A 72089-nucleotide genomic window follows, 5' to 3' on the forward strand; every position below is an offset into this window, starting at 1 on the left:
CAATAAAGGAACACTGAATCAACATCTGTGACCCCCAGATTATTTAGCATTTTGCCAGAAGATATCAGAAACACTGCTGGAACAACGGTAGAAATCTTCAAGAGGAAATTGGGCAAGTATCTTCACCAGGTGCCAGATCAACCAGGCTGTGATGGATATGTAGGGCAGCAGTTCTCCAGCAGCAACAGCCTGATTGACCAGGCTATCACCAGACAAGCCAGACTCTCGAAAACTCATCAAAGGTAAAGGTATATCAAAGAATGGTGTAAGCGTTGAAGCTGGCTGGTGTAAGCGTTGAAGCTGGCTGGTGTAAGCGATGAAGCGGGCTGGTGTAAGCGATGAAGCGGGCTGGTGTAAGCGATGAAGCGGGCTGGTGTAAGCGATGAAGCGGGCACGTATTGATCCTCGCCCTGGCTAGCCTCTAGTCTTGAAATTCCTATAAAAACACTCGCAGTCTCTGATCCCCTTATCGTAAACTGTTCGTGGTGAATGTTACTGCTGGTGGGTGAATGTTACCACTGGTAGGTGAACGTTGCTGCTGGTACGTGAATGCTACTTCTGGGTTGGAAGGTGAGTGCTGCTGCTCCCTGGGCTGGTAGGGGAATGTTACTGCTACCTGAGATGGTAGGTGAATGTTACTACTTACTGGGCTGGTAGTTGAATGTTTCTAGCTAGTAGGTAAATATTTGTAACTGGTAAATTAATGTTTATAACTAATAGGCGAGTGTTACTTGTACCTAGACTGGTATATGAATGTTTCTGATATGTAGGCTGGTAGGCGACTGTTACTGTTACCTAGACTGGTAGGTAACTGTTACTGGTACCTAGGCTGGTAGGTGAACGTTAATGGTATCTTGGCTGGTAGGCGACTGTTACTGGTACCTAGGGTGGTAGGTGAATGTTACTAGAACCTAGACTGGTAGGTGACTGTTACTGGTACTTAGGCTGGTAGGTGAATGTTACTGATACTTAGGCTAGTAGGTGACTGGTACCTAGGCTGGTAGGTGACTGGTACCTAGGCTGGTAGGTGACTGGTACCTAGGCTGGTAGGTGACTGGTGCCTAGGCTGGTAGGTGACTAGTACCTAGGCTGGTAGGTGACTGGTACCTAGGCTGGTAGGTGGCTGGTACCTTGGCTGGTAGGTGACTGGTACGTAGGCTGGTAGGTGACTGGTACCTAGGCTGGTAGGTGAATGTTACTGGAACCTAGGTTGGTAGGTGAATGTTACTGGAACCTAGGCTGGTAGGTGAATGTTACTGGAACCTAGGCTGGTAGGTGAATGTTACTGGAACCTAGGCTGGTAGGTGAATGTTACTGGAACCTAGGCTGGTAGGTGAATGTTACTGGAACCTAGGCTGGTAGGCGAATGGCACCTAGCTGGTAGGTGACTGTTACTGGTACCTAGGCCTGGTAGGTGAATGTTACTGGTACCTAGGCTGGTAGGTGAATGTTGCTGGAACCTAGGCTGGTAGGTGAATGTTACTGGTACCTAGGCTGGTAGGTGAATGTTACTAGAACCTAGGCTGGTAGGTGACTGTTACTGGTACTTAGGCTGGTAGGTGAATGTTACTGGTACTTAGGCTAGTAGGTGACTGGTACCTAGGCTGGTAGGTGACTGGTACCTAGGCTAGTAGGTGACTGGTACCTAGGCTAGTAGGTGACTGGTACCTAGGCTGGTAGGTGACTGGTACCTAGGCTGGTAGGTGACTGGTACCTAGGCTGGTAGGTGACTGGTACCTAGGCTGGTAGGTGACTGGTACCTAGGCTGGTAGGCGACTGGTACCTAGGCTAGTAGGCGACTGGTACCTAGGTTGGTAGGTGACTGGTACCTAGGCTGGTAGGTGACTGGTACCTAGGCTGGTAGGTGACTGGTACCTAGGCTGGTAGGTGACTGGTACCTAGGCTGGTAGGTGACTGGTACCTAGGCTGGTAGGTGACTGGTACCTAGGCTGGTAGGTGAATGTCAAGACAACCAAATTTGTGAAATGTTCAAAATATACATGAAAAATTTAACGTAATTGACTGTGAAGACTCGACGATACCTAAACCTGAGACTTGATCTCTCTCTCTCTCTCTCTCTCTCTCTCTCTCTCTCTCTCTCTCTCTCTCTCTCTCTCGCCTTCTCTCTTTCTCTTTTTTACACAGGGTTTGACAAGGTTAGGTTAAGGATCCCTAGCTTTATTGACAAGCTACTTACAGGTTAAGGATTCCTAACTTCATTGGCAAGCTAAGAGCTGTTACCTACATCAGCTCATTTGAAAGCATTTTTATTGTTATGAAACATACAAGTAGGGAATAGGATAAAGTTGGAGCCATCTGTGGGTCAGCATTTTCATTTGATCAACTGACTTTATCTCGCTAACATCATAATGCTGTACGAATATGTTCCAGACTCGAGTCATCCTGGGGATAAATGATCTCAGATGAAGTGATGTTCTAGAGAAGGGTACAGCCAGAGTGAAGTTGCTGCTTTCTGCCCGTCTTATGGTACAGAAGCTTGCTTCTCGCTGTCTTCTAAGTGGAGCCAAGTGTGGTTCTTTGACAATGTTGGCCTTGTACATAACAGTTAGGCCACCCCTACCCCTCCTGTGTTGAAGGCTCTGCTGAATTGGAAGATCTATCCAGGATGGGTCCAGGCGAGAGATGAGACGTCTTGCTCTATTCTCTACTCTGTCAAGCAGTTGCAGATGAGAGGGGGGGGGCAGGTAAACCAAGAAAGTGGAGCATACTCAAGGTGTGAGCATACTTGTGCCTCATACAGAATCTTGCAACCCCTACTATCAAGCAGATGCGAGATACGGCGAAGTGCTGTAGGATTCCTGTCTGCCTTGTTTGCAAGATTTACAACGTGGTTCTACATGGTCAGTTTGAAGTCAAATTTCACCCCAAGGATATCAACTTCTTCCCCAGGTACCATAACCCTCCCATTCATACTTCTGCAAAGGCATTATGGTGCCTAGAGCCCATCATCATTTGTGTTTTCTCAGGTGCAAATGTTACTTGACATCGGTTTCCCCAAGCTGATATAGCACTTATGGATTCTGGGATGAGATGTGGGTCATTAAAGTAGACATTCCTTAACGATGGTCCCAGCACACTTCCTTGTGGAACACTTGCCCCAGTAGGATGTCTTGCTGATTCTGTTCCATTGAGACCTACCCTTAGAGATCTACCATGTAGGTCGGACTCACTCTCTCTCTCTCTCTCACACACACACACACACACACACACACACACACACACACACACGTTCAGTCAAGTCACCAACCTTACACACACACACACGTTCAGTCAAGTCACCAACCTTACCTCACAGTACCACAAATTTCTTATAAGCCAAACTGGAATCCTTGTGAATAAAGTAAATAACTAGAAATAGCAGTAGTATAATGGATGAAAGTGAACAACCTAGTAAACACATGTTAGATAAAAGAACGCATGTGCAAGCCGTGCAGGCTTGACAAAGATCCTGGAGAGCGAAACGTTGCTACAGTAAAATGTCACATTAGTTACAGATGTGTCCTTTTACCAAACATTTTACGGATAATGTTACCTTTATTACAAGTAAAACCGGATTTTCGTAATAAGAGAGTCCTGAAAACGCGCTAACATCACTTTAATACCCTTCAGAGGGCAAGGCAGACTAAAATACAGATTTTGAAAGTGATTTCATATGAGGAGATAGAGCCACTCGATGTAAGGTCACTGAGACCATCCAAACGGAGTTGTGAAAGTAACATCTCGGGCAATTGCAGATATTCGAAGACCGAGTATATTCGGTCCTGTCCCCCTCAAGGAAGGTTCCTTGATGTTGGTGAGGGGCTCTTGATTTAGGGAATTGGATCTCTGCTCCAGTTCCCCGAATTAAGCCTGAATGTCTTCCACATCCCCCCCCAGGCGCTGTATAATCCTCCCGGTTTAGCCCTTCCCCCTTGATTACAATTCGGTCCTGCCCGTTTGGGGTATAAGAATTTAGAATGTTGCAAGGTTGCAATTGTTGAAAAAAACGAAATAAATATTTTTTAAATTTATTATACAAGTAGACAATATAAAAAACATAAATGGAACTTGTTTCTGAACAATTTGTAAGCAGTAAAAAAATAGAAATAGGAACTACTTATCAACAATGACACATTGTAATGGGATACAACTTACAAATGAAATATTCCTGAGTTCCCTGAGAAAGAACAATCTTTTTACATCACTAATTTCTGCAATGAAACTTTATGAAACAATTTCTATCCTTCTTGATGGATAGATTTACTTTGCATGTGGCACAGGAAAATGAAGATGTGACATGATTATTCTTGTTGCCGCAATACTTGCATGTAAGCAAGTATCTTCTTGTTCAATTTCTTCTTTTTGGATGGTAGCATAGCTTCTTCCTCATCTGTTGGCACCTCTGCATCTTGTGGCAAGTATTCATCATCAGTTTCCACCACTTCCAGGTCATCTGGGTCTTGCTCTGAGTCATTTTTGTCCCAAACACAGACAAATTTTGCTTATCCTTGGAGGACTCACCGTAGAACAATTTCATATTGATCTGGAAGGACAATAAAAACGTTCTGTACACACCCAGACCATTACTGAATTCATATATACACTACCAAATTTTATGGAAATATTTATATACCGAAACTTGAAAACTGCACCTAAAAGGGCAGGAACGACTGTACTTGGTCCTATTTTGTTGCACTTTTTTCATTTGCATGGTGCACTCGTAATATGCTTCACAACGCCTTCATATATATATCAAAATATGGCTAAACTATTCATTTACGCACTAGACACACAAATCAGTACTTACCGACATTGTACAGGGTGAAATGCTTCAGTATATAAGGAGCACTCAACCGAGAAGCACGAGTTTTGGCACCGGCAAGGTAGAAGTGTTTACATTCTGCTCTCTCGACCAATGGGAAGCAAGCAACCGCCATCACCGCTCAGCCTGGGCGTCTCAGGGAAGGTCTGTGATTGGTCAGAAATAGAGAACGGGAACCTAGATGCGGTGGGGGAGTCGGAGGACGTGCGCAAAAAACCACTTTATGAGGACCGACTATACTTGGTCCTGCCCGGTAAAGTTAACGCCATATTTAAAGTAATTTAAAGATGTAGAAACTTTAAAGGAACGTTAATGCAGATATTGTTCGGCTAATTGTAGACGGAGACGGCGGCAAGTGTTGTTACCGCAGCTCTGGTTACTTCTCAGCGAGGATGAGGGACTGATTACCTCAAACTCCTTCTGATCTTCTACCATCCTTCTCTGCATTAGACTGAGGAAGCCACTGGCTGGTGAAACGTTTCCTCAGTAAAAATATCCAAGTGTTGCAGACATGTCTCATTCTTCAACCTGTCGGTTCTCTGAGCCATTTATCTACAAGACCCTCACAGTCAGCTGGCTGCCTCAACCAAAACTCCCACAACTACCGAACAGAAACAAAAAGGATTATTGCACATGACAAGTTAATTTAGAAAAACAAACACTATGCAGTTGCTATTATTCAACAATAGTTCCTCCCTTAAGGGTACACTTTTAAAGATAAAAATATGCATTAAAATGAAAACTTTTTGTTGATCATATTGACATTAAAGTTGATGATCAAATTATAGTGATATCATTGTACATACTCGAATATAATGTGTTTGTAAACAAAGGAGAGGTGGGAGGTCAGTGGTGTAGTGAGGGAAGGGAGGTCGGGCCGCCCCTGGTGATATAATCTAGGGGTGACACCATAGAGCCTCTAAAGGAGGTGACGCTAATGCCCAAAACAGTGCTGCAGCAACATAAGAGAAGAATCATTCGTTTCTATATAGCTCCTTATATGATTACAGAGTACAAATAGGCCTGTGGTACAAATAGGTTGTAGGACAGGAGCACACACCTCCGTGGGAGGTGTGTGCTCCTGTCCAACAATAATTCACCACCATCACCACACTTCATGTACCGTCATCACTGATAAATTAGATATTTGTGCAATATTCGGAATTTTTTATTCTGGAAACGTTTGCCACGCAGTGGCTTCTTCAGTCTAATGTAGAGAAAGGTGGAAGATGAGGAGTTTGAGGTAATCAGTCCCTCAGCCGGGAGTTGTCAGTCTTGACAAAATCAAGCTGTCACAAAGAGGCAGTGATGACGAACGTGAAAATGGTCTGTGAGTCTTGTAGGAGTAATTTAAGTAGAAAACAATTATAATTGTGTATTATGTAGTACAAAATTTCGCATTTCTCGTGCAAAGTTTAAAATAGTCACGAGAAATGATTTTAAATGGGAAGAACATTCCTGGATTTGTCCTAGAGAAAGTTAGATAGTTATAAGAGAAGCGCCAAATACCTCTGAGATAATAAAGAATAGCCGAAGGAGCCTGCCAGAAATATGCAAGATTGGTAGGTTAAAGGTTTGGCGCACAGATAGTGGTACAAACATACTAAGGATAGAACAAAAGGAACGGAAGTAAGAATGCAAGGCAGTGAGCAAAATACAATGGAGAGATAACAATGCCATACAAATTTGAAACAGAACAAGCTGGAGAACTATGCTCAGAGAAAGACAAAATCCGGAACACCTCGCAGAAAGCAAAAATGAGTCTGCCACAGAAAACGTGGTCAGTGGGGACATATGCAAACACACTATGCTAAGGGGATCTGCATATATCAAAGAGTATGCTGGTACCAACACACCAGAAAATATTCTAAAATGCTACAGCAGGGAAAGTATCGCTTTCAACAATAATGCAGGCGTCCATCCGAAGATGTGCAAATCTTAAGTGTAGTTCAGAGAAGGTTGTGATCCTGGCTGCCCAGACTACCACGTGACAAGAACGGGAGACTGCCACAAGAGTAGGGTTATGACAAACGAAAAGAATAAACTTTTAGATTAAGAGAGAAATAAGCAGACCCCCCACAAAAAAGGGGGGCACACAAGGAAGAATAAGTGGTATCGAGGTGCACAGCAGCGGGACAAAACAAGGCAGTCGTACACACCAGAGAGCCAAACTTAAGAGGCACGTAAGTTCCCCTGTCTACTAATATGTTAATTTTTCCAGTAACATCTACCTCGTCCATAATTACTATCGCATTTGTTTTTTCTGTTTCGTAAGGTGAAGTCCAGGATCTTTCCTCAAAGATTTGTAAAATTATTCCGTGAATTAAGGAAAGATCCTGGACTTCACCTTACGAAACAAAGCAAACGCAATAGTAATTATGGACAAGGTAGATTACAGTGGAGAAATGAACATGTTATTAGTAGACAGGGGTACTTACATACCTCTTAAAATGTGAGCAACCCTTAGCGGAGCCAGCAAGAATTTGTACACCAAGTGGTATACGAGATGAAACATTACAACTGATACTGAGAAAACTCACACTACACTACAACATACCAAATGGTAAATTCTCCTTTTATTTCCAAACATTCAGGCTTGAAATCAAATTAGAATGATAGGATTACCTATATTAATGAGCTCCTCTCAGAAACAGACGCTCTATTTAAAGCTTTTGCGGAAATACAAGGAATGTTTTGGATAGTGTGACAAAATAAACAGGTCAGATAAGGATTGGGATTATGTGAAAGACACAAATTGTTACACAAAACTGTTGAGATCATTACATGATCCAGTAGCAGTTAAAGATATTAAAGACGAAGATAGAAATCTAGCAATTATCCTTATATATATCCCACCGTCAGCAACGGTTTAAGAGTTGGTGGATCAGATAAGGAAGATTAAATAGCTCCCTTGAAAGTCATGAAAACCCCCCACACCAAATATTATCCTCCTTGGGGGTTTACAATCTTTCTTTCAATTTTTAAACATTACTTTTGGTAGGTAAGACGTTAGTTGTGCGTGGTTGTCGGAATATGTATTGAATTGTTTTTCAAAATGTTGAACTTGTCGTGGTGGGAAGTTGTGTGTGGTAACGGAGGTGAGTTTGATAGTTTCATTGCAGAATCGAGTGTTCTTGATCAAGGGTGTAGTGAAGAATTGTAGTTTTTTTCAGGTGAGGACGGGGGGGGGGGGAGGTGTGGTCATCAACGTCAATTTCATCTTCAGCGTTGTGAGAGTCTTGATCTGGTGAAGTTGCAGTCTGTATGAAGGTGGTGGCAGGCTGGGCAAGTGGAGTGGCTTGAGTGACTGGTGGAATGTAAGTGGCTTGGGTAGCTATGGTGGGAGGATCTGATGGTGTGGTGATGCCTTCTACAGTGAAGGAGATTTTCAGTACATCTGTTGATTGTATAGTGTCAGGGAAATTGGAGCCGGGGAGGTTATTTTAGCTGAAGAGTTTATATATTGTGGAGTTCAAGGTTCCAGGAAAGGTCGAGCACTTCATGTGGGCATACATCGTGCAGTACATGATCTAGGTTGAAGCGTTGTCTGAGAGTGTTGGAATAAAGTTGGTAGAAGTAGATTGTAGAGTAACTTGATGAATTCCTTGAGTATCAGTTTGAAATCTAATGAATACAGCCTAAGTTGGAGTCTCAAGTTATTTTTTATTTGCGAGTTTAGAAGAGTGAGATGATCAGTCTTGCATCTGAAACATTTCCGTTGAGAGGTCGAAGTGCAGTCCATATGAGTGCGTCTTTCATTGTCGCAGTTGGATAATATTTCTTTTCTTTTCAAAGGGTAGTCTTCGGCAAGGTGGGTCTAACCTACCTGGAGGGTGTTCCGGGGGCCAACGCCCCCCGCGGCCTGGTCCACGATCAGGCCACACTAATATATGCATGGCATTTCAGCATGTGGTGGAATCGCTCTGGTTCTGTGTTGCTGGGATTAATGCGGTAATATGAGATACGTAGACCTTCACTGAGGGCCTGAGATACCATGGAAATTTCGGCGAAGGTGATCACAGAGATGGCAGCTGGAATTTCTATGACGGAGTTGACGGTGACTCAGTCAGTTTGATCTTTACGAATCGTTTCAAGTCGCCCCTTCCCCTTTTTTTTTTTTATACAACGATTTCTTGGCCCTCAATGCAGAGGAAGGAGCCACTTCGAAGTCAAGGTCCTTGAGAACATTTGTTGTCAAGGTGGTGGTGATCTTGTCAGCTTCGTCATCGTTAAAGCAGACGGCGATAAAAGAGTCTTCAGCACTGAGGAGGTCTTACAGTTTCACCTGCAGGGACATTGTCAGGAATGTTGACGGAAATGGTCCCACGATTTTTTAGACGGCGTTTCTAGCCATTGTGGACCATTATAAAGTCACAGCTGAGCAACATAATGGGGAGAAAGCCTTTTCTGACAAATCATCTGGTTTTCTCCCCATTTTCAATATCCTTTTTTTTTTTTTTTTTTTTTTTTGATAATGGTCCGGGGCGGACCGAAACATAGTATAAAAATTCCTCTCCTATGTGCACGTTATTTGTAATGTCTGCTAAATGCTTTCTTAAGGTACTGTGTGATCACATAACTCATGTGATCATGTGGTCCCCAACTCTGCATCAGCGGCAGACCGAACTAGCAGCAGAGGCCTCTTATGCAACAACAACCACATAGATCTGCTGCAGCAGCAGCAGCATTTTGGAGCAGCAACGTAATTGATGTTTTGAAGCAGGAGACGTTTCTTGAAGCAGCAGGGAAGATCTTTCGAGGCAACACTGGGGTTTCTTGAAGCAAGAGCAGAGATGTAGTGGTGATGCAGAGGTCAGGTGAAGCAGGAATAACAGTAATAGCAGAGGTCTGTGGAAGTAGCAGTAGCACCATAGGTCTCTTTAAGCAGAAGTAGCAGTATCATCATAGGACTGTTAAAGCAGCAGTAGCAGTAACACTGTACACCGTCTACGTTAGGCCCATATTGGAGTATGCGGCACCAGTTTGGAACCCACACCTAGCCAAGCACGTAAAGAAACTAGAGAAAGTGCAAAGGTTTGCAACAAGACTAGTCCCAGAGCTAAGAGGTATGTCCTACGAGGAGAGGAAAACAGAGGACTCTTGAAGCAGGATCAGCATCTGCAATGGGATGTCAACAGCAACAGCCTGGTTGACCAAGAAAGCACCAGATATGCCTGGACCATGGCAAGGCAGCGGGACTACAAAGATTCTCGAAATCATTGAGAGGTCGCAGTGACGGGTCACAGTTACGAGTCACAGTTGCGGATCACTGACGGGTCAAAGTTACGGGTCACATTTACGGGTCACAGTGACGGGTCACAGTTACAGGTCACAGAAGTAGTAACTACAGTGGTTTCATCAAGCAAGATTAGCAGATGTTTCTTCAGTAGGAGCAGCAGCAGAGATCTCTTAAAGCAGAAGCTGCAGAATCAGCAGAGATCTCATGACGTAGACGAAGACCGGCAGAAAAATAAAATATACACAGGTGGGGGAACATTTTAGTACACAAGCGGAGGACTTGTTTTTCCTGGGGCTGAGGTTACTATTTTTTGCTGGTTCCCAAAACTGCCAGTATTTGGCATGTGTGTGTGTGTGTGTGTGTGTGTGTGTGTGTGTGTGTGCGTGTGTGCGTGTGTGCGTGTGTGCGTGTGTGCGTGTGTGCGTGTGTGCGTGTGTGTGTGTGTGTGTGTGTGTGTGTGTGTGTGTGTGTGTGTGTGTGTGTGTGTGTGTGTGTGTGTGTGTGTGCATGCATTGTCTGAGTCTCTGCTCTCTCTCGCTGCCTGAGCCCACCCCACCTTTCTGTATTTATACCTGACCCTCCCCTCTCTCTCTCTGTTTGACCCCTCTCCCTCTCTATCACACTCTTTACACAGGGTTTTACAAAGTTAGGTTAAGGGTTCCTAACTTTATTTACAAGCTAAGTGCTATTACCTACATCAGCTCATTTGAAAGCATTTATATTGTTATTGAGACATACAAATAGGGAACAGGATGAAGTTGAAGCCATCTATGGGCCGGTGATTTCATTTCGTGAACTGACTTATTTTAATGTCATTGTATTACACGAACATGTTCCAGTCTCCAGTCATCCTAGGAATAAATCATCTTAGATGAAGTAATGTTCTGGAGAAGGTTACAGTTAGAGTGAAGTTGCTACTTGCTGCCCGTCTTGTTGTGTAGAAGCTCACTTCTCGCTGTCCTCGGAGTGGACTTTGACAATATTAGCCTTGTAAATAACAGTAAGGCCATTCGCATCCCTCCTGTATTGAAGGCAGATGAGACGGGGAGCAGGCAGTCCAAGAAAGTGGAGCATACTCAAGGTGTGAGCGTACTTGTGCCTCGTACAGAATCGTGCAACTTCTTCTGTCGAGCAGATGCGAGATACGTCGAAGTACTGTAAACTTCCTTGTCGCTTTGTTTGCAAGTTTCACAACGTAGTTCTTCATGGTCACTTTAGAGTTGAATTTTACCCAAGAATATTAACTTCATCCCCAGGTACCAACATTTTTGTTTATTTATTTATTATTAATTTGGACATGATACATAGATGTACAAAGAAGTACAGTGGTTAAGTGTAACATGCTAAAAGCCCCTTGTATGCAGAGCATTACGGGCAGACTTAAAATTAACTAAGCAGTGATATATTCAGTGGTAAAAATTATAGTAAACAAATAACAATTTAGGACAAATGAGTATTACAAAGACAGGTCATTATGGTCATTTGCTGAGTTGCTGAGCATTCAGTAGAATGGAGTATTCTTTTAGGTAATGTAATTAAAAAAAAAAGTTTGATAGGGTCACATTCTCCATTCATTCTTGCTACTGCTCCAGCATTACCATCATGGTGTCTAGATACCATCATTTACGTTTTCTTTTTATTTAACAAATCGGCCGTTTCCCACCAAGGCAGGGTGACCCGATAAAGAAGCTGCTTTTTCATCATCATTCACTTCATCACTGTCTTGCCAGACGGGTATCTGCACTATAGTTCAAAAACTGCCACAGGCACTGTACTTCCCACCTCCAGGACTCAAGTCCGGCTAACAGAACTCACGAAATCGTAATGACACGATTGCAAACAAACCATACCACGGGCGGGATTTGAACCCGCAGTCGTGTCATTACGATTTCGTGAGTCATGTTGACGGCAGTGAGGGGACTTGAGCTAGAGTTCGTCAAGGTCACGCTAGCTGAAGATTCGTCTGTAAAAACTTGCATTTGTGGTCGCAGTGGTGCCTATGCTAATCTTCCTATGGCGTAGAAATATACCTAGTTGGACGAATCTTATTGTGGCTAGCTGGTCCAGTGGCTAACGCGACGGCCTGGAGTTTTGAGACTCTCTGACCGCGGGTTCAAATCCCGCCCGTGGTATGGTTTCCGGCTAGCAGGTTTCCCTGAATTCATTCATAAATGTTACTTTGTTCACACTCCAACATCACTTCAAATTATAAAAAGCATAAGCCTTCACTCGGTCCTATCTAACACTGTCACGCAGGCTTGCTGGAAGTCTAAATCCCACTTCTCTCCAACTTTTCTTACAACTACCCCTACCCCACCTTCCTTCCACTGCAGATTTATACACCCTCCAAGTCGTACTATATTTTTCCATTTTTTCTAAATGTGTGAACCACCTCAACAACCCCTCCTCTGCCCTCTGGATAATACTTATAGAAACCCCACACCTCCTTTTAATCTCCAAACTACAGATTTTCTCCATAACATTCACACCACACATTACCCTCAGGCACAACACCTTCTCTGCCTTCAACCTCCTCCTTTCTATAACATTAACAACCCATGCTTCACACCCATATAAGAGTGTTGGTACCACTGTAGTCTCGTGCATTTCCCCACTATGCTTCCACAGACTCCTCAGTGCACCACTCATCTTTTTCCCGTTTCGTCTTTCATAGATCCATCTACTAATAAGCCATATCCCTTATATATGAACACATTCACTTCCTCCATAATTCATCCCTCCAATCTGATATCCAGTCTTTCATTATCTATTTTTTTTATCATCACCACATTGCTCATGTCCTTATTTTACACAACCGCCCAAATTCATCCACCAACCTCAACAACTTCTCTTCAGAATCTCCCAAAAGCGCATTGTTGACAGCAAAAAGTAACTGTGATGACTCTCACTTTGTGCTAGATTCCTTAACTTTCAGTGCCATACCTCTTGCCAGTAACTGAGCATTCATTAGTGTTACAATCCCATCTATAAATATATTAAACAACCATGGTGACATCACACATCCCTGTCTAAGGCCTACTTTTATTGTTAAATAATGTCCCTCTAACCTGAGCTTCACTATCCTCGTAAAAATTCTTCACTGCTTTCAGTAACCTGCCACCTATTCCATACACTTGCATCTTGCGTCCCTATCCATCCTGTCATATGCCTTTTCCAAATCCATAAGTGCAACAAAATCATCTTTACTGTTATCTAAATACTGTTCACTTATATGCTCCACTGTAAATACTTGGTCTACACATCCCCTATCCTTCCTAAGGCCTCCTTGTTCATCTGGATCCTGCTCTCCGTCTTACTCTTAATTCTTTCAATAACAGCTCTACCATACACCTTACCACGTATACTCAACAGGCTTATTCCACCATAATTCTTACATTCACTTTTGTAACCTTCCCCTTTGTGCAAAAATATGCATGATCTCTGCCAATCCCTAGGTACCCTCCCCTCTTTCATACATTTCTTAAATAAAAGCACCAACCATTCCAAAAATATATCTCCACCTACTTTTAACATTTCTATCTTGATCCCATGAATCCCAGCTTCTTTATCCTTTCTCATTTTACCCACAGCTTCACGTACTTCCCAACACTCATATCTGGCTCTTCCTCACTCCTGAAAAATGTTATATCTCCCTGGGCAGTGCGTGAAATCATAGCTTATCAGTTCCTCAAAATATTCCATCCACCTCCCTGGTACCTCCAGCCCACCTAATAACTTTCCTCTTCTATTTTTAACTGTCAAATCTATTTATTCTTTGTGACCTGCCATCGTTTTCCCCAGGTTGATATAGCTGTAAGCTGGTGACTGATGTAATTTAGAGCAGCTGGCATTTCCTTTCCTGGGTAAGTAAATGCAGTCTGCTTGACCCCTCTGTCTCTGTCTCTCTCTGTCTCTCTCTGTCTCTCTGTCTCTCTGTCTCTGTCTCTCTCTGTCTCTCTCTGTCTCTCTCTGTCTCTCTCTGTCTCTCTCTGTCTCTCTCTGTCTCTCTCTCTCTCTCTCTCTCTCTCTCTCTCTCTCTCTCTCTCTCTCTCTCTCTCTCTCTCTCTCTCTCTCTCTCTCTCTCTCTCCCTTCACACACAAGGATTTACAAGGTTAGATTAAGGATTCCTATTTACAAGCTAAGAGCTGTTACCTACATGAGCTCATTTGAAAGCCTTTCAATTGTTTTGAAATATACAGATATGGGACAGGATGAAGTTGGAGCCATCCGTGGGCCAGCAGTTTCATTTGTTCAGCTGACTTTATTTGGTTGATATCATTATGCTGTACGAACATGTTCAAGACTCGAGTCATCAGATGAATTGATGTTCTGGCGAAGAGTACAGTCAGAGTAGAGTTGCTGCTTGCTGCCCTTCTTGTTGTGTTGAAGTACACCTCTCGTTATCCTCGGAGTGGAGCTGAGTGTAGTACTTTGATAATATTGGTCTTGTATATAACAGTAGCGCCACCCACAGTCCTTCGGTGTTGAATGCTCTGCTGAAATGACTTATCTCTCACATGCACCCAGGCTGGGCGCATGTGTGAGAGAAGTCTTCTTGTTCTCTTTTCTATTCTATCAAGAAGTTGCAGATTAGATAGGGAGCAAGCTATCCAAGAAAGTGGAGCATAGTTAAGGTGTGAGCTTACCTGTGCCTCGTACAAATTTCTTGCAACCTCTGCTGTAAGCTTCCTGGCTGCCTTGCTTGCAAGATTTACGTCTTGGTTCTTCATTTTCAGTTGGGAGTCAAATTTCACTCCAAGGAAACTTCATCCCCGGGTACCAACACTACCATTTATTTTAACCACTGTTCCAGTATTACCATTATGGTGCCTATGTTATTACCTTTATGGTGCAAATGTTATCTGCCACCATTTTCCCCTGGCTGGTATAGCTGTAAGGTGGTGATTGATTTAACTTAGAGCAGCTGGCATTTTCTTTCTTCAGTAAGTAAATGTCAGAGTACAGTCGTCTGCATATGCATGGGATTCTGGGATGAGATGAAAGAGGTCATTGAAGTAGAAATTCCATAACAATGGCCCAAGAACATTTCCCTGTGGAACACTTGCACCGTTAAGAACTACGCTTAGAGATCTACCTTGAAGATAATCACTGAGAAGGCATAGTGTAGAGCCGGCGATTCCCAGTGTTTGCAGATTTGCCAAGAGTCCCTGGTGTCATACTAAGTCGAAAGTACCAGCAAAGTTCAGTGCCACTAAACAGCTGACTTTGAGTTCATCCAGTCTCTGTGCCACATAGTGCAGAGGTTTTAACAGCAGATCAGCAGCAGAGTGACCTTTTCTGAGGCCATATTGACGGCCACAGAGAAACGAGTGGTAGTCGACAAGAATCTTACCAGTGATTGACAGGAATGACATAAGTCTTTTTTTGAACAGGGACTACATTTGCCTCTTTCCACAGAGAAGGCTATTTACACTGTGCTAGGCAGTGCTGATAAATGCGAGTTAAAGGTGCTGCTAGCTGGTCTGCACATCTCAGCAATCTTGGCCTCACTTTATCTGAGCCCACATCCTTTTCTTGGTCCAGCGATTTTAGGAGAAGATACACTTCATCCTGCCTTATTGTTACCACTGACAACTTTCACACAGTACTTGGAGCTAGCAAAGGAGGTCTCCTTGCTGGATCAGGAACTTGCATCATGCCAACAGTGTTTAACAAAGAGATCAGCTTTCTCCTGACTGCTGGAAGAGATGGTCCCGTCCTGTCGATTTAGAGGTGGAATAATTTTATCAGGTGACTAACCTTGTTGGTCCTTGACTAAGGAAGACCAGTTTTTGGAGCCCACTCTACCTGACACTAGCTTTCTTTTTGTGTCAGTCTCTCTCTCTCTCTCTCTCGGTACCTTATCCCTCTTTTGCTTCCTGACCCCTCTGTCTGACTCACCCCCTCTGCCTTGCTAGCGTCACTCTGTCTAGCTTCACACTCGCTAGCTTCACACACTCCCTAGCTTTACACTCGCTAGCCTCACACTCTCCCAAGCTTCACATTCTCGCTAGCTTCACTCTCTAGCTTCACACTCGCTAGCTTCACAATCTCGCTAGCTTTACACACTCGCTAGCTTCACTGTCTAGCTTCACACTCTCGCTAGTTTCACACACTCCCTAGCTTCACACTCTCGCTAGTTTCACACGCTCCCTAGCTTCACACACTCGCTAGCTTCAGACTTTCTAGCTTCACATTCGCTAGTTTCGCACACGCTAGTTTCACACTTGCTAGCTTCACTCTCGCTAGCTTCACACTCGCTAGCTTCACACTCGCTAGCTTCACTCATGCTAGCTTCACTCATGCTAGCTTCACTCTTGCTAGCTTCACACTCGCTAGCTTCACACTCGCTAGCTTCACTTTTGCTAGCTTCACTCTTGCTAGCTTCACTCTTGCTAGCTTCACTCTTGCTAGCTTCGCTCTTGCTAGCTTCGCTGTCACTAGCCTCGCTCTTGCTAGCTTCACTCTTGCTAGCTTCACTCTTGCTAGCTTCACTCTTGCTAGCTTCACTCTTGCTAGCTTCACTCTCGCTAGCTTCACTCTTGCTAGCTTCACTCCTAGCTTCAGTCTCTCTAGCTTCAGTTTTGCTAGCTTCACTCTTGCTAGCGTCACTCTCACTAGCTTCAGTCTCGCTAGCTTCAGTCTTGCTAGCTTCACTCTTGCTAGCTTCACTCTTGCTAGCTTCACTCTCGCTAGCTTCAGTCTTGCTAGCTTCACTCTCGCTAGCTTCACTCTCGCTAGCTTCAGTCTTGCTAGCTTCACTCTTGCTAGCTTCACTCTTGCTAGCTTCACTCTTGCTAGCTTCACTCTTGCTAGCTTCAGTCTTGCTAGCTTCAGTCTTGCTAGCTTCAGTCGTGCTAGCTTCACTCTCGCTAGCTTCACTCTTCTTAGCTTCACTCTCGCTAGCTTCACTCTAGCTTCAGTCTTACTAGCTTCACTCTCGCTAGCTTCACTCTCGCTAGCTTCACTCTCGCTAGCTTCACTCTTGCTAGCTTCACTCGCTAGCTTCACTCTCGCTAGCTTCACTCTCGCTAGCTTCACTCTTGCTAGCTTTACTCGCTAGCTTCACTCTCGCTAGCTTCACTCTTGCTAGCTTCACTCGCTAGCTTCACTCTTGCTAGCTTCACTCTTGCTAGCTTCACTCTTGCTAGCTTCAGTCTTGCTAGCTTCACGCTCTGGAGCGGTGATCTCTCTGAAGGGTCTTATTATATTTCTCTCTCCCTCGCTCCTTTATTTTTCTTATTTCATTCGTTCCTTCTTTTATTCATCCCTTTCTTCCTTTTGCTCTCCCGTCCACCCTTCCTCCCTCCTTCCATTTATATATTTTCTCTGACTTCTTTTTTTTTATCTCCCTCTTTCCATTCCATCGTGCTTATTATGTTCTTATTTTCTTGTTTCTTGCCTACATCTCTCTCTCTCTCTTGCATTTTACCCTTTCCAAACTTCTATCCCTCTCCCTCCCCTTACCACACATTTTTTTTTTTTTTTTTTTTTTTTTTTTTTTTTTTTTTTTTTACACAGGGTTTGACAAGGTTAAGGATCCCTAGCTTTATTGACAGCTATTTACAGGTTAAGGATTCCTAACTTTATTGGCAAGCTAAGAGCTGTTACCTACATCAGCTCATTTGAAAGCATTTTTGTTATGAGACATACAAGTAGGGAACAGGATGAAGTTGGAGCCATCTGTGGGCCAGCATTTTCATTTGATCAACTGACGTTATCTCGTTGACATCATTATGCTGTACGAATGTGTTCCATACTCGAGTCATCCTGGGTATGTATGATCTCAGATGGAGTGATGTTCTGGAGAAGGGTACAGCCAGAGTGAAGTTGCTGCTTTCTGCCCGTCTTGTGGCATAAAAGCTTGTTTCACGCTGTCCTCGAAGTGGATCCAAGTGTGGTATTTTGACAATATTGGCCTTGTACATAACAGTAAGGCCACCCACATCCCTCCTATGTTGAAGGCTCTGCTGAAATGACAGATCTATCCAGGATGGGTCCAGGCGAGAGATGAGACGTCTTGCTCTGTTCTCTACTCTGTCAAGCAGTCGCAGATGAGAGGGGGGGCAGGCAAACCAAGAAAGTGGAGCATACTCAAGGTGTGAGCGTACTTGTGCCTCGTACAGGATCTTGCAACCCCTACTGTCAAGCAGATGCGAGATACGGCGAAGTGCTGTAAGCTTCCTGGCTGCCTTGTTTGCAAGATTTACAACATGGTTCTTCATGGTTAGTTTGGAGTCAAATTTCACCCCAAGGATATCAACTTCTTCTCCAGGTGCCAACATCGTCCCATTCATCCTTACTACTGCGCCAGCATTACCATCATGGTGCCTAGAGACGAACATCATTTGCGTTTTTTCAGGTGCAAATGTTACTTGCCATCTATTTCCCCAAGCTGATATAGCTCTCAGCTGGTGATTGATGTAGCTTAGAGCAGCTGGCATTTCTTCTCTCTCTCTCTCTCTCTCTCTCTCTCTTTCATTTTCCTCTTTTCGTTGCTTCCCTCCCTCCTTCCTGTCTTGCTTCCAGTCCCTCGCTGAATTTTCCAGGGTTCTACTTGCACACTCAACTTCTAACACTAATGTAATCAACTCTCTCTTTTTCTATATGCGCTATTTAAGCTATGTTATGTTACGTTACGTTACTCTTGTTTAGGTTCAGTTAGGTAAGGTTTGTGTTAGTTTATGTTTGAGTAACGTTGAAAAAAACAAATTAATTGAATTATACATAAATACCAATAAAGCATTATTGCACTTTGCCTGGTGTACAGGTCACAAGGTGTTGTCAGAGGGCAAGTCACAGGTTGTCAGAGGGCAGGTCACAAGTTGTCGGAGGTGCTGTAACCCCGAGACCTGGAGTCTCGGTCAGTCCTGTGTGAGTGTTGAGTTTTGAGAAGACCTGCTCCATACGTAACACCAGACTGAAAACACCAGCTTACGCACCGCTGACAGTGACTAATTGCTTCAAGAAGACTCGCTTCTCCCCAGCCATGGATCTCTGGAGCCAACGGCAACATAATTGTTTAACGGCAATCATGCATCGCTGCTGTAAGGATGGAAACACTGGGTTACAAACAAAATGCTATCAGCGTTACCCCAAACTGTACATCGTCCTCTCTCCTTAGGGAACCAGGGAGCGAGTCATCATTTGAAAAAGATCCATGTCAGGACGCTGCTCCTGACGTATAAACAACAACAACAAATATTACACGAGGGCGAGAAGACTGGGGAAGCAAGGCAGCACAATCCTGACGTTGAAATTTTACTGTCATTGTCACTTAACCGAGGGTCTTGAGTCATTGTAAAAGAATAAAGCACAACACATATGACATGATAAACCTTTTGTTGATTCCGGGTTTCCTCACCTCTGCCTGGTTCCAGACCAGACCTGGTTGATTGCCTTATCATTCAGGCAGTTGGTACTGGAGGCACACAGTCCAAGGTAGCCAGTACGTATACTCCAGGCATACATCCAGGCTGATCATCTACTCAGATGAAGACCCTCTTTAGTTCCACCCTGAAGGCAACCAGAGGTCTGTTGGTAAATTCCCTAATGTAAGAAGATAATGTGTTGAAAAGTCTTGTGCACATTTAAGAACATTTCCTCCATATTTTTTCAAGTGTAAATTATGTTTGTATCTTTCTTGCCTGTGTTTCAGGGTGTACAGAGCATGCTACATCTGGCATTGTTAATAATTTAAGAGCTTTATTAAATTTATGGGTAGTAATGGTTCTCTGTACAGTCTCCAGTTCGGCTCTCACCGTCCTTCAGTGAGGTAGTTAATGTACAACAGTATTCCAATCTTGAGGCCACAAATGACATAATGAGTTTCATCATTGGCTTGGCATCTTTTGTTTTGAAGACTCTAGTTATCTAACATATCAATTTCATTTGTCTCCACCATCACCTCTGCTTCCTCTATGAGTGCAGTCTGGAAAAAAGAACGAAAACTGAGTGGTAAATATTCTCCTGACCCGGCTCCTGTTCTGCGCGTTGCCGGTGTTGATATAGCAAACCCACTAGATGTTGCCAATGAAATTGGCAATCATCTAGTCTGTATTTCTCAGGGGCTTCATCTATGCCCCTCGTTTCTTTCTTCAAAGTCTGCCAGAGAGTTAGCACCCTTGGACTTTTCTTCTCTCAGAGAAGAACAGTATAATGTGCCTTTTACACTTCAGGAACTGGAGGCAACACTCTCAGCTTGCCGATCATCGGCAGCTGGGCCCGAGGACATTCATATTGGTATGCTACAACATTTACATCAGTCAGCCCTTGCAGTCCTATTACGCCTTTTCAATCTTATTTGGTCACAGGGAGTTCTTTCACAGCTGTGGAAATCTGCCATTGTTCTCCCTTTCCGCAATCCGAGTACTACGGGACATGAAGCCTCCCACTATCGTCCCATTGCTCTTACCAGTGCAGTTTGCAAAATGATGGAACGCCTGGTAAATATACGTTTAGTGTGGTATTTAGAGACACACAACAGTCTCTCCACTCGTCAATATGGCTTTCGTAAGGGCCGTTCTACCATAGACCCCTTACTACACTTGGATACGTATGTTCGTAATGCCTTTGCGAATAACCACTCAGTTATTGCCATATTTTTTGACCTTGAGAAGGCATATGACACAACTTGGAGGTATAATATTTTGGCCCAAGCCCATTCCTTAGGCCTTCCATGCAATATACCATCCTTCCTTAAGAACTTTTTAACTGACAGACATTTCCGTGTTCGGGTTAATAATGTGCTCTCCCCAGACTTTATCCAAGCTGAAGGTGTCCCCCAGGGATGTGTTCTGAGCACAACACTTTTTCTCCTTGCTATAAATGATTTGGCCTCTAGTCTTCCATCCAATATTTGGTCATCACTCTATGTTGATGACTTCGCTATTGCATGTGCAGGCGCTGACTGTCGCCTCATTACAGTTTCTCTCCAACATGCGGTCGACCGTGTTTCCAATTGGGCCACCACACATGGGTTTAAATTTTCCAGTACCAAAACTCATCAAATTACTTTCACTAGACGCTCTGTCATCTCCGATCATCCTTTGTACCTCTATGGCTCCCGTATCCCTGAACGTGATAGTCAGGTTTCTAGGCCTCCTCTTTGACCATAGGTTATCCTGGAAACCTCACATTACCTCTCTGAAGGCAACTTGTCACAGCCGGCTGAACCTTCTTAAAACCCTTGCTCATTTTTCATGGGTAGCTGATCGTCGAACTCTCCTTCGCCTACATTCCGCCCTCATTTTATCGAAACTTGATTATGGTGACCAGATCTATTCAGCGGCCTCTCCTGCTACTCTCTCTAGCCTTAACCCCATTCATCACCAAGGATTACGTTTATGCCTTGGTGCTTTTCGCTCTTCCCCTGTTGAGAGCCTCTATGCAGAAGCGAACGTTCCATCCTTATCCGATCGCCGTGATGCCCATTTTGCTACTATGTACGCTCTCATGATCTCTGCAATCCTTCCATTTATAGAATGGTCACCGATATTAGTAGACATTTTTTATTTGTTCGCCACCCCTGTTTGCTCCGTCCCTTCTCCCTTCGCCTACATTCGCTTTTGTCTTCTCTTCAATTACCACCTCTCTATGTTCATGTAGCATCTCACTTTTCCCTACCCCCCTGGGAAGTTCCAGCTGTTCAAGTCTGTTCTTTCTCTCTCCATTGCTTGAAAGCCCAACTGTCTATGGTAGCTTCCCGCTCTCTTTTTCTTGACCACTTCCACTCTCATTCTCATGCCATTGCAGTGTACACAGATGCCTCTAAATCTTCTGAGGGCGTAGGATTCGCAGCAGTGTTTCCGGACAGCGTCGTATGAGGGCATTTACTATCTTCGGCTAGTATCTTTACTGCTGAATTGTATGCCATTCTTGCAGCACTTATCCGTATTGCATCTATGCCTATGTCATCATTTGTGGTTGTCTCAGACTCCCTTAGTGCTTTACAGGCTATACAAAAATTTGATACACCTCACCCCTTATTCCTCCGTATCCAACTTTGGCTATGCCGCATCTCTTCCAAGCATAAAGATATTGTTTTTTGTTGGGTCCCTGGTCATGTTGACGTACAGGGCAATGAACAGGCAGACACTGCTGTCTGTTCAGCAGTACATGACCTACCAGTTTCATATAGAGGTGTTCCATTTATGGACTATTTTGCTGCAATAACTACCCACATTCACACCCGTTGGCAACAACGTTGGTCTACTCTGCTCGGTAACAAACTTCAATCTATTAAACCGAGTATAGGTTACTGGCCGTCTTCTTGTCACCAGTGTCGAGGTTGGGAGACTACTCTCTCCCATCTTCGCATTGGCCATACTCGTCTTACTCATGGTTATCTCATGGAGAGGCGCCCTGCTCTCTCTGTGAAAATTGTCAGGTTCCATTATCGGTTAGCCACATTCTATTAGGTTCGGTAAGGAGATAAGAAGGTTGAAGGTAGACACACTTGTTAGATGGTAACGATATATATTGTCAGACTGTTGTAATGGGAGATGGAGCCCAGCCTGCCGTGTCCTGCCTTCTACTATGCCTACGTAATGGGTGTTAACATAATAAGTTTTTAACGTAATGCATTACAAACTATAAGAAATCACTGTACAACATGGGATGGAATTGATCAATCGATCTGTATGCATTGATCAATCGATCTGTATGCATGCACTCTACGGATTCTGAGAAAATAAATATATATATATATATATATATATATATATATATATATATATATATATATATATATATATATATATATACAAGGTGAAATTAACAGCAAAGGCATCTGGTGCGCACTCAGATCATTACTGTCATATTCTCAGAATACGGAGGAAGCGTGAACACGAAAAAAAAAAATTCTGAAAAACTAATCAGTTAATAACAAACAGTTGACAATTTCCTTCATCCTGGACATCTAGTTATACAGGCTGTTTACATCTAAACCCAATTCTGCGAGGGTAAGGTTTACGTATGCAGAATGGTTATCTCTGGGAGGATCAAATTCCTCTGCAATGGCTAACACATGCCTTGACTGAGGGAGAAATGAACGAGTATCTACAAAAGATACAGCTACATGGACGATCTGAATGAGTATCTACAAAAGATACAGCTACATTCACTAGTGACTGTGGAATTACTAACTCTTCTGCTAGGAGTACTCAACTCGACTGTTCGATACAGTAATTCTTGGCTCATTACAGAGTCACTAATGGGTGCTGGTGGCTACACAGTCAGAATAAGATCTTCCTGGAGCAGGAATCGAATCACCAGAACACAAGGGATCGGCTCTTTCTTACTGGAGGAATGAACAAACTTGGTGGAGTGAATGACTCTCCCCGGTTGAAAAAAAAAAAACGCTATAACACGCAATATGAGCAAGGGAGAACGAATCTATCTCTCACTACAAGCACACGGGAAAAGAAATGAACACGGTGAACAATGCTGATATTCAATCTGAGTCACACACAGTGACACGAGGTATTAGCTATAAAGAAACTTCACTTACAAACGTTAACAATATGTGAAAGTTACTCGAGAAATAACTTCGTACATTGCACTGATTACTGTCAATGAGGATGGGATCACAATCTGGAACACAAGGGACAACAACAGCACTCAAGTGAGCACACTAGCCGCAGAAACGTCTTTTTGCAACGGCTTGTGGCATCAGCAAGAGATGGCATAACTCGTTGCAAGTAAAGTTCTTCTCAAAGCGTCCCCTGGGAAGGAACGAGTACTTGAACAAGTCGTCATCGCAAGGATAGTAGTCTCAGCACTATCCTGCGTGCATGATATTGTGGCTAGAGTCCAAACAGGAGTGACAGTATTAGTAGTGCCTGGCCGCTCGGCTATGTTAATAAGTAATTCATGGATCTATAGGAACTTAATCTGAACTTCACATTTTGCAGCACTTTAACAAATCTCAGATACAAGCTGTGAGAACAAACACATTGCTCAAGGGCTAGGTATTGTCTTTCAGTCAGTAAGGGAATATTGGTACTATTGACTGATTCATATTGGCTTTGACTGGCATGATACACTAAGTGAACGTTCAAAAGTCACTGGGACATCTTCTCAGTGAACTTACTGAAGGACATAAAGGCAAGAAATGGGAAGAAAATGCTTAACTATTCTGCATAAGTAATTAAAAATTGACAGGACACACAGAAAGCAAGGAAACTCACACAAGAAAATACTCAACTGAATAAACAACACTTTGAAAATCAGAGAACTTGTAATTTACTCAAATATAATTTACTCAAATTTTACTTTAATTTGAATGAATGGCACTGTGAGTTGTCTTTACTCTCAATGCAATAGGGAAATTCAACAATAAAATGATGAATCGATCAAAAAAAAATGTTAAATTGGACTCAATAAAGCTTGTGCAAAATTAAGACAAACTGGGAGAACAATTCACTAAAAATAAAATAAAATGGCACACAAAGAATAAAATATTATGCACAGAACAGAGCATAAGAAACTGCACTGAAATAAAATGTAGCAATACTGCAAATAACAATTGTTAATCAAAAGTACTGCACAACACTACATAAAATTTCTGCAAAATTTTTTAATGACAACACAATGCTTGCACAAGAATTATTGCAAAATGAGTCAATATTCAATAATAAAAAAAATATTACACACACAAGAAAATGCAGTTTACAAGATTTAAAAAAAAAATATAGCAAGGAATGAACTGAGGGAACACTAACTCTTAACTGCAGCTTAAACAACACTGACTGAACAAGCAAAAGAATGATTAATCATGCTTTAAATGAACAACTTAAAAATTGCACTAAGAGTGAATTTGTTCAATATAACATGAAAAATAATAGGTGCAAAAACACAGAACAAAATGGTTTGAACACTTACAGTGATGCAGGACACAACACATCAACATAAACACAATACTAGAATTTTCTTGCTATGAAACTTGATGTGTGAAAAAATTTGGAAAATAATTTCTTGCTTGCACAAAATAATAGCACTATTGTCTGTGGAAATAAAACAAATTAGACACTGGCTGAATGAAAAGAATTAACACAAAAATGTTCAACACACAGAGAAAAAATGTAATAAACTGGCAAGACTACATAAATGCTGGGATAAAAATGTAACAGACAACACTGAGTTGTGATGCAGAATACAAGGTAATAAATTACTGAATTACTTCACTGGAATACTGAGAACACTAGGTGATTCTGAAATGTAAACACAAGTTCTATACTACTTATATGTAGGTAGTAGGTTGGTAGACAGCAACCACCCAGGGAAGTACTACCGTCCTGCCAGATGACTGTGAAACAAAAACCTGTAACTGTTTTGCATGATGGTAGGATTGCTGGTTTTCTTTTTCTGTCTCATAAACACGCTAGATAACAGGGATATCTTGCTACTCCTACTTACACTTTGGTCACACTTCACAGACACGCACATGCATATATATATATACATACATCTAGGTTTTTCTCCTTATTCTAAATAGCTCTTGTTCTTTTTTATTTCTTCTATTGTCCATGGGGAAGTGGAAAAGAATCTTTCCTCCGTAAGCCATGCGTGTCGTATGAGGCGACTAAAATGCCGGGAGCAATGGGCTAGTAACCCCTTCTCCTGTATACATTTACTAAAAAAGAGAAGAAGAAAAACTTTATAAAACTGGGTTGTTTAAATGTGCGTGGATGTAGTGCAGATGACAAGAAACAGATGATTGCTGATGTTATGAATGAAAAGAAGTTGGATGTCCTGGCTCTAAGCGAAACAAAGCTGAAGGGGGTAGGAGAGTTTCAGTGGGGGGAAATAAATGGGATTAAATCTGGAGTATCTGAGAGAGTTAGAGCAAAGGAAGGGGTAGCAGTAATGTTAAATGATCAGTTATGGAAGGAGAAAAGAGAATATGAATGTGTAAATTCGAGAATTATGTGGATTAAAGTAAAGGTTGGATGCGAGAAGTGGGTCATAATAAGCGTGTATGCACCTGGAGAAGAGAGGAATGCAGAGGAGAGAGAGAGATTTTGGGAGATGTTAAGTGAATGTATAGGAGCCTTTGAACCAAGTGAGAGAGTAATTGTGGTAGGGGACCTGAATGCTAAAGTAGGAGAAACTTTTAGAGAGGGTGTGGTAGGTAAGTTTGGGGTGCCAGGTGTAAATGATTATGGGAGCCCTTTGATTGAACTTTGTATAGAAAGGGGTTTAGTTATAGGTAATACATATTTTAAGAAAAAGAGGATAAATAAGTATACACGATATGATGTAGGGCGAAATGACAGTAGTTTGTTGGATTATGTATTAGTAGATAAAAGACTGTTGAGTAGACTTCAGGATGTACATGTTTATCGAGGGGCCACAGATATATCAGATCACTTTCTAGTTGTAGCTACACTGAGAGTAAAAGGTAGATGGGATACAAGGAGAATAGAAGCATCAGGGAAGAGAGAGGTGAAGGTTTATAAACTAAAAGAGGAGGCAGTTAGGGTAAGATATAAACAGCTATTGGAGGGTAGATGGGCTAATGAGAGCATAGGCAATGGGGTCGAAGAGGAATGGGGTAGGTTTAAAAATGTAGTGTTAGAGTGTTCAGCAGAAGTTTGTGGTTACAGGAAAGTGGGTGCAGGAGGGAAGAGGAGCGATTGGTGGAATGATGATGTAAAGAGAGTAGTAAGGGAGAAAAAGTTAGCATATGAGAAGTTTTTACAAAGTAGAAGTGATGCAAGGAGGGAAGAGTATATGGAGAAAAAGAGAGAGGTTAAGAGAGTGGTGAAGCAATGTAAAAAGAGAGCAAATGAGAGAGTGGGTGAGCTGTTATCAACAAATTTTGTTGAAAATAAGAAAAAGTTTTGGAGTGAGATTAACAAGTTAAGGAAGCCTAGAGAACAAATGGATTTGTCAGTTAAAAATAGGAGAGGAGAGTTATTAAATGGAGAGTTAGAGGTATTGGGAAGATGGAGGGAATATTTTGAGGAATTGTTAAATGTTGATGAAGATAGGGAAGCTGTGATTTCGTGTATAGGGCAAGGAGGAATAACATCTTGTAGGAGTGAGGAAGAGCCAGTTGTGAGTGTGGGGGAAGTTCGTGAGGCAGTAGGTAAAATGAAAGGGGGTAAGGCAGCCGGGATTGATGGGATAAAGATAGAAATGTTAAAAGCAGGTGGGGATATAGTTTTGGAGTGGTTGGTGCAATTATTTAATAAATGTATGGAAGAGGGTAAGGTACCTAGGGATTGGCAGAGAGCATGCATAGTTCCTTTGTATAAAGGCAAAGGGGATAAAAGAGAGTGCAAAAATTATAGGGGGATAAGTCTGTTGAGTGTACCTGGTAAAGTGTATGGTAGAGTTATAATTGAAAGAATTAAGAGTAAGACGGAGAATAGGATAGCAGATGAACAAGGAGGCTTTAGGAAAGGTAGGGGGTGTGTGGACCAGGTGTTTACAGTGAAACATATAAGTGAACAGTATTTAGATAAGGCTAAAGAGGTCTTTGTGGCATTTATGGATTTGGAAAAGGCGTATGACAGGGTGGATAGGGGGGCAATGTGGCAGATGTTGCAAGTGTATGGTGTAGGAGGTAGGTTACTGAAAGCAGTGAAGAGTTTTTACAAGGATAGTGAGGCTCAAGTTAGAGTATGTAGAAAAGAGGGAAATTTTTTCCCAGTAAAAGTAGGCCTTAGACAAGGATGTGTGATGTCACCGTGGTTGTTTAATATATTTATAGATGGGGTTGTAAGAGAAGTAAATGCGAGGGTCTTGGCAAGAGGCGTGGAGTTAAAAGATAAAGAATCACACACAGGGTGGGAGTTGTCACAGCTGCTCTTTGCTGATGACACTGTGCTCTTGGGAGATTCTGAAGAGAAGCTGCAGAGATTGGTGGATGAATTTGGTAGGGTGTGCAAAAGAAGAAAATTAAAGGTGAATATAGGAAAGAGTAAGGTTATGAGGATAACAAAAAGATTAGGTGATGAAAGATTGAATATCAGATTGGAGGGAGAGAGTATGGAGGAGGTGAACGTATTCAGATATTTGGGAGTGGACGTGTCAGCGGATGGGTCTATGAAAGATGAGGTGAATCATAGAATTGATGAGGGAAAAAGAGTGAGTGGTGCACTTAGGAGTCTGTGGAGACAGAGAACTTTGTCCTTGGAGGCAAAGAGGGGAATGTATGAGAGTATAGTTTTACCAACGCTCTTATATGGGTGTGAAGCATGGGTGATGAATGTTGCAGCGAGGAGAAGGCTGGAGGCAGTGGAGATGTCATGTCTGAGGGCAATGTGTGGTGTGAATATAATGCAGAGAATTCGTAGTTTGGAAGTTAGGAGGAGGTGCGGGATTACCAAAACTGTTGTCCAGAGGGCTGAGGAAGGGTTGTTGAGGTGGTTCGGACATGTAGAGAGAATGGAGCGAAACAGAATAACTTCAAGAGTGTATCAGTCTGTAGTGGAAGGAAGGCGGGGTAGGGGTCGGCCTAGGAAGGGTTGGAGGGAGGGGGTAAAGGAGGTTTTGTGTGCGAGGGGCTTGGACTTCCAGCAGGCATGCGTGAGCGTGTTTGATAGGAGTGAATGGAGACAAATGGTTTTTAATACTTGACGTGCTGTTGGAGTGTGAGCAAAGTAACATTTATGAAGGGATTCAGGGAAACCGGCAGGCCGGACTTGAGTCCTGGAGATGGGAAGTACAGTGCCTGCACTCTGAAGGAGGGGTGTTAATGTTGCAGTTTAAAAACTGTAGTGTAAAGCACCCTTCTGGCAAGACAGTGATGGAGTGAATGATGGTGAAAGTTTTTCTTTTTCGGGCCACCCTGCCTTGGTGGGAATCGGCCAGTGTGATAATAAAAAAAAAAAATAAATTATATGTTGCACACACAACAAAGGAAAACGCTAAGGTACTTCAAGTATATAAAAAAAGAAACAAAACACAACAGGCATAAAATAATAGCACAAAAATTAACACTGAATTAAGAAGATAAAAAAATATTGCAAACAGTGTATAATAAACACTGAGTCTAATCGAGAGTCACTGAATGTCACTAAGAAAAATCACTGGAAACAAAAAGAAATGTCTCAATACTCGCAAATGTCTCTATGAAAAATATTATCACTGTAGCGACTTGGTGAAGAATTAGGTAGATGGTGGAAAGTTGGAGGATTGTTTATGTCTTCTTGCGGCTGGCTACTGTCCTCACGTGATCATAGAATTGCGCATATATCGACGATAGACTTCACACAGGAGGCTTTCAACAGTGGCGCCACTGGCGAAAGACACACTCTAGCTCTTGACCCGCTATGTGGTCCTTAAAATATGGTTCTGGAACCCGTAGTAGTGTACCAAAACAATGGTAGAGGTTGGGTGAGTGGGTTAATGGCTGAGTGAGGCAGCTGGGGCCGGTGTTGAGTGGTTGGGTGGGTGGGCTGAAACAGGGCTAAGGCCGAGACCGCGTGGTAACTGGGCCTATGGGATGAACAGTGTAAGCCTCACTGAGGACACCCTCACTGGCACGAAGATATTTCTAAGCCGACTGGCTTAAAAACAAACCCACAAAATACCACAACACCACAGGGATGAAAAAGCACTCAGAATGGCTAGAACTTGGAGCACAAAGCGATGAGAAGACTGTACCCACGTGGCTTGGTTGAGTACTGGGGTAAGACACCTGGGTTAGTTGCTGGGTGGCTTATCTTAACTCTTCACACAGAATAGCTTGATAATTTCTGACGATGAGCACAGCAGGGGTGGAAAGCTGGCTTCTCAGGCACGCAAAGCTGGATGGAGTAGGCTAGGCTGGACTGACTCCCTCACCACAGACTGGTTGCTGGCTTATTTTGCAAACTCGGGTCAACCCCTCGGGAGTGATGCAAATAAGCAGATAAACACTAATACAAAGAGACTGACCAGTGAATAATGTAGTGGCTGGTAGATGCTTGATTGAGGTAGCTGGCTTGGCTAGGTTGGCCTACTGGCGACACGAAATGGCCGTCTTGCTGGTCGAAAGAAATCTCCATACATTGGCGTAATCATCAATTTTACGCCCACACCACTGTCACCAAATTGTCGTATGGGGTTCGGTAAGGAGATAAGAGGGTTGAAGGTAGACACACTTGTTGGATGGTAACGATATATATTGTCAGTCTGTGGTAATGGGAGATGGAGCCCAGCCTGCCGTGTCCTGTCTTCTACTATGCCTATGTGTCGACTGAGGCCGAGGTAGCTTGTCTCACTCGCTCACTGCATCCCGTGACATCATACAGTCACAGGCCTAAGGGATCTTCTATATAAACACATGGATGGTACTATAATGCTCATCTAATCTATGCATACAACACATGTAAAGGAGGATCAGCAACTATGCTGACACCCACTTTATCAACGAGCGCGCAGAATATACTTCCAACGTCGTCGCTCCGCTGCTCTCTCTTTACCTTCCCTTCTTGCTGATGGACCCACCTTTCATCCGGACTCTCATTGACTTTTTGACAACAACTGACTTCACAAACTCTGATACCTTCAGCCCTTTCTACCTCAATCTCTTGCTACCCTCTACCCCCGCACTATCCCCTGCCCCGCTGTTTTCTGTAACCTACTGATCATCCCTCCCCCCTTCTACCACCTAATACCCTCGCTTCCTTCCCTACCCTGCAGCGCTGTATAGCCCTTGTGGCTTAGTGCTTCTTTTTGATTATAATAATTTCATTGTGCTTGTAATAGCAACACTGCTGTAATCCAGGTAGAGGCAGGAGCAGCCTGCTCTGAAGCAATGTTCCCTTGAGATTTTCAGTAGCTGCAAAAGTACTTAAGGACCTATTCCCAAATCTTAGAGTGATAGCAACACACTGGAGCAAGAGATAATGAAGAAAAGTAAAATAAACTCAGTGAAAAACAGGGACATTATGGGCACAATAAGAAAACATTGTATCAGCATCCATGATCCCAGACTTTTTAACATTTTGCATGAAGATGCAGAAACACTGCCGGAACAAATGTAGAAATCTTGAAGTAGAAACTTAACAAGTACCTCCACCAAGTACCAGATCAGTCAGGTTTTGGTGGACGTGCAGGCCAGCGGCCCGTCGGCATTAGCAGCCTGGTTAACCAGGTAAGCACGAAACAAAGCTGGCCCAGGGCTGGCCTGAGATAGTAGGAAAACTCTCAATACCTATCAAATATACCCTGCAATAAATTTTCCTTAAGCCAGAAAATAACAAGTCCAACCTGAGGAGATATCCTTGACCTTATATACACAATGAGGATCTGGTGCGGAATATAATGGTGTCAAAAAACAACGATTTCAGACCACATCCTAATCGAGACAGAAACTTCCGTACACGCAAGTCAGCAGCAAAATACAACCGATCACGACAGCATTAAGGATCATATAAATCATGACCTTACTGAAATATGCTGGGAAGAAAAATTAATTTATATGGATTTGAATCAGTAAGTATCCTGAGAGATGAACTCAATAGTGCTAGAACCTTCAAGAACAGAAAAGATGAAAAGCTACACGTTAGAAAAAATGAAGTGCTTCCTGTATAGGTGAAGACAGAGAATAACAGAACTTGTAAAAGACTTCAGTCTTTATGAAGAATGAAAAATGAAAAAAAAAACTGAGCTCAAACTGAATGCATCATACAAGGCCCAGGAGAGATAGAAAACAAAGATCCATGAATGAAATTAGAAAATAAAAATTCAGGGCAAAATCTATAGTACCGGTCCTTGCTTAAAGGAGATGGAATCTACACTGACGATAACAAAGAAATGAGTGAAATATTAGTCACAATGTAACTGTGTTCAGTGACCATTAATCAGTCAAATTGGCAGTCCAAATGTGTGTTTTATGAAGGAGACTCAAAACCCAACATTTCCACAATTTCTGAAATAACTTTAACCCCCCACTTGATTTTGAAAAAGCCAGTGATTGCCCATTCTACAAAGGTAACAGTAAAACTGTCGCAAAAAAAAAAAAAAAGATGGCTCCGACGTCTCACAATATCAAAATCTTCGATAGAATCTTAAGAAGCAAGATTAGTAATCAAATGGAATTTCAGCAGTTGCACAACTCACTAACGACAGTATGATGGTCAATGATGACAAGCTTCAGTGACTGGAACGGGGTGTAAAATAAGTTTGAATTACTCAGTAGAGTGTGAGACTAATGTGAGGGACTTAGAGGTGATTATGGCAGAATATATTTTCAAGGATAACAACAGTGTCATTATCACAATCTCAAGTAAACTTGTACTCTGTCTCAGCTAGAGTACTACTGTACCCTAGGAGCTCCGTTCCAGGCAAGTGAAATTGAAGACCTGGAGTATGTGCAGAGAAATTTCACTGCTCGTGTAGATTCAGTTAAGCACTTAAATTACTGAAAACACTTGAAAGTCCTTCGATGTGTAATCCTTGGAATGTAGGCGAGAAAGATACGTTATAATCTACATCTGGTCCCAAATCTGCGCACACGAAGTTATTCCTCATGAAAGAGACTTGGTAGATGGTACCAAATGCCCACAATGAAAAGCACGAGCATACTGAATACATAAGGAAAAACTCAGTAAGTGTGATGGGACCAAGGCTTTTCAATACCCTCCCTTCATACATAATTCATACATAAGGGGAATTACCAACAGCTCCCGGGCTGTGGCGAATACGTTGAACTTCATGCGGCTAAGCCCTTGTGGCTTAGCGCTTCTTTTATTTTAATTATAATAATTCATGCGGCTAGCCAATAGCCTAGTTGATCAGATTATCCACAGGGAGGTTTGGTCTGGGACCGAGCCGCGTGGACGCTGACCCTCGGAAGCATTCCTCAGGTATCCTTCAGGTATGGTCTCTCAACTGAGGCTGCCAGATTTCATTACTTGATGTACGAAACCAATTCTGTATGATGGAATATGGCAGAGAAATATAAATGTTTACTGTTCCCTCTGTGTATCTGCTCACTGTATCTTTATTCAAGTTTCTTCAATTTAAAAAAAAAGTGAAAATAAGCAGTGACACAAATTTCAACATTGCAGAATCGAATGTCCACTTGTCACACACTTGCGGATAATACGAAGAACTTGAACCAGTGTAAATTCCTCACCCACTCTGGAGAGCCCGAGGATATCCTCATTGTTTAAAGTAAATTTGCCAACAATAGTCAACATGGCAGTAACACACAGCTGTGTGTGAGGTGCAATCTGTTCTCATTCTCATATTGTATTGGTACTTAATGTCCAGACTGGGAAATATGACTTACAGTTAAGAGGTTAGGAGTATAAGTGATATCCTCGTACTAAGGATGCATTTCAAATACTAGAATAGTTCAGTGTATCATTCAAGAGCCATTACTAGTTACTATAGAACAAACAGGAAAATTTATTGTGACATGATGAATTCCAACAATAAATAGCTATTGCTTTACCCCCAAATGTGTGCAAGAACAAGGAATATTCTGTATTTAATCACAGCCTAATTGAATCCATTATCATAAGAAAATAGGTAATTGCATTACCAGCGGTCGCAAAAAAAAAAATGGGAACATTTGTTGATGTTCCGCTATTTATGAAATTCCTTGCAAAGTCTGCAAACAATCAGACACAAGATCGACAGGTCGGTTCAGTAATTTTCCTGTATAACCATGATAACCAGGATGCTATTATTATTCAACACATTACAAAATGCTATGATTGTTTCTATTTATGTGACAGTAAAGAGGTCACAAGGAGGGATAGAACTGGACAGAACTGATGAAGTCATCAAATGACAGTCTTCCAGTGAGAAGTAGATAATAACATGGTGTTGAAAGAAAAGAACTCGAAAAAGGCACTGTATGCAAAATGCAAGAGGGTCATAAATTAAAAGGAAAGCGACAAGTGATTGACCTGGGTGTATTAATGTAATGTGACTTTTAAAAACACTAAGGTAAATGTCATGAAAATGACTGGGTGGATAACGAGAATTTTTAAAGTTAGGGAAGTAATACCAATGTTAACACTGTTCAAATCACTTGTTCTGTTTTGCTTAGATTGTTGTTCGGTGTTAACGGCTCCATTCAAGGTAAGATATCAGAGTTGGAATAGATGCAGAGATCGTGCAAGGCGTTTATAGACATAATAAGGCATTTAAACTGCTGGGAATGTCTCAAAATTTTGAATATATACTCTCTGAATTGGAGGAGAGAGAGATACATGATGATTGAACGCCTAGTCCCAAATCTACATACTACGCAGTGAGAGATATGTGAAGAATTGTGCAATAACCCCAGTGAAAAGCAGAGTCATTACTGGCCCAGAAGAACACTCTATTAACGTATGTTTGCCCGGTCTATTCAACATTGTACCAGAAGCTATTAGAAACTGCCGGGACATGTGTAAAAGTTTTCAAGAGAAAATTCGACAATTACCTTCACCAAGTAGGCCATCAACTGCATCAGCCTGGTTGACCAGACCTTCACCAGACAAGGTTTGCCCAGAGCCAGACTGCGAGAATAGGTAAAACTCTCGCAGCCCGGCTTTCATGCGTTGTAAAGATATTAAACTGATCTACAGGGAACCAGATCTGAGGCGACACCACTCTCTTGTACCGTCACTCAACGCTACCCTCAACACCATCGTTGGAAAAGCTCTCGCTTACAACATATCCACAACCTTACCACCTCTGCTAAGTACTAGACTGCCCCATCCATATGATCTTAGAACATGCTTCCCGGTGATGTAAGAGATGCAAGATAAACCCCTTTACATTCGAGGCGCATTACACCTAGAAACCATTTGTACTATAGTATTTTCCTGCCCTTCTATATAGCCGGTTTTCTCACATAATACTCCTATATTTGAAGTGATCAGGGCTGGAGGAAGGAAACGTTTCATTAAACATAAGAATATAATAATGGAGGAACGCTGTAGCAGCCTACTCGCCCATACTAGGCACGTCTTTCTGAAACCCAAATCCACTAACAAAATTATTTGCCCAATCCCTTTTCAATTTTACCCAAGGAAAAAGCTTTGATAACCCTTTAACTTAGGTGTGCTAAACTCCTGCATTCGTGTCTATTTTTTTCCTGTTATAATAATTCATAATAATGTCTGATTTTATTTTCTTGTAAATTTTAGTTTGCTTCTTGTTCGACAGTTACCTGAAATATTGATACCCGGGTTGTCTGATGGCAAAAACAAATGCAAAATATTATGGAGAGAGAAAGAAGACTGTAAGGGTACACTTATCAAGAAATGCTACTAACAAGGATTCTCAGTGTACTTACCTGGCTGTGTGTGGGGCAAAGTAAATGGTTAGAAATCAAACAGTTTTGGAGAGGCTACTTTGAATGTTCATGCTAAATCTTAACATGTTAAAAGATTACTAGCTTTTCAGATCTCAATGGCGACATGTATTTACATCAGCAGAAAGGCACACACAATCACGAAACTATTCTCTAGATCCACCAGCACGAAATGCATCCAGTACTAAATAACCACAACTTTTAGTTAAATTTTCTGTTGTCTTCCAGAGCATCCAGAACAGCATTGTAATAATCTATCAGTTGTGAATGGCAGGAGCGACCTACCCTAAACTCGTGCTACCCTGTTATTGTGCAAGTGTGACTGGCAGTCGTTTCTTAGGGCCCTATCAATATTTTTGTATGTGTAGTTAAGGTTAATGGTCATCATTTTTTTTTTTTTTGCAATTGCTTAACTGCATCTTTTGTAAAATGGGGCAATAGCAGTGGTATTCAATGACTACATTGACTTCTGTGTCTCCATAAAACAATAAAGGTCAGACAGAGAGAGTGGTTTCTTAAGATTTTTGATGAATATGGAATTCCACGAGTATACGCCTAGAGCAGAATGCATGTGCATGGCGTCGGTGGCTTCTTCGAAGTCAACTGAGAAGATTGCTATGTGGGAAATTAACCACAACCCCTCACCTCCCCAGATATCAACCCCTTCTTCTTTCCCAAACATCAGTCCCTCCTTCCTAGCCAAAAACAGCAACCCTCTCCTTCCTTCCAAGACCACAACCACCTCCTTCCCTCCCAGACCACAACCACCTCCTTTCCTCCCAGACCACAACCACCTCCTTTCCTCCCAGACCACAACCACCTCCTTTCCTCCCAGACCACAACCACCTCCTTTCCTCCCAGACCACAACCACCTCCTTTCCTCCCAGACCACAACCACCTCCTTTCCTCCCAGACCACAACCATCTTTGTCCCTCCCAGACTACAGCCACCTCCTTCCCTCCCAGACCACAACTGCCTCCTTCCCTCCCAGACCACAACTGCCTCCTTCCCTCCCAGACCACAACTGCCTCCTTCCCTTCCAGACCACAACTGCCTCCTTCCCTCCCAGACCACAACCACCTCATTCCTTCTCCAACCACAACCCATCCTTCCTTCCCAGACCACAACTCCTTATTTCCTAGACCACAACCCCCTCCTCCATCCTTTCCAGACCTCAGACCACAACTCCTTCCTTATCAGACCACAACCCCCTCCTTCCTTCCCAGACCTCAACCCCCTCCTTCCTACCCAGACCTCAACCCCCTCCTTCCTCCCCAGACCACACCCCCCCCTCCCTACCCAGAACACAACCCCCTCCTTCCTCCTCAGACCACAACTCCCTCCTTCCTCCCCAGACCACAACCCCCTCCTTCCTCCCCAGAACACAACCCCCTCCTTCCTCCTCAGAACACAACCCCCTCCTTCCTCCTCAGACCACAACTCCCTCCTTCCTCCTCAGAACACAACCCCCTCCTTCCTCCTCAGACCACAACCCCCTCCTTCCTCCCCAGAACACAACCCCCTCCTTCCTCCCCAGAACACAACCCCCTCCTTCCTCCTCAGAACACAACCCCCTCCTTCCTCCTCAGACCACAACTCCCTCCTTCCTCCTCAGACCACAACTCCCTCCATCTTCCTCAGACCACAACTCTCTCCTTCCTCCTCAGACCACAACTCTCTCCTTCCTCCTCAGACCACAACTCCTTCCTCCCCAGACCACAACCCCCTCCTTCCACCCCAGAACACAACCCCCACCTTCCTCCTCAGAACACAACCCCCTCCTTCCTCCCTAGACCACAACTCTCTCCTTCCTCCTCAGACCACAACTCCTTCCTCCTCAGACCACAACTCCTTCCTCCTCAGACCACAACTCCTTCCTCCTCAGACCACAACTCTCTCCTTCCTCCCCAGAACACAACTCCCTCCTTCCTCCCCAGAACACAACTCCCTCCTTCCTCCCCAGACCACAACCTCTCCTTTCTCCCCAGACCACAACCCCTCATTCCTTCCCAGACCACAACACCACCTTCCTTCCCAGACCACAACACCTTCCCAGACCACAACACCTTCCTTCCTAGACCACAACACCTTCCTTCCCAGACCACAGCACCTTCCTTCCCAGACCACAACACCACCTTCCTTCTCAAACCACAACACCTTCCTTCCCAGACCACAACACCACCTTCCTTCCCAGACCACAACACCACCTTCCTTCCCAGACCACAACACCTTCCTTCCCAGACCACAACACCTTCCTTCCTAGACCACAACACCTTCCTTCCTAGACCACAACACCTTCCTTCCTAGACCACAACACCTTCCTTCCCAGACCACAGCACCTTCCTTCCCAGACCACAGCACCTTCCTTCCCAGACCACACCACCACCTTCCTTCTCAAACCACAATACCTTCCTTCTCAAACCACAATACCTTCCTTCTCAAACCACAATACCTTCCTTCTCAAACCACAATACCTTCCTTCTCAAACCACAATACCTTCCTTCTCAAACCACAACACCTTCCTTCTCAAACCACAACACCTTCCTTCTCAAACCACAACACCTTCCTTCTCAAACCACAACACCTTCCTTCCCAGACCACAACACATTCTTTCCCAGACCACAACACATTCTTTCTCAGACCACAACACCTTCCTTCCCAGACCACAACACCTTCCTTCCCAAACCACAACCACCACCTTCCTCCCTAGACCACAACCATCTTCCTCCCCAGACCACAACACCTCCTTCCTTCCCAGACCACAACGACCACCTTCCTTCCTTGACCACAACCACCTCCTTCCTTCCCAGGCCACAACCACCTCCTTCCTCCCCAGACCACAACCACCTCCTTCCTCCCCAGACCACAACCACCTCCTTCCTCCCCAGACCACAACCACCTCCTTCCTCCCCAGACCACAACCACCTCCTTCCTCCCCAGACCACAACCACCTCCTTCCTCCTCAGACCACAACCACCTCCTTCCTCCCCAGACCACAACCACCTCCTTCCTCCCCAGACCACAACCACCTCCTTCCTCCCCAGACCACAACCACCTCCTTTCTCCCCAGACCACAGCCACCTCCTTCCTCCCCAGACCTCCCCCCATCCTTTCTCCCCACCCCACCTTCCTTCTCAATCACAACGCCTCCCCTGACTTTTTTCCTGGACCACAACCTCCTCCCTACCTCTCCAGTCCTCCCCATCTCTCCAGTCCTCCCCATCTCCCCAGTCCTCCCCATCTCCCCAGTCCTCCCCATCTTCTCTAAATCCTTGTGGCTCACTTGGTAAACATTCTGGATTTGATTCAAGGGCTCGCTGCACCTGCTTCCCCTTGTTCACCTGGCACCTGTGTTAGTAGACTGCTCTGTCACCCTGCCTGCTAGTACACTGTTCTGGATGTCATCCTGGGTGCTAGAGCACTCCAGGATGATTTGAATAGACTGGTGCAATGGTCGGAGAAGTGGCAGATGCAGTTTAATATAGACAAATGCAAAGTTCTAAATGTTGGACAGGAAAATAACCATGCCACATATAAACTAAATAATGTAGATCTTAATACTACTGATCGCGAAAAGGATTTAGGAGTTCTGGTTAGCAGTAATCTAAAACCAAGACAACAGTGCATTAGTGTTCGCAATAAAGCTAACAGAATTCTTGGCTTCATATCTAGAAGTATAAATAATAGAAGTCCTCAGGTTGTTCTTCAACTCTATGTATCCTTGGTTAGGCCTCATTTAGATTATGCTGCACAGTTCTGGTCACCGTATTACAGAATGGATATAAATGCTCTGGAAAACGTACAGAGGTGGATGACAAAGATGATCCCATGTATCAGAAATCTTCCCTATGAGGATAGACTGAGGACCCTGAATCTGCACTCTCTCGAAAGGCGTAGAATTAGGGGGGATATGATCGAGGTGTATAAATGGAAAACAGGAATAAATAAAGGGGATGTAAATAGCGTGCTGAAAATTTCCAGCCAAGACAGGACTCGCAGCAATCGTTTCAAGTTGGAAAAATTCAGATTCAGGAAGGATATAGGAAAGCACTGGTTTGGTAATAGAGTTGTGGATGAGTGGAACAAACTCCCGAGTACAGTTATTGAGGCTAAAACGTTGTGTAGTTTTAAAAATAGGTTAGATAAATACATGAGTGGGTGTGTGTGAGTTGGACCAGACTAGCTTGTGCTGCTGGGTCAGGTGCAGTGCTCCTTCCTTGAGTGGAGGTGACCAGACTGGATGGCTCATTTGGCTAATCCGGGGAGGGGAGGACATGGACCTTCTCCGCATGGGTCAGTAGGCCTGTTGCAGTGTTCCTTCTTTCTTATGTTCTTATGTTCTAGTAGACTGTTATGGGTGTCATCCTGGATACTAGTAGACTGGTATGGGTGTCATCTTGGGTGTTAGTAGACTGGTATGGGTGTCATCCTGGGTACTAGTATACTGGTATGGGTGTCATCCTGGGTACTAGTATACTGGTATGGGTGTCATACTGGGTACTACATGGAAAATATCCCGCTTCCTTTTCCCATGCCAGACCTCCCTGTGGATGATCTGATCCACTAGGCTGTTTGTGCTAGCCGCATGAAGTCCAGCAGTCCGACTGATCAAGAATAAACTTGAGAATCTTGTCCAGTTCTTTTTTGAAGACCATCCGGGGTCTCTTGGTAATCCACCTAATGTATGAAGGGAGGGTATTGAAAAGTCTTGGTCCCTTCATACTGAGTTTTTCCTCAGCGCACTCGTTGCACCTCGGCTTTTCACTGGGAGATCTGGCACCGTCTGCCAAGCCTCTTTCAGGGGAAATTATTTGTGTGTACAGGTTTAGGACCATTTACTATAAAAATTTTCCAGGCGTAGATTATAATGTATCTTTCTCGCCTAAGTTCTAAGGGCCACAGAGCGAGGGACTTCAAAAGTTCCCAGTAATTTAGGTGCTTAACTTAATCTATGCGAGCAGTGAAGGCTCTGTGCACACACTCCAGGTCTGGAATTTCTCCTTTCTTCAATGGAGCTGACTTGTAGAGGATCATCATTATCTCGGCATCTCTTGGTGTGAAGAATGAGACTCTTGTGCAGCGTTTGGGTATCTTTAATGAGGAAACGTTTCGCCAGCCAAAGGTTTCTTCAGTCCAGTAGTCAGAAGAACTGTTCAAGATGAGAAGTTTGGGGTAATGAGTCTCTGAGGTACTAATTATGTTAGTGTTATCCTGAATTGTGTCATCCTGGGTGTTATCCTGGGCGTTGTTGGTGTTATCCTGGGCGTTGTTGGTGTTATCCTGGGTGTTGTTGGTGTTATCCTGGGTGTTGGTGTTATCCTGGGTGTTGTTGGTGTTATCCTGGGTGTTGTTGGTGTTATCCTGGGTGTTGTTGGTGTTATCCTGGGTGTTGTTGGTGTTATCCTGGGTGTTGGTGTTATCCTGGGTGTTGTTGGTGTTATCCTGGGTGTTGGTGTTATCCTGAGTGTTGTTGGTGTTATCCTGGGTGTTGTTGGTGTTATCCTGGGTGTTGTTGGTGTTATCCTGGGTGTTGTTGGTGTTATCCTGGGTGTTGTTGGTGTTATCCTGGGTGTTGTTGGTGTTATCCTGGGTGTTGTTGGTGTTATCCTGGGTGTTGTTGGTGTTATCCTGGGTGTTGGTGTTATCCTGGGTGTTGTTGGTGTTATCCTGGGTGTTGGTGTTATCCTGAGTGTTGTTGGTGTTATCCTGGGTGTTGTTGGTGTTATCCTGGGTGTTGTTGGTGTTATCCTGGGTGTTGTTGGTGTTATCCTGGGTGTTGTTGGTGTTATCCTGGGTGTTGTTGGTGTTATCCTGGGTGTTGTTGGTGTTATCCTGGGTGTTGTTGGTGTTATCCTGGGTGTTGGGGTTATCCTGGGTGTTGTTGGTGTTATCCTGGGTGTTGGTGTTATCCTGAGTGTTGTTGGTGTTATCCTGGGTGTTGTTGGTGTTATCCTGGGTGTTGGTGTTATCCTGGGTGTTGGTGTTATCCTGGGTGTTGGTGTTATCCTGGGTGTTGTTCGTGTTATCCTGGGTGTTGTTGGTGTCATCCTAGTGTTGCTGGTGTCACCCTGGGTGTTGCTGGTGTCACCCTGGGTGTTGTTGGTGTCACCCTGGGTGTTGTTGGTGTCACCCTGGGTGTTGTTGGTGTCACCCTGGGTGTTGGTGTCACCCTGGGTGTTGCTGGTGTCACCCTGGTGTTGTTGGTGTCACCCTGGTGTTGTTGGTGTCACCCTGGTGTTGTTGGTGTCACCCTGGTGTTGTTGGTGTCATCCTGGTGTTGGTGGTGTCACCCTGGTGTTGTTGGTGTCATCCTGGTGTTGTTGATGTCATCCTGGTGTTGTTGATGTCGTCCTGGGTATTGTTGGTGCCACCCTGGTGTTGCTGGTATCATCCTGGTGTTGTTGGTATCATCCTGGTGTTGTTGGTGTCATCCTGGTGTTGTTGGTGTCATCCTGGTGTTGTCGGTGTCATCCAGGTGGTGTTGGTGTCATCCTGGAAGGGAAGGGGTTAGGGTATATACCAGGCATGAGGCCAGACTTTACAAACCAGACTGTACTCCTTAGAACAACAAGCTGCATCATAATTTGTACCTGAAAGATTGGCCACACATCTGCTTGCACAAATCCCCCTCCACGAACGCAAGAAATTTGACAAATGTTTCCAAGTACTCTTAATGATGAGCTGGCTTGTTGAGAGTACTTAGAGAACACAATAAGTGTAAGGGGCCCAAGGCTATTTAATAGACAACTAGCTGTGGTCGAGAGAGACCTGGATAAGTTCCTAAAGTCAGTTTCTAATAAGTTACGCTGTGGTTCGTACGTTGGACTGAGTGCGACTAGCAGTAACAGCCTGGTTGATAAGGCCGTGATTCACCAGGAAGCCTGGCCTGGGACCGGGCAGCGGGGGCGTTGACCCTCGGAACACTCCCTACTCTACAGAAGAGAAAGTGGAATCACTGAGCTCCTCAAGAACGCTAGATTATCTGATAAACGGAAGGAAGCGCTGACCAGGGTAGTGGAAAGTATCGAACTTAAGTTAAAGAACTCTTACAGGAACCAGGAGAGAAAGGAGGAGCTAAAAGCGATTAGTGAAATTGAAAGAAATTCGAAATATTTCTTTTCGTATGCCAAAAACAAGGCAAATACCATATCTTGTATCGGGCCCTTACTCAGACAGGATGGGACTTACACAGATGACAACAATGAAATGAGTGAGATACTGAAATCCCAGTCCAACTCTGTGTTTAACGAGCCACTAATCAGTCTTAAGATTGATAATCCAAATGATTTTTTTCATAAATGAGCCTCAAAACTCCATCAGTGTATGCCAGATTTCCGACATTACCCTAAATCCGATAGACTTTGAGAAAGGCATTGACAACATGCCCAGACTCGTGGAACTCTGTGTTCATTGACAATTGCAAAAAAACCCTTTCGCATGCCGAAGTATACTATGGAGAAGGAGCTTACACATGAGTGAAATTCCAGTCACTGAAAGCAACAGTTATAGCCCCACTCCATAAAGGTGGCAGCAAAGCATTAGCTAAGAAGTATAGACAAATAGCTCTAACGTCCCATATCATAAAAAATCTTTAAAAGAGTGCTAAGAAGCACGATTGCAAACCACCTGGATTCCCAAAAACTGCACAATCCAGGGCAACTTGGGTTCAGAGCAGGTGGCTCCTGCCTCTCACAACTGCTGGATCACTATGATATGGCCTTGGATGTACTGGAGAAAAATCAGAATGCAACTGTAATATACACAGACTTTGCAAAAGCTTTTGACAAGTGCGAGCATGGCATAATAGCGCACAAAATACGTGCTAAAGGAATAACTGGCAAAATGGGGAGATGGATCTACAACTTTCTAACCAATCGCACACAAAAAGTAATGGCCAACAGAGTTAAATCTGAAGCTGCCATAGTGAAAAGTACTGTTCCACAAGGCACAGTACTCGCCCCCAGCCTGTTCCTCATACTAGTAGACAGAAATGTAATCCACAGCACCGTGTCATCCTTTGCAGACGATACTAGGATCTGCATTAGATGTCATTGTCATCTATTGAGGACACGGTTAACCTTCAAGAAGATATAAACAAAGTTTTCCAATGGGCAACGGAGAACAATATGATGTTCAATGAAGACAATTCCAACTACTCCGTTATGGAAAACTGGAGAGGATAATAACTATAATTGAGTATACCACAAACTCTGATCATACAATAATGTAAGGGACCTGGGAGTAGTAATGTCTGAGGATCTCACATTCAAAGATTACAGCAGTGCCACGATCACAACTGCAGCAAAGAAAATTATAGGATGGATAATGAGAACGTTCAAAACAAGAGATGTCAAGCCAATGATGATCCTTTTTAAATCCCTTGTTCTCTGTAGGCTGGAATATTGCTGTACATTAACATCTCCATTCAAAGCAGGTGAAATTGCAGATCTAGAGAGTGTACAGAGAACCTTTACTGCACATATAAGTTCTATCAAACACCTCAACTACTGGGACCGCTTGGAACCACTTGACTTGTACTCGCTGGAATGTAGGCGAGAGAGATGCATCATAATCTACACTTGGAAAATCTTAAAAGGAATGGTCCCGAATCTGCACACAGAAATCACTCCCTACGAAAGTAAAAGACTGGGCAGACTGTGCAAAATACCCCCAATAAAACGTAGGGGCGCCATTGTTTCACTAAGAGAAAACACCATAAGTGTCCGGGGCCCAAGACTGTTCAACAGCCTCCCACCAAGCATAAGGGGAATTACCAATAGGTCCCTGGCTGCCTTGAAGAAGGAGCTGGACAGATAGTCGGTGCCAGATCAGACGGGCTGCGGTTCATATGTTGGACTACGTGCGGCCAGCAATAACAGCCTTGGTTGATGAGGCCCTGATCCACCGGGAGGCCTTGTGGACCGGGTCGTGGGGGCGTTGATCCCCGGAATAACCTCCAGGTAGATTTCAGGTAGGAACAATAACCAGCAGCTACCCCTCTCTCCCTCCTATGTGCCTTCCCTTCCTCCCTCTCTGAACCCTCTCTCCCTCTCTGTACCTTCCTTTCATCCCTCCTTTCCTCTGTGTACCCTCCTTCCATCCCTCTCTCCCTTTGTTCCCTCCTTCCACCCCTCCCACCCTCTATGTTCTCTTCTTCCATTCTCTCCCCCCTTTGCTGTGCCCACCTTCCTTATATATATCCTCCTTCCTTCCTCTCCCTCCCTACCTGCCTACCCCTCCCACCCAACCTAACTACCCTTTCCACCCTACCTACCTACCTACCCATTCCTCTTGAACCCTCTCCCTCCCTCTGTCTCCTTATTCCTAATTTTCCTTCTGTAACCTTTCTTTTCTCTCTCTCTCTCTCTCTCTCTCTCTCTCTCTCTCTCTCTCTCTCTCTCTCTCTCTCTCTCTCTCTCTCTCTCTCTCTCTCTCTCTCTCTCTCTCTCTCTCTCTCCACAAACATTTATACAGGGTTAGGTTACCTACTTCAGTTCATTTGTAAACCTTTTTATTGTTATGAAACATGCCAATAGAGAGCAGAAAAAAGTCACAATACCGTGGCTGGAACAATACACAAATAAACCTTACTTAGGAAACTGAGACTGAAACTACTACCACCACTACCACTACTACTACTGCTGTTGCTGCTGCTACTACTACTACTTCTAGTACTAGTACTACTACTACTAGTACTACTACTGACTACTGTTGCTGCTACTACTACTACTGCTACCACTACTATTACTGCTGCTCCCTCTTCCCGGTCAACCACTCTCGTCCCCGGCACCCTTCTGGTATATATTTTGATTCCCTTCCCTCCATGCTTCTGTGTGACTTGTTAAAGGTCTGTCTTGCCGAAACGTCGTCATAAGTTTGAATCTCCTAAGTGCGGGTTTTTTGTGAAATGGGAACCAGGATGAAATTGAAGCCAGCTGCTGGCCAGCGATTTCACATGGTTACTTGACTCTATTTCATCATTGTTATGTTTTGCAGCGTGTTCCAGACTCCAGTAGTTCTAGAATGAATGATTTCCGATGAAGTGATGTTCTTGGGAAGGGTACAGCCAGAGTGTAGTTGCTGTTTGCTGCTCGCCTAGTGGTATATCAGCTGTCTTCTCATTGTCCGCAAAGTAGAACCAAGTGTGGTACGTTGACAACATTGATTTGGTTCGTAGCAGTAAGGCAACCCACGTACCTCCGGTCTTGAAGGCTCTGCTGGAATGACAGATCTATAAGCCGGGTCCAGGCGAGAGATGAGTCGTCTTGCTCTGTTCTCTATTCTGTCCTGAAGTCGTAGTTGATCAGGCCCTGATCCATCGGGAGGCCTGGTCATGGACCGGGCCGCGGGGGCGTTGATCCCCGGAATAACCTCCAGGTAACCTCCAGGTGACGGGGAGGGGAAAAGAGGCAGGCAATCCAAAACAGTGGAGTATATTCAAGGTGTGAGCATTTGTGTGTCTCGTACCCAGTTTTGTAACTCACTCTCTCTCTCTCTCTCTCTCTCTCTCTCTCTCTCTCTCTCTCTCTCTCTCTCTCTCTCTCTCTCTCTCTCTCTCTCTCTCTCTCTCTCTCTCTCTCTCTTCTCCTCTCTCTTCTCTCTCTCTTCTCTCTCTCTTCTCTCTCTCTTCTCTCTCTCTCTCTCGCTCTCTAAAACTCTAACCACTCTGGAAAACAGACGCCCCCTGTCCGTGTTGTTATCCTGGTCTGTGGTCATATTCTTCCCTCCCTCCAGGGAGGGCAGGGGCGTTCCCTTCCTGCATCCTTACATGCCAGGCACTGTATCTCTCCGCCCTCTCTCCCTCCCTCCCTCCCTCCCTCCTCATCCCTCTCTCCCTCCCTCCTCATCCCTCTCTCCCTCCCTCCTCATCCCTCTCTCCCTCCCTCCTCATCCCTCTCTCCCTCCCTCCTCATCTCTCTCTCCCTCCCTCCTCATCCCTCTCTCCCTCCTCTTCCATCCCATCCCTCACTCCTATGTTGTTTTCCTTACCTTCCTCCTTCCTATGTTCTCTCCTTCATGTGGTGATGCGTAGCCCACAATGGCAAGGTTACGGGATAGATTCCCGGTGCAGAGTCATATGGGCAAGTTTCCTTGCACCTCTGCTACCTCTTCCCCCCTGCTGCCCCTTCCCTCCTGCTGCCCCATCCCCCCTGCCACTGAGAATAGAAATACATGTTACCCTGTTTTTGTGGTTCACATCCAGGGGAAAATATTTGCGAAAACTCCAACCTTGCTTGAATGTGTAAGAAAACTCCTGTTTTGCTTGAATGTTACATCCTGTGTAAGAAAACGTTCATTTCTGTGTTAGAGAACGTTCGTATCTGTTAGAAAATGTTCATCTCTGTGTTAGAAAATGTTCGTCTGTGTTAGAAAACGTTCATGTCTGTTAGAAAATGTTCATCTCTGTGTTAGAAAATGTTCGTCTGTGTTAGAAAACGTTCATGTCTGTTAGAAAATGTTCATCTCTGTGTTAGAAAATGTTCGTCTGTGTTAGAAAACGTTCATGTCTGTTAGAAAATGTTCATCTCTGTGTTAGAAAATGTTCGTCTGTGTTAGAAAACGTTCATGTCTGTTAGAAAATGTTCATCTCTGTGTTAGAAAATGTTCGTCTGTGTTAGAAAACGTTCATGTCTGTTAGAAAATGTTCATCTCTGTGTTAGAAAATGTTCGTCTGTGTTAGAAAACGTTCATGTCTGTTAGAAAATGTTCATCTCTGTGTTAGAAAATGTTCGTCTGTGTTAGAAAACGTTCATGTCTGTGTTAGAAAGGTGTAGTCGCAGGAATGACAAATCCTGCTGCTGTAAATAAGTCTATTTAGGTGTAGTTACACATAAGTATAATTAAATAAATCTTGGTTGATTTCAGTTGTTTTACATACTAACACACATAGAAGAGAGAAGCTTATGACGACGTTTCGGTCCGACTTGGACCGAAACGTCGTCGTAAGCTCCTCTCTTCTATGTGCGGGTTATCTGTATATTGTTCCAGTCATGGTATTGTGCCTTTTTTTATAATTTACATACTAACATATATGTAAATTACCGACCAGGATAACCCAAGACAAATTAGAGAAAATGTCATATTTCCACTGGCGTCTTTGTAATATTCTCATGTTAGTAGCCTGATTACTAGATACAGTAGAAATCAGTCATGGCTATAATCATAGAAATAAAATAATCACTGATCAAGTACCTGAAAGCAGTTACAAGAAAGACGTAGAACAGAGATAAATTAATCTTAGTATACACTACTGAATATTAAAAGAGGAAATAAGTTTTATATATAATAGGTACACTAATGTTAACGATACAGGAATCAACCCCCCCCCTCCCTGTCTGTAGTTTCATTCATTAGAAAGCTCTTAGTTGTCTTTCTGTGCTGGTTCATGTTAAGACTGGTCTCGACATGTTCAGACAATCTATTCCACTCCTATATTGCAGTATAATAAAAGGTGCTTGAGGCCTGACCTTCATGTTGGACTACCTCCTTGAATTCACGTCCAGGATGAATCTCGCTATTTTGTTGTATGTAATTTGGAGGAAGTTCAGTTTTTTTTTCGTTAGAGCATAGTACTATGACGACCAAGAATAAGGTATCTGCCACATAGAGTTTTGTGAGTCTCAGTGGGTAGACGCTGTGCCTGTTTATGGACGAACTTTAAAACCTAATAATTTCTATTCTTTTTCGTTTACTACATTTTTCTAGTCCTTTGTATGAGAACACTCCAGTTCTGTGTAAGGTAACTCCAGTCCTGCGTGAATGACATTCCCACTGTAAGAAAGGACTCCAGTTTTGTGTAAAAAAAAGTTTTGCTTCTCCTGGAATATGTACTGTGTAACATAACACACTAATGTGAGAATCTCTGGTATCTGCTGGAAATATTCTTAGCTGGGTGAAAGATGTTAGTGTACTTAAAGATGCTATTAAAACAATGTCTCACTCCCTACCTTTCTTCCTCTGACTCCCTTCCCTCCCTCCCACCCTCCCTCCCTCCCTCCCTCCCTCCCTTATGGCTCTCTTTTTTCATTCCCTTTCTCTCTCATGTGTTCTATCTCTTCTCCCCTTTCTTCTTCCCCTTTTTCGAACTACTGTTCTTGTTATTTCTCCCCTTCCTCCTGTGTACTCCTCCCTTCTACGTTTCTTTCTTCTACTTTTTTCTTCTACGTTTCTTCTACTTTTTTCTCCTACGTTTCTTTCTTCTACGTTTCTTTATTCTACGTCTTCTCTACGTCTCTCTTATACGTCTCTTCTACGTCTCTTTCTTGTACGTCTCTTTCTTCTACGTTTCTTTATTCTACGTCTTCTCTACGTCTCTTATACGTCTCTTCTACGTCTCTTTCTTGTATGTCTCTTCTGCGTCTCTCTCTTCTAGGTCTCTTCCTTCCAACTCTGTTTATGTTCATGTTTGTGTTTATGTTAATTTTTAAAACTGTTTTTAATCACGTGAACGAGTGAATCAATGTCTCTGTTCACGTTTGTTCAAGTTAGTGTTGAAAGCACAATGTTCGTCTTTGTAAAGTTGTTCATGTTAGTGTCCTTGTTTATGTTTATGTCTGGGTTCAAGTTTTAATTGATTTCCTTGTAAACCCTTGAGTCTGTGTTTTGTTTTTATGTTCGCAATTTATGTTATTAACATTGTTTTATGTCAGCCTCAATCGAGTCTTTGTTTTCGTGTATTTGTGTTAGTGTCCTTGTTTATGTTTTCATGTTTTTTTTTATTCTGGTCTTTATTGTATTGTTCTAGATCGTGTTTATTTTTGTTATTGTTTTTTTGTTGGTGTTCTAAGTGCTCGCACCCATGTCTTTGCAAGTGTTCTTGTTCATGTTCTTGTATACCAGGGGCGGCCACGATGACATGTGACTGTAGGAATATTCACACGTCAGAACTGATTGAATTATCAGAACTACACAAATTATCTCTATTTAATTCTGTTTCATTATCTGAACTCTGTTGTAAGGGAAAAAGATGGGCGAAAATCTCAATATTTTATGTAATATTAATAACCTTAATGTTAGGATTTTCTAGAGCTACTGTGAGAGAGAGAAAAAATTTGGACATCAGGATAGATTTAAACTGCTGCATGTCCCACGTTCACTTGGCACTTTCCACGACAGTCAAGTGAATCAGTGTATATATACATAGAGATACACGTGTACCTCTTGGTGAATGTAAATATACACATCTCTTGGTATGCAGAACGAGTTACATGGGGATGGAGTTCTTTAACTCAAGATCTTTCGCACTCTCTGTAATATGGGTCTGACACTTTACGCTTCTGCCTTGCCTCAGAGAGAATTTTTTCCCCCTACTATCTGTTGCTAGCCTTGCAACATTGCATAGTTCCTGACGACGTACACAGACTGCGAAAGATCTCGAGCAAGAGATTTCCATTCCCATTTAGCTTGTTTTGCTTTGTTAAGATCGCCTGTTTGCGATTGTATTACATCTCTTAGTATCTATAAATATACACAACACTTGCTGCATATAAATATACACATCTCTTGGTATATATATATACACACACACCACTTGTATATATATATATACACTCATCTTAGATACACGCCCCTGTGAATATACACAAAGGCATACACACTACATTATTATTGTATGATTACTTGAGGGTAAACAAGAGGTACAATTATGATCAATTAGGTTAAATTAACGTAACCAAACCTTGGTCCAGTCTCAAGTATTTAATGTTTTAATTTAAGCGTTTAATTATTACGTTGAGAAGTGGACGCACGCTGACGCGTCAGAAAACGAACGATGTATTTTATGATCCGATCGTAATGGCGTCTCTTCCCTTCAGGGAAGGTGCACTGCTACTGGTGAGGGGCTCTTGATCCAAAGAGTTGAACTTCTCCTTCCCTTCCATGGATCAAACCTTATAGTCTTGAGTCGGTGCTGAAATTTTAAATAAGATCTCGCATATGTTCGTATGGAAGAGCAAAACCCGTAAGGGGTTATACTGCTCCTGGAGGAATAGGAAGTATTCTTGTTCGATCCAGCTAAGAGATTGGCAACGCTAATTTCTTGGATCAAGAGCCTTTCACTAGGAGTTAGCCTCCCTTCTGCCCCTGGAAGGAAGACATAACTGGTGAATAACATTGATCACGAGGTTACATCTCTCAAACAAATTGGTGAGATCTAGCCAGGATGTTTGTTGGTTACAACACAAGACTATCCTGGTGCTTTGTTGGTTAGTTACAGCAAAAAACTATCCTGATGGTTTGTTAATTATATATGATGTTTATTGACTAGACGAGACTAATCAAGGCTGCCCGTCACCTCAATATGATGTTCAATGAGGACAAATTCCAACTACTCCGTTATGGAAAACTGGAGGAGATAATAACTAGAACAGAGTATACTACTGACTCCGGCCATACAATAGAGTGGAAAAATAATGTAAGGGACCTGGGAGTAGTAATGTCTGAGGATCTCACTTTCAAGGATCACAACAGTGCCACGATCGCACGTGCAAAGAAAATGATAGGATGGATAATGAGAACTTTCAAAACGAGAGATGCCAAGCCCATGATGATCCTTTTCAAATCACTTGTTCTCTCTAGGCTGGAATACTGCTGTACATTAACATCTCCATTCAAAGCAGGTGAAATCGCAGATCTAGAGAGTGTACAGAGATCCTTTACTGCACGTATAAGTTCTGTCAAGCACCTTAACTACTGGGAACGCTTGGAAGCACTTGACTTGTACTCGTTGGAACGCAGGAGGGAGAGATATATCATAATCTACACTTGGAAAATCTTGGAAGGAATGGTCCCAAATCTGCACACAGAAATCACTCCCTACGAAAGTAAAAGACTGGGCAGGCGATGCAAAATGCCGCCAATAAAAAGTAGGGGCGCCATTGGTACACTAAGAGAAAACACCATAAGTGTCCGGGGCCCAAAACTGTTCAACAGCCTCCCATCAAGCATTAGGGGAATTGCCAATAAACCCCTGGCTGCCTTCAAGAGAGAGCTGGACAGATACCTAAAGTCAGTGCCGGATCAGCCGGGCTGTGGCTCGTACGTTGGACTGCGTGCGGCCAGCAGTAACAGCCTAGTTGATCAGGCCCTGATCCATCGGGAGGCCTGGTCATGGACCGGGCCGCGGGGGCGTTGATCCCCGGAATAACCTCCAGGTAACCTCTACACCGCACTCAACTTTAACTCTCAGAATATATACACCGAGAGGTAGACACCTCTTACGTGTATATACACTTCGTGTATATACATCAATGAATATGCAGTGCGCGAACATCCCTATTATAATTTTCATAGAAAACAGCAAGTTGTTCACATTCTTTAACACAGCAAGATATTTCATATATATATATATATATATATATATATATATATATATATATATATATATATATATATATATATATATATATATATATATATAATATATATATATATATATTAATATATATATATATATGTTTATATCTTATATATATATATATATATATATATATATATATATATATATAAAATGTCGTGCCGAATAGGCAGAACTTGCGATCTTGGCTTAAATAGCAACGATCATCTTGCCATATAGGACAAGTGAAAATTTGTGTATGCAATAATTTCGCCAAAACCATTCTGAACCTAACGAAAAAAATATATTTCATTGTGTTTGTTTATTAAATTACTGTAAACGTATTTAAAATATATTTAGTTGGGTTAGGCTAAATTAAATTGCGCTTGTTATAATAAGGTTAGGTAAGTTTTCTAAGTTTCTTTTGATGCAAAATTAAAAAATTTTACATTAACATTAATGAAAAAAATATATCTTTAAATGCATAAGAGAAAAATTTTGAAAGGACTTAATTTTAAATGAGTTCTTGCTAATTGACCAGTTTTACATATTCGGCACGATATATATATATATATATATATATATATATATATATATATATGTATATATATATGTATATATATATGTATATATATATGTATATATATATGTATATATATATGTATATATATATGTATATATATATGTATATATATATGTATATATATATGTATATATATATGTATGTATATATATATATATATATATATATGTATATATATATGTATGTATATATATATGTATATATATATATATGCAGTAAGATCACAGTAAACAGGTGATTTCAAAATATGCAAAACAACCACTCTGAAAGAATAGAGAAATTCCAAGCGCTTTCGTGACTACTCACATTATCCTTGATAATGTGAGTAGTCACGAAAGCGCTTGGAATTTCTCTATTCTTTCAGAGTGGTTGTTTTGCATATATATATATATATATATATATATATATATATATATATATATATATATATATATATATATATATATATATATATATATATATATTCACTGTGAAAGATTCTGGGGCCACGTATCTTGTACAGTCAAATTTCTGAAGGAATTGCTGTTTTTCCTAGAATTGTGAAGACAGTCATACGCTGGGAAGCAAACTTTGTTTTTGTGGGAAGGGAGGAAGCTTTCGCCCTGTGTAGAGATTTACATAGTCCTGATTTAATCAAGCCTTGCACAGAGTGAAACGTTGTCCTAATTTAAGATTTTTATGCTGTATATTGAAGGCCCTATTCAAGGCAGGCGAGATTTCTGAGCTGGACAACGTACAGAGAACTGTCACTGCTTGTATACACTCAACCAAGTATCTGAACTACAGGTCCCTTCAATAGTATTCTTTGGAACGTAGGCGGGAAAGGCACATAATAATTTACACCTGGAAAATCTTGGCGGGACTGGTTCCAAACTTGAACACCAAAATCGTTCTACATGACGGTGCAAAATACCTCCAATAAAACCCAGGGGCGCGGCGAGTACACTAAGAGCGAAATCGATGAATGTCAGAGGTCCCCGGCTCTTCAATGACCTCTCTCCGTACATATGGGAAATTACCAACAAACCTCTGGCTGTCTTCAGGGGAAAACCTGGAAAATTTCCTCAAATCAGTTCGTGTTCGTTTGGGCTGTGGTTCATACGTTGGACTGCGCTCAGCCAGCAGTAACAGCCTGATTGACGAGACCTAGGTCCTCTAGGAGGCCTGGTATGGGGCCGGGCCGAGGGTGTTGACCCCGGAAACGTTCTTTGGGTAACAAGGAAAGTTATTATATACTGAAATGTTATATCTATTATCTCTTTCTGGTTCCAGGTATTAGGTATATCCACCTCTCCATTATACACACTGATATCAGCAGTATATGTACACTGAGGGTATATATATATATATATATATATATATATATATATATATATATATATATATATATCTCAGTATATATATATATAAATATATAGTGTATTTATTTTTTTTTATTTTTTTTTTAGATTAAATCATTATTGATTAATAACGTGCAGATTACATGCAACCTTAATGACCCCTAGTGTAATCGATAGAGCGTAGCTCTAACAAGCAGCCACGGGAATCACCGATTAAATCCCTCCGTGAGAATGGAATATTCTGCACACTTTTTTACCCCCATTTTCAGATTTATCATCATCCAGGCGCGGATTGAACCATGCAACTAGTTAAAAAGGATTACCCTGTCATCTCTGATGTTGAGAAAAACTCGCCCACAACACGAGCACCAGCCGGAAATAAACCCCATTCAGTGTTTTATGTTTTTAATTTGAATTCAGAAGATTGATATTCATCAGTACAAGGCATATACACTGAGTGTGGTATATCTCACGGTATATATCTTATTGTATATATCTCACTATATGTATCACTCTATATATCTCAAAGTATATATCTCACTGTATATATTTCCCGAGAGTTTACCTTTATTTAAAATGACTTCTGTACGTACGCAATTTTAGCATAGATTAAGATAACGTAAATTAACCAGTAAATAGCCATTTATAACAAACCTTAAAACAAATAAATGAAAAAAAAAACCTTACCGAGGATTGAGTTTGATGGGGTAACAGAAAACGGGGAAAACATTGTTAAATCGGTATACATCAACTCCAGCGTTCTGACAGTGACAACTTAATTTTTTTCCACGTTTATGCTCAACGACTTAGGTTTAGAATTTTTAGGGAGCATTGCCTTAATTTTCACGGTTTTATTGGTAGTGAAAACTAGCTTGGTTTAAGGAGACGAGGTTACAGGTGAGGTACAAGGTTAGTGACTCACTGGGAGGGTAAACTTGGTTTAAACCATCCATCTCATAACACAGAAATGTACCCCAGTGTTTTTGTGTAATGTACAGAAGCTTAAATATCACAGATATTTATTCTTTTAAGGAGTGTACGAGCAGGTCAGTGAAAGGCCACCGAGAGCGGACCCGCGTCAGGAAACACTTGTCCTGTTTCCTGACAGATCTTGCCTAACTTAACCTTCACGTCGCGGGTCTACCTGGAGTCTATCTGAAGGTTATTCCGAGGATCAACGCCCCCGCGGCCCGGTCCACGATCAGGCCTTCTGGTGGATCAGGGCCTGATCAACCAGGCTGTTACTGCTGCCCGCACATAGTCCAACGTACGAACCACAGCCCGGCTGATTCCTGCGATTAAAATCTGGTGCCTGGAGAGATTTTCCCCATTCCTCCTAACAAAATGCCACCGCCATTTTTAAACCCGTGAGTGGCGCTCTTATGCAAACACTTCCACCAGGAACACAGTATTATTGCACACCTGCGCCAGGATGGTGGCTAACTCGGGCTGTAACATTGACCCCTGTACCAGACCAGCGGCGTAGCTGGGCAGGAAAACAAGGAAAGGACATTCTCCACTAAGTACATTCTACTCCTTTCCTCTGTCCTTAGCTTTCTAAGCTGCTGAAACCATTACGACTTCGAACGCATTTTGGAGTAATTAAAATAATTTTTATCCACCACGCTATTTTAGGCCAATTTCATGTTTTTTTATTGATACAGTTGTTAACTATTAGTTGGCTTTATGGTATAAAATAAAAAAAATCTTAAAAATAAATGAAAATCACAGACAAAAAGTTGCAAGCATAAAATATACACCAGATAATGTATAATCAAAATATTGCTTATGACATCGTTGACCCCGTGTTGAAGATGATACCTGGCGACTCTTGTGTTGATTGTACCTTGTTTTATGACCTGGCTACTACACAGTGTTGCTGACTTACCTGACGTTATAACCTGACTACCACAGTGTTGCTGACTTACCTGACGTTATAACCTGACTACCACAGTGTTGCTGACTTACCTGACGTTATAACCTGACTACCACAGTGCTGCTGACTTACCTGACGTTATAACCTGACTACCACAGTGCTGCTGACTTACCTGACGTTATAACCTGACTACCACAGTGTTGCTGACTTACCTGACGTTATAACCTGACTACCACAGTGTTGCTGACTTACCTGACGTTATAACCTGACTACCACAGTGTTGCTGACTTACCTGACGTTATAACCTGACTACCACAGTGTTGCTGACTTACCTGACGTTATAACCTGACTACCACACACTGTTGCTGACTATACTTGATGTTAGAAATTGGCTACAGCACTGTTGCTGACTTGACCTGACGTTGTAACCTGACTACTACACACTTGCTGACTTACCTGACGTTAGAACCTGGCTACCACACAGTGCTGCTGCTTTACCTGACGTTAGAACCTGGCTACCACACAGTGCTGCTGCTTTACCTGACGTTAGAACCTGACTACCACACAGTGCTGCTGCTTTACCTGACGTTAGAACCTGATTACCACACAGTGCTGCTGACTATACCTGACATTATAACCTAACTACCACACAGTGCTGCTGACTTACCTGACATAACCTGGCTACCACACAGTGCTGCTGAGTATACCTGACGTTAGAACCTGGCTACCACACAGTGGATGGATGACAAAGTTGATCCCATGTATCAGAAATCTTCCCCATGAGGACAGACTGAGGGCCCTGTATCTGCACTCTCTAGAAAGGCGTAGAATTAGGGAAGATATGATTGAGGTGTATAAATGGAAGACAGGAATAAATAAAGGGGATGCAAATAGCGTGCTGAAAATATCTAGCCTAGACAGGACTCGCAGCAATGGTTTTAAGTTGGAAAAATTCAGATTCAGGAAGGATATAGGAAAGCACTGGTTTGGTAATAGAGTTTTGGATGAGTGGAACAAAGTCCCGAGTACAGTTATAGAGGCTAAAACGTTGTATAGTTTTAAAAATAGGTTAAAAAAATACACGAGTGTGTGCTGGTGGGTGTGTGTTGGACCTGATTAGCTTGTGCTACTAGGTCAGTTGCCGTGTTCCTTAAGTGAATGTGACCTGACCTGACTAGGTTGGGGCATTGGCTTAAGGCGGTAGGAGACTTGGACCTGCCTCGCATGGGCCAGCCGGCCTGCTGCAATGTTCCTTCTTTCTTACGTTCTTATGTTCAGTGTTGCTGACTCTACCTGATGTTATAACCTGACTACCACACAGTGCTGCTGACTCTACCTGACGTTATAACCTGACTACCACACAGTGCTGCTGACTCTACCTGACGTTATAACCTGACTACCACACAGTGCTGCTGACTCTACCTGACGTTATAACCTGACTACTACACAGTGCTGCTGACTCTACCTGACGTTATAACCTGACTACCACACAGTGCTGCTGACTCTACCTGACGTTATAACCTGACTACCACACAGTGCTGCTGACTTTACCTGACGTTATAACCTGACTACCACACAGTGCTGCTGACTCTACCTGACGTTATAACCTGACTACCACACAGTGCTGCTAACTCTACCTGACGTTATAACCTGACTACCACACAGTGCTGCTGACTCTACCTGACGTTATAACCTGACTACCACACAGTGCTGCTGGCTGTACCTGACGTTATAACCTGACTACCACACAGTGCTGCTGACTCTACCTGACGTTATAACCTGACTACCACACAGTGCTGCTGACTCTACCTGACGTTATAACCTGACTACCACACAGTGCTGCTGACTCTACCTGACGTTATAACCTGACTACCACACAGTGTTGCTGACTCTACCTGACGTTATAACCTGACTACCACACAGTGCTGCTGACTCTACCTGACGTTATAACCTGACTACCACACAGTGTTGCTGACTCTACCTGACGTTATAACCTGACTACCACACAGTGCTGCTGACTCTACCTGACGTTATAACCTGACTACCACAGTGCTGCTGGCTGTACCTGACGTTATAACCTGACTACCACACAGTGCTGCTGACTCTACCTGACGTTATAACCTGACTACCACACAGTGTTGCTGACTCTGCCTGACGTTATAACCTGACTACCACACAGTGCTGCTGACTCTACCTGACGTTATAACCTGACTACCACACAGTGTTGCTGACTCTGCCTGACACGTTATAACCTGACTACCACACAGTGCTGCTGACTCTACCTGACGTTATAACCTGACTACCACTAATTGTTCAGACCGTGCACTAATTGTTATTTTTGCACTTGCATATATGTGGTTGCAAGGATCGAGTCATAGCTCCTGGCTCCTCTTCACTGATCACTACCAGGTCCTCTTTCTCCCTGCTCTATGAGATTTATCAAACCTCGTCTTAAAACTCTGTATGGTTCCTGCCTACACTACATCACTTGCCAGACTGTTCCACTTCCTGACAACTCTATGACTAAATAAATGCATCCTAACGTCCCTCTTGACTCATCTGAGTCTTCAAATTCATAGTTGAACACGTGTTTACAATCATTCCGATGACTTACAGATGTATAACGTATAATAGAGCTGAGATTTTTATTCTAAAGTCAGGAGCAGACAACAAATAAATCTCAGTGATAGCGTCTGGTTTCCACTGGCCTTGTGAAATGCTGAAATTGGATCATGATGCAGTCATGGAAAGAGAGCATGGAAAAGGCAGATAGCAGACGACTTGGCAGTTCACATCAAGATTTGCAGAGGACGCTACTTACAGCTGGTCTTCGTTTTCAACTTGATGTGGCTGTGAGGGTAACTGCCCCTCACATCCACATGGATGTGAGGGTAACTACCCTCACAGTGTTGGCGTCCCCGCCCTCTGCTTCCTGAAGCACACTGCTAGTATGAAAGAAGAAAAATATACTTTATTGGAAAGATAGATTTAAAAATATGAAAGAAAATATAAAAGTGGAAGAATTGTATGGAATGCTACTATCACGACTGCAATAGCACTAATACTACTGCTACTACTAACGCTACTGCTACTACTAACGCTGTTGGGATGCCAGATGAAACACACTGCTACTGATTCTATTCACAACTGCGCTACTGGTAGACCATGGCCAACTGGACACCTTAGGTAGTTTCGTAACTTAGGGCAAGGTGATAATGGCTTCTGCCCAGATTACCTGCTCACCAGTGTATTGTGTGGAGCCATCCCTGAACCCTGACTAATAGAATCCTATGTATGCAAAGTGTTTGTCCAAGCGAATTAATCTGGAAGTTAGAACTTCAAGGAAGTGGTTTTTTTTTCAGTGCTCCACAACTTTGTGAAAAAAAGGTTTTACCCTCATTCGTGTTAAAGATATTTTGTGTTTCCGTATAACTTAGAAAAATGTCTTCAGGCTTGAGACTCTAGAATTTGTTAAGTATTTCGAATTTTTGAATGAGATCAAGCGATTTATGTTTTCATTCAGTTTGTTCCTTAATGTTGATGTGAGTTTTGTTTCTCTTGTGTAAACGCTCAATTTTGTCGACGTCTTTTATGTAACTGGAACTGGACAGCATTTTCGAGGTGAGGTCCGACAGTTCCATCAGTGTTAACATTGTTGTAACCCCGAGCATCCTGTTAGCATCGTTGCTCTCACCAAGATATTGTTTACTATTTTGTAAGCCGTTGCTTATGACTATTGCAGGATATTTTCTTTTCCTTTATCATAATGCCTGGACATCATTATCTTGTTCTTCTTTACACTGAAGCTTATTCCCCACTTTTGAGACTAAGGCTCTGTTTTGACCTCGAGTTTCGTTACAACTTGGGCAGCTGTCCAGGTCTCTGTCATACTAGGATCTACATGAGTGTCATCCATTGAGGACACGGTAAATCTCCAAGAAAATATAAACTAAGTTTTCCAATGGGCAACGGTGAACAATATGATGTTCAATGCAGACAAATTCCAACTACTCCGTTATGGAAAACTGGAGGAAATAATTTGGACTGAGTATACTACAAACTCTAATCACACAATAGAGCGGAAAAGTAATGTGAAGGACCTTAGAGTGGTAATGTCTAAGGATCTCACTTTCAAGGACCACAGTAGCGCCACTATCACAACTGCAAGGAAAATGATGGGATGGATAATGAAAACGTTCAAAACAAGAGATGTCAAGCCAGTGATGATCCTTTTTAAATCCCTTGTTCTCTCTAGGCTGGAATACTGTACATTAAATTCTCCATTCAAGGCAGGTGAAATCGCAGATCTAGAGAAATTATAGAGAACATTTACTGCACATACTGTCATATAGGGAGGGTAGAAAGAGAAAGGGATAAAGATAATGGGAATTAGGGGATTAAGGAGTAAAGGGAGGGATAGCAGTAAGGCTGGAGTGGGAGGGAGGGAGGCAGGTAGGTAATGTGACAGGTCAGTGACAGGAGCGGTAGGCAATGTGAGGTCACCCACCACCTTCCTGTCACCACCATTAGCACTACACACCACCCTAAAAATAAAATAAAATAAGAAAAAGAAATAACGGGGACGGTGAATATTACTACTACACTTAAATACAGTTTTATTTCTAAGTCCTTGTACAGTAATAGAATTGGGAACAGGAGAACAGGACTGGATCACAGATGAATGGGGTCATACACAAGCTGAGACCTTACCTGACGAAATAGAATATTTACTTACAATATAAGAGCCATGTCAACCTCTAGCTACAGGTCACAAGACCCACACTCGCGACAGTCTCTCTCTCTCTCTCCAGCTAGAGCAGACCCTCAAGTCTCCCTCAGAGACTCCAGCTCCTCACCTGTGAGCTCTGCACACAAGCCAGAGCTCCGCCCGAATCTCGTGTCTAGCTGTTTCTTAGAGCTTATACGGTCCTTAAAGCACCTATCCCCTAAACTCCAGGTTTTGGGGTTCACCCCCCATCCCTTCCATGAGGCGTACACCGTGTTTTCACACCTAAGGTAGATTTCGCCAGAGTCACTAACCACTGTTTACTCTCGCTGTCAAGAAAAGACCTTAGACCGAGAGGGCACCAGGTGTCTTCCAACATTTCTAACACTTCCTTGCCAAGGCAAAGGGTGTGACAGTTTACGCTGAACAGTTAGGTATCCCTTTGACCTCACAAGCACAGATGACCTTCATCACAATACAAGTTCCGTTGTACACCTTAACTGCTAGGAACGCTTGGTAGCACTTGTACTTACTGGAGTGCAGGCGAGAGAGATGCATCATAATTTACACCTGGAAAATCCTAGAGGGACTGGTCACGAATCTGCATACAGAAATCACTCTCTAAGAAAGCAAGACATGGCATGTGGTGCAACATACCCCCATTGAAAAGTAGGGGTACCATTAGTACATTAAAAGAAAACACGGTAAGTGTCTAGGGCCCAAGACTGTTCAACAGCCTCCCACCAGCCGTAAGGGGAATTACCAGTAGACCCTTGGCTGCCTTTAAGAGGAAGCTGGGCAGATACCTAAAGCCAGTGCTGGATCAGCTGGCTGTGATTCGTACGTTGGACTACGTGTGAACCACAACCCAGTCGTGAAAAGTGGAGTACCTCAGGGGTCTCCAGGTAGGTAGACCCCTGAGGTGCTCCACTTTTCACGACTTGCTGCTCATACGCTTCGCCATCTCTTCTCCCTGCCAGTAAGGCACCAGCCACTGGATAAATCCTAGACCAGTTAAGGTGTTGCTCCGGGTATAGCGCTGAGGGTTCCTTCCAGTAATGTAAGATCCAGCAAGCTCCGGCTCCAGTCTACACGTCATTGATTACTTTTAAAGTCAAGGAGTTCTTGACAAGTACCTTCGACAAGTGCCGGATCCACCAAGCTGCGAGGGATATGTGGGCCAGCGGGCCGCCAGAAGCAACAGCCTGGATGACCAAACAAACACCAGAGAATACTAGCCTAGGGCCAGGCTGAGGGATTAAGAAAACTCTCGAAACACATCAAAGGTATATCAAAAGTAAAGGTAGATGTCTAATTCTATGACTTAAGCTCACTCGAGAGTCCCTTGCCCACACAGCCGAGTGCACTCTCATATTAACGAAGACATGCACCCTACCCTGAGATACATCAGTCGTCTACTATTGGCTATATTTGACTGGGGATTGCTTTGGAAAATGTGTTTCAGGAAGTTTTAAGGCACCAAGACTTTTCAGCGTCCTCCCTTCATACATAAGAGGTATTACCAACAGACCTCTGGCTGTATTTAACCAAGAACTGATGCTTAATTTGGATTTCGTGCGGATAGCACCAACAGAGGGGTTGATCAGATCATCCATCAGGTGGCCTGTCCTGGGACCGGGCCACAAAGGCGAGGGACTCCTGGAACCGCCTTCATGTAGACTCCAGGTAAACCCTATCTTAAATAATTCGCAACCATAATTTGTTATTTTTTTTTGGCCCATTCTGAACCATTATTAAGTCGAGGCTTTAAATGGTTTAGGACAAACCGAAATATCGTTTATAGATTGCTTTGCAAATTATGGATTGGATGTGAGAAGCATTTGAATGTTATATTTGTGTCAGTATACACGAGTATTGATAATATCAAGTCAGCTTGAAGTTTAAGTCTTCAAGAGGAAACTGGACAAAATATCTACACCAAGTAAACCATACCACGGGCGGGGATAGAACCCGCGATCAGAGTCTCAAAACTCCAGACCGTCAGGTTCCGTCACTGGACCAGCTAGCCACAATAAGATTCATCCAACTAGGTATATTTCTACACCATAGGAAGGTAGCACAGGCACCTCTGTGACCACAAATGCAAGTTTTTACAGACGAATCTCCAGCTAGCGTGGCCGTGACGAACTCTAGCTCAGGTCCCCCTCAAAGCCGTCAACATGACGTATGGTTTGTTTGCAATCGTGCCATTACGATTTCGTGAGTCACCTACACCAAGTGCCAGACCAGCCAGGATGATGGATATGTGAACCAGTAGGCATCCTTCAGTAACAGTCTGGTTGACCAAGCAAGTACCTGACAGTCCTGGCCCTAAGCCAGGTATATCAAAGGTGATGGTATGCCCTTTCTCCCCTGTTCCAGGAAATTAGAGCTTCTCTCCACTTCTTTGGTTCTAACCTAATTGCCTTCCGTTCCTCAGGTGCTGTAAGTTCCATTTTGGTTTACCGCTTCCTCGTAAATTAATAAATAATTGCAATAATTTTTATTATTAGTGTTCAGCTTTTTCTTTTAATATCACATACCTGGAAGTCCCTCCCAAGAAGCCCTGGAAAAGCAACCGCTCGGCAAGAAATTTCTCTCCTAACTGGTAATAATAATTTATCGCAAGTTATATACACTGATGTATCTAAGCAGGAGTCTAGTGGCAGGGTTGCGTCTGCTCTTGTTACCACCTCATTAGTTAAGAACAATAGCAACTTTGTTGAGTTAGGCATAAGAATTAACTGGGCGTCTACACTGCAGACTGAATTGTTTGCCGTCCTAATATGGCAAACTTATGACACAGAGCTTGACTCAATAATTATTACTGATTCTGTGTCATCACTGAAGGCTCTTGACTCGCATAATAACTTTTAATAACATGCTTATTGGAGAATCCAGATACAGGTACTCAGAAATTCGGGAAAAAAGAATGAATATACAATTGTTATGGATTCCATCACATATTGGATTACTCCTTCATGATAAAGTTGAAGGAGAATGTAGAATATAACTTTGGTATATCTGTGTCTAGCATTAGGATTAATATTGAAAGGGATGTAAATAATGAAACTGACTGTTATAGGAATACAATTAGAAGCCTGAGTAGATCTATAACCTACTGTGATAACATGAACGTAGATCTGTACGTTTGTGCAACAACTTGCAATGTGAACAGACTGACTGATGTTGTAGTGGCCAGGCTTAGGCTTGGTTACAAGTACTGACTGATGTTGTAGTGGCCAGGCTTAGGCTTGGTTACAAGTACTGACTGATGTTGTAGTGGCCAGGCTTAGGCTTGGTTACAAGTACTGACTGATGTTGTAGTGGCCAGGCTTAGGCTTGGTTACAAGTACTGACTGATGTTGTAGTGGCCAGGCTTAGGTTTGGTTGCTGTATAGCCCTTGTGGCTTAGCGCTTCTTTTTGATTATAATAATAATTAGGTTTGGTTACAAGTACTGACTGATGTTGTAGTGGCCAGGCTTAGGCTTGGTTACAAGTACTGACTGATGTTGTAGTGGCCAGGCTTAGGCTTGGTTACAAGTACTGACTGATGTTGTAGTGGCCAGGCTTAGGCTTGGTTACAAATACTGACTGATGTTGTAGTGGCCAGGCTTAGGCTTGGTTACAAGTACTGACTGATGTTGTAGTGGCCAGGCTTAGGCTTGGTTACAAGTACTGACTGATGTTGTAGTGGCCAGGCTTAGGCTTGGTTACAAATACTGACTGATGTTGTAGTGGCCAGGCTTAGGCTTGGTTACAAGTACTGACTGATGTTGTAGTGGCCAGGCTTAGTCTTGGTTACAAGTACTGACTGATGTTGTAGTGGCCAGGCTTAGGCTTGGTTACAAGTACTGACTGATGTTGTAGTGGCCAGGCTTAGGCTTGGTTACAAGTACTGACTGATGTTGTAATGGCCAGGCTTAGGCTTGGTTACAAGTACTGACTGATGTTGTAGTGGCCAGGCTTAGGCTTGGTTACAAGTACTTCTGCTGTATAGCCCTTGTGGCTTAGCGCTTTTTTTATATTATAATAATAATAATACAAGTAATGGTAGTTTGAGAGAGAGACATGATGATCAAATCAAATGCGAAGTATGCGGCCAGCCCTAAGGTTACCATCTCGAACACTGTGTGCTTAATTGTTCACTTAATGAGGAATATAGAGATAGTATAATAATATATATGACATGTTAAGATATCTTATTAATGAAAATAAGATACCAGATATATTAAGCAAATTTCCTAAATTTGATTGTAACGGATAAGTGAATTGTAGATATAAATCCAGATGGGCCCCTAGTTGGTGAATGGTTCAGAGAACCGACAAGTTGATAAATTAGACGCATGTGCAACATTTGGGTATCTTTAATGAGGAAACGTTTAGCCACACAGTAACTTCATCAGTCCATACAAAGGAGAATGGTGAAGAACAGGAGGAGTTTGAGGTAATCAGTCCCTCAGCCTTGAGGCGATGTAATCAGTCCATCAATCTTGAAAAGAATACAGCATATGTGCGATGAAGTGGCTTATATACTGTAGGCAGGAGAAGTGTAGCAGTCGTAGGTGGTGTCACATTTGTCCAATGTGGAAGTAGGTCGTGCCCAAAGGATAGGCAAGTGAAGAATTCCCTCTGTTAACATCCCAAGATGTTGCTGTGTCAGACAGGAATGTAGATGAATGGTTCAGAGATCCGACAAGTTGATAGATTAGACACATCTGCAACACTTGGGTATCTTTAATGAGGAAACGTTTCGCCACACAGTGACTTCATCAGTTTGATGAAGCTACTGTGTGGCGAAACGTTTCCTAATTAAAGATAAAGTGTTGCACATGTGTCTAATTTATTAGGCCCCTGGTTGTCTTCAAGAGGGAGCTGGACACATACCTAAAGTCAGTGCCGGATCAGGCGGGCTGTGGTTCGTACGTTGGACTAAGTGCGGCCGGCAGTAACAGCCTCGTTGATCAGGCCCTGATCTACCAGGAGGCCTGGTCATGGACCGGGCCGCGGGGGCGTTGATCCCCGGAATGCCCTCCAGATAGGTACTCCTGTTAACCCTTATGGCACCTAGTTCCATATACTCCTGCACTACCGTCCACAGGCTGGATATGGGGTGCACAGTAAACTAGCCACTTCGGTGGTAAAATCAAAATTTAATTATTATTATTATTATTTCATCTGGCGTATGTATAAACGGAAGAGAGTCAGCTGTAAGTGGTGAAGATGAGAGCATGAAACTTGACAGCACTTACTGCCAGGCACCATGTGGACAACCTTGCTACCAAGGCAACCAAGAAACTCACACCAGTGCATCCCAGACAGCCTCCACGCCAGTGCATCCCAGACAACCTCCACACCAGTGCATCCCAGACAGCCTCCACGCCAGCGCATCCCAGACAATCTCCACACCAGCGCATCCCAGACAACCTCCACACCAGCGCATCCCAGACAACCTCCACACCAGTGCATCCCAGACAACCTCCACACCAGTGCATCCCAGACAACCTCCACACCAGCGCATCCCAGACAGCCTCCACGCCAGTGAATCCCAGACAGCCTCCACGCCAGTGCATCCCAGACAACCTCCACACCAGCGCATCCCAGACAACCTCCACGCCAGTGCATCCCAGACAACCTCCACACCAGCGCATCCCAGACAACCTCCACACCAGCGCATCCCAGACAACCTCCACACCAGCGCATCTCAGACAACCTTCACACCAGCGCATCCCAGACAACCTCCACACCAGCGCATCCCAGACAACCTCCACACCAGCGCATCCCAGACAACCTCCACACCAGCGCATCCCAGACAACCTCCACACCAGCGTCTCAAACCTGTGACTGCAACACACGTTCACTCTGAGTATGCTCCACTCTCTTAGACAGCCTTCACAGCTATGAGTGAGAGAGAGAGAGAGAGAGAGAGAGAGAGAGAGAGAGAGAGAGAGAGTATTTATACGACATTGGAGGTTGTATTCACAGAATATCAGGTGCAGATACACAGAGAAGCAACTCTGGGGACAAAGATGATTTTGAGAGTCTGACAGAGATGCACAAAGACTGAAGGATAGCGTGAGGGGAGGTGTGGGTGAGAGGGAGGTAGGGATGAGGGGAGAAGATACTTACGTGCACTAACCGAGATCCTGTCTACCCTCATGAACCTCTCCCCCCACCTCCCCCTCTCTCTCCCCTCCTCCTGGGAGGCTACCTGGCTTACTGGTGTTAGCAATCACCTTTCAATCGCAAAATCCCGGATTTTATTCCGTGTCATTCAGAAAATATTGTAGGTACTCGTGTATTTGTTGACGGTCGTGTGTCGCATCCAAAAGTATGTCTGGAATGTTATGTAATGTGTAGAATAACACTCCAGTTTCATGTTTGGAACTCCAGTACCTATTCGAACCAGCCCGGTTGATCAGGCCCTGATCCACCGTGAGGACTGGTGGAGGACCGGGTCACGGGGGCGCTGACCCCTGGAACGACCTCCAGGTAGACTCAAAGTGGCGTAAATAAAAACTCCAGTCCTGTGTAAGAACCTCCAGTCTTGTGTAAGAACCTCCAGTCCTGTGTAAGAACCTCCAGTCTTGTGTAAGAACCTCCAGTCTTGTGTAAGAACCTCCAGTCTTGTGTAAGAAACTCCAGTCTTGTGTAAGAACCTCCAGTCTTGTGTAAGAACCTCCAGTCCTGTGTAAGAACCTCCAGTCCTGTGTAAGAACCTCCAGTCTTGTGTAAGAACCTCCAGTCCTGTGTAAGAACCTCCAGTCCTGTGTAAGAACCTCCAGTCTTGTGTAAGAACCTCCAGTCTTGTGTAAGAACCTCCAGTCTTGTGTAAGAACTTCCAGTCTTGTGTAAGAACCTCCAGTCCTGTGTAAGAACCTCCAGTCTTGTGTAAGAACCTCCAGTCTTGTGTAAGAACCTCCAGTCCTGTGTAAGAACCTCCAGTCCTGTGTAAGAACCTCCAGTCTTGTGTAAGAACCTCCAGTCCTGTGTAAGAACCTCCAGTCCTGTGTAAGAACCTCCAGTCTTGTGTAAGAACCTCCAGTCCTGTGTAAGAACCTCCAGTCCTGTGTAAGAACCTCCAGTCTTGTGTAAGAACCTCCAGTCTTGTGTAAGAACCTCCAGTCTTGTGTAAGAACCTCCAGTCCTGTGTAAGAACCTCCAGTCCTGTGTAAGAACCTCCAGTCTTGTGTAAGAACCTCCAGTCCTGTGTAAGAACCTCCAGTCCTGTGTAAGAACCTCCAGTCTTGTGTAAGAACCTCCAGTCTTGTGTAAGAACCTCCAGTCTTGTGTAAGAACCTCCAGGAAATATTTAAGTGTTAGGAAAAGTGTGATCGTTTACTTTAAAATGGTAATTAAAAAAAAAAGCTCGTATCTCCCTGTTCACACTTCCATACTGTCTCTGTCTTTCTCTCTCTCTCTCTCTCTCTCTCTCTCTCTCTCTCTCTCTCTCTCTCTCCTCCCAGCTTTCCCATCTCCCAGTTCTAACTGCAGATTTTTTTTCCTTCCCCTGCTCCTTTTCCCTTGCGTCCCCGCCCTTGTGGTGCCATCCTGCTGGTGGAGGTGGGGTAGGGGGTGTCAGAACATGGGAGAGGGGACAGCTGGATGCCGGGGGGAAGGGGTAGAGGAGGGGAGAGAGAGAGAGAGAGCAGGAGGAATGGGGGAAGGGAGGGGAGGTGTGGGGAATGTGTAACAGTCCGGGTTGTGGGTTTGCCACATCCTCTTTAAAGACCCCCCTCCCCTCCCCCTCCTCAACTGTCCTGCTATACTACGTGTGTATTCACCCAGCTATGTTTCCAGGGGGTCGAGTCTCAGCTCCTGGCCCGCCTCATGCTACTAACGCCAAGACATACTATCCCTAACCACCTTGGCTCTTGTCATAGCAGGTAACTTGTTGCTGTTTCTTCAACAGTCTCGCCCGTCGCTCTCATTACATGGAGTCTGTTTATGTTTTTCTTGGCGTTTCTGAGGCTCTTCTGCCGTTTAGTTTCCAGTCGAGCCTTCTTATTCCTAATGGTTGTTTTTATAGTTTATACCTTAACGATGTAACAGTTCCTCTGCGTATACCGTACGTAATTATTTCGCCCTTGGTCTTTCTTCTGTGGTGGTAAGGGGTCGCCCTTAGAAAGGTCGGAGGGAGGGGGTAAAGAAGGTTTTGTGTGCGAGGGGCTCCGACCCCAGGCCCAGACTCGTGGAACTCGGTGTTCATTGAAAACTGCAAGAAACCCCTCTCACGGGCCCTAAGTATGCTATGGAGAAGGAGCTTAGACACAGGCGAGATTCCAGTCACTAAAAACAACAGATACAGCCCCACTCCATAAAGGTGGCAGCAAAGCAGTAGCTAAGAACTATAGACCAATAGCTTTAACGTCCCACATCATAAAAATCTTCGAAAGAGTTCTAAGAAGCAGGATAGCAAACCACCTGGACTCCCAAAAATTGCACAACCCAGGGCAACATGGTTTCAGAGCATGTCGCTCCTGCCTTTCGCAACTGCTTGACCACTATGATATGGTCCTAGATGCACTGGAAAACAAACAGAATGCGGATGTAGTATACACAGACTTTGCAAAAGCCTTTGACAAGTGCGACCATGGTGTAACAGCACACAAAATGCGTGCTAAAGGGATAACCGGCAAAGTAGGCAGATGGATCTTCAACTTTCTAACCAATCGCACACAAAGAGTAGTGGTAAACAGAGTTAAATCAGATGCTGCCATAGTGAAGAGCTCTGTCCCACAAGGCACAGTACTCGCACCTATCCTGTTCCTTATTCTCATATCAGACATAGACAGAGATGTAAACCACAGCGCTGTATCATCTTTTGCAGACGATACTAGGATCTGCATGAGAGTGTCATCCATTGAGGACACGGCAAAGCTCCAAGAAGATATAAACCAAGTTTTCCAATGGGCAACAGAGAACAATATGATGTTCAATGAAGACAAATTCCAACTACTCCGTTATGGAAAACTGGAGGAAATAATAACTAGAACTGAGTATACTACAAACTCCAATCACACAATAGAGAGGAAAAGTAATGTGAAGGACCTGGGTGTGGTAATGTCCGAAAACCTCACCTTCAAGGACCACAACAACGCCACTATCACATCTGCTAGGAAACTGATAGGATGGATAATGAGAACATTCAAGACAAGAGATGCTAAGCCAATGATGATCCTTTTTAAATCACTTATTCTTTCTAGGCTGGAATACTGCTGTACATTAACATCCCCATTCAAGGCAGGTGAAATTGCAGAGCTAGAGAATGTACAGAGAACCTTTACTGCACGTATAAGTTCCATCAAACGCCTTAACTACTGGGAGCGCCTGGAAGCACTTGACTTGTACTCACTAGAGCGCAGGCGAGAGAGATATATCGTAATCTACACCTGGAAGATTCTGGAGGGACTGGTCCCTAATATGCACACTGCAATCACTCCATACGAAAGCAAAAGACTTGGCAGGCGATGCAACATACCCCCAGTGAAAAGTAGGGGCGTCACTGGTACACTAAGAAAAAACACAATAAGTGTCCGGGGCCCAAGACTGTCCAACAGCCTCCCACCAGCAATAAGGGGCATTACGGGAAGACCCCTGGTTGTCTTCAAGAGGGAGCTGGACAGATAACTAAAGACGGTGCCGGATCAGCCGGGCTGTGGTTCATACGTTGGATTACGTGCGGCCAGCAGTAACAGCCTCGTTGATCAGGCCCTAATCCACCGGGAGACCTGGTCGTGGACCGGGCCGCGGGGACGTTGATCCCCGGAATGCCCTCCAGGTAGACTCCAGGTAGGTAAACCTCCTCCAGGCGTGTGTGAGCGTGTTAGGAGTGGAGACAAATGGTTTTTTGGGATTTGACGAGCTTTTTGAGTGCCATTTTGTGAAGGAATTCAGGAAAAACCAGTTAGACGGACTCGAGTCCTAGAAGTGGAAAGTACAGTGCCTGCACCCTGAAGGAGGGTTGGGGTTATTTGCAGTTTGGAGGGGCATCTGAACTGTAGTATCAGCGCTCCTCTGGCAAGACATTGACGGAAAGATTGGTGGTAAAAGTTTCTTTTTCAGGTTACCCTACCTCAGTGGGAGACGGCTAGTGTGTTGAGTAATATTCTTCCCATTGGTGAACTCGGGGAATTCACCATTGAACATCTGCAGGTTTCTAATACCACAAGTACTGCGAGCACCACCTCAGTTATGGGACTGACATGCACTTGTGCTGAAATTTTTGGTGTGACATTCACTCTCTGTATGGGCGAAACCTCACATCTGGAGAATATACAGAGATCATTACCCTCATCAATTCAGTCACGCATCTAAATTTTGGGAACGTCTGAAGTCCCTTGAATTGTGCTTCTGGGATGTGGGTGAGAAATATGCTTCATAATTTGTACCTGCAAATTTTGGAGGGGTTGGTGCCAAAAAAGGCCAGCCGGACTGTGCAAAATACCCCCAATGAAAAGTAAAGTTGCAATGAGTACACTGAGAGGTAACTCAAGTGTAAAGTGAGATAGATTTCTCAACACCCTTCCTTCATACATCAAGTGTATTACCAACAGACCTCTAGCTGTTTTGAAGAGAGAACATAATAAGTCCCTGAAGACAAATTCTAATCAGCCGGGCCGTAGTGAAGACGGTGGTCTCCCAACGACTAGCACTAACAGCCTGGTTAATCAGGCCATCAACTGGGAGTCCTGGTCTGGAACCGGCCCTCGGGAGTAGTCACCCCCGGAATCATTATCAGGTAACCAGATAAATCACCTGTAACCTCTTTGTTTTCCAAGTTCTAGTCTATACCCTGGTCTTCTTACTCCCATACTAGGCAATATACTCCTACTTAATTTATGTTTTCCAAGCGTAATCTCGTAAAAAAAAAAGCTCGCTAGGATTTGTTTTGCTGCTCTGGTCTGTTGTGTGAACAGGTCTAAGCTTGAGTTATTGTGATCCAAGCTTCATGTTAAGGCAAGCTTGTCACACAGCCTTGATTATTACTGTATATTTTGTTGATGCTCTGAAGTGCCTCATTTGACCTGTGTTATCTTAGCAGTTGTTATATTCTCTCATTTTAAGTATGTGAATCTGAAATTGTCAAGTAAAAAAGACGCTTCGGGTCACATTTATAAACTTTTAAGGATGATAATTATTAAAACAATGCGAATTTGCAGCTCGTTTGTTTTATTTACACTGTTTACCTGGAGAGAGTTCCGGGGGTCAACGCCCCCGCGGCCCGGTCTGTGACCAGGCCTCCTGTGCAACAGCAATTTGCAAAAGCACTAAAAAAAATTCTGATTTGCATTTCTCAGTGCCTACACTGCTACACTGTTTGTGATGTTATGTCAGTACAGATGAGTTTTTGTTAAAATATAGTTGACTTCACCATTAGGTTTCTGGAGAGATCTGTTTATCTGGAGAGAGTTCCGGGGGTTAACGCCCCCGCGGCCCGGTCTGTGACCAGGCCTCCTTAGGTCAGTGTCCCAGGATGCGACCCACACCAGTCGACTAACACCCAGGTACCCATTTTACTGATGGGGAACATAGACAACAGGTGGAAAGAAACACGTCCAATGTTTCTACTCTGGCTGGGAATCGAACCCAGGCCCTCACCGTGTGAAGCGAGACCGTTAACCACCAGGCCACCAGAGTTGGTGTAATAGACTATCTCGATGGTATATTATCCGCACTTCGCTGTAATAGTAACTTTTATACTGATCTCTATAAAGGCTTTAATACTGCATTTTACCCTGAGTCGCACACTCGGGTTTTTTTTTTTTTTTTTTTTTTGGACATCAATTTGACCGGCTAAGAGTTATCCTAAATTAGCTCATTTCATTGCCCAGCCATACCACTGCCACTCCCTGGGACTAACACCCAGGTACCTACTTACTGCTAGGTGAACAGAAGCAGCAGGTGTAAGGA

The sequence above is a fragment of the Cherax quadricarinatus genome, chromosome 17, assembly GCF_038502225.1.
Source record: "Cherax quadricarinatus isolate ZL_2023a chromosome 17, ASM3850222v1, whole genome shotgun sequence".
In the NCBI taxonomy this organism is placed as follows: domain Eukaryota; kingdom Metazoa; phylum Arthropoda; class Malacostraca; order Decapoda; family Parastacidae; genus Cherax; species Cherax quadricarinatus.